This window comes from Chiloscyllium punctatum, chromosome 18 (assembly GCF_047496795.1).
Source record: "Chiloscyllium punctatum isolate Juve2018m chromosome 18, sChiPun1.3, whole genome shotgun sequence".
NCBI lineage: Eukaryota > Metazoa > Chordata > Chondrichthyes > Orectolobiformes > Hemiscylliidae > Chiloscyllium > Chiloscyllium punctatum.
The window spans coordinates 74229292-74301380 of NC_092756.1; the positions used below are offsets into that span (position 1 = coordinate 74229292).

The 72089-nt window shown below is 45.4% G+C and overlaps 6 non-coding genes across 6 annotated transcripts; 5 read left to right on the forward strand and 1 right to left on the reverse strand.

The window, feature by feature from the left end:
- The first annotated feature begins 8533 nt into the window (after window positions 1-8533).
- On the forward strand, window positions 8534-8606 carry trnar-ucu (transfer RNA arginine (anticodon UCU)). The gene has a single exon. It is a non-coding gene; the product is annotated as a tRNA-Arg (tRNA).
- A 13618-nt stretch (window positions 8607-22224) lies between these two features.
- Window positions 22225-22297, forward strand: trnar-ccu (transfer RNA arginine (anticodon CCU)). Its single transcript has one exon. It is a non-coding gene; the product is annotated as a tRNA-Arg (tRNA).
- A 12566-nt stretch (window positions 22298-34863) lies between these two features.
- trnar-ucu (transfer RNA arginine (anticodon UCU)) lies at window positions 34864-34936 on the forward strand. Its single transcript has one exon. It is a non-coding gene; the product is annotated as a tRNA-Arg (tRNA).
- A 2520-nt stretch (window positions 34937-37456) lies between these two features.
- On the reverse strand, window positions 37457-37529 carry trnar-ccu (transfer RNA arginine (anticodon CCU)). The gene has a single exon. It is a non-coding gene; the product is annotated as a tRNA-Arg (tRNA).
- A 16360-nt stretch (window positions 37530-53889) lies between these two features.
- trnar-ucu (transfer RNA arginine (anticodon UCU)) lies at window positions 53890-53962 on the forward strand. The gene has a single exon. It is a non-coding gene; the product is annotated as a tRNA-Arg (tRNA).
- An 11665-nt stretch (window positions 53963-65627) lies between these two features.
- Window positions 65628-65700, forward strand: trnak-cuu (transfer RNA lysine (anticodon CUU)). Its single transcript has one exon. It is a non-coding gene; the product is annotated as a tRNA-Lys (tRNA).
- The last annotated feature ends 6389 nt before the right edge of the window (window positions 65701-72089 follow it).

Sequence of the window (72089 nt, forward strand, 5' to 3'; positions counted from 1 at the left end):
AACTCTGGAAAATAATCACCAGCGCATCCACGATTTCCCGAGCCACCTCCTTCAGTACACTGGGATGCAGGCCATCAGGTCCCGGAGACTTTTCAACCTTCAGACCTAACAGTCTCTCCAACACCAAATCCTGGCAAATAGAAATTCCCTTAAGTTCAGGTCCTTCAGCCACTGTTACCTCAGGGAGATTGCTTGTGTCTTCCCCAGTGAACACAGATCTGAAGTACCCATTTAATTCCCCTGCCATTTCTTCGTTCCCAGTAATATATTCCCCTGCTTCTGTCTTCAAGGGCCCAATTTTTGTCCTAACCATTTTTTTGCCTTGGACATACCTAAAAAAGCTTTTACTATCCTCCTTTATATTCTTGGCCAGTTTACCTTCGTACCTCATTTTTCTCTGCGTATTTCCTTCTTACTAATCCTCTGTTGTTCTTTAAAAACTTCCCAGTCCTCCGTTTTCCCGCTTATCTTTGCTAAGTTATACTTTTTCTCTTTTAACCTTATATGTTTCTTTACTTCCCTTGTCAGCCACGGCCACCCATGTCTCCTCCTGGGATCTTTCTTCCTTTTAGGAATGAACTGATCCTGCATCTTCTGCATTATACACAGAAATATCCGCCATTGTTCCTCCACGGTCTTCCCTGTTAAGGTATTAAACCATTGAACTTTGGCCAGTTGTTCCCTCATAGCTCCATATTTCCCTTTATTCAACTGAAATATTGTCACTTCAGATTGTACCCACTCCCTCTCAAATTGCAGATTGAAGCTTATTGTATTATGGTCACTACTTCCCAATGGCTCCTTCACTTCGAGGTCACTGACCAATTCTGGTTCGTTACACAATACCAGATCCAGAATCGCCTTATCCCTGGTCGACTCCAGCACCAGCTGCTCTAAAAATCCATCTCTGAGGCACTCCACAAAGTCTCTTTCTTGAGGCCCGATACCATCCTGATTTACCCAGTCTACCTGCATGTTAAAGTCCCCCATAACAACTGTAGTAACATCTTTGCGACAAGCCAATTTCAGCTCCTGATTCAACTTACCTCCAACATCCAGACTACATTTTTGGGGGCCTGTAGATGACTCCCATGAGGGTCTTTTTACCCTTAGTGTTTCGAAGCTCTATCCACACTGACTCTACATCCCCTGACTCTAGGTCCCCCCGCGCAAGGGACTGAATATCCTCCCTTACCAACAAGACCACCCCACCCCCTCTGCCCGTCAGTCTATCCTTACGATAACACGTGTAGCCTTGAATATTCATTTCCCAGGCCCTGTCCCCATGAAGCCACGTCTCAGTTATCCCCACAATATCGTATCTGCCACTTTCCAAAAGAGCCTCAAGCTCATCCACCTTGTGTCTAATGCTTCGTGCATTCATATATAGAATTTTTAATTTGTTACTGCTCTCACTTCACTTAGAAATTGAAAGTACACATCTCAACCGCCACAAAACACAGTTTAAACCGGATTATTACCAATCGGGAAAACAAGGAAAAGAAAGCTCCAACTGGACTTCCTCGGTTTTTTTAAAAAAAACAAAGACATAACCAAACAACACTATTTGTAGATACTAAATTGTTCAGATTCGGTTAATTTGTCCACAAAGTCTCTTGCCTTCTCCGATGTATCAAAGAGATGTACGGATCCATGTAAGGTTATCGGAGCACCGCCGGATACCTCAGAGAGTACTGGATCCCAAACTCCCTCAGTCTTCTCTTGGCAGAAACATTATCCGTCAGGGGGCGGGAAGTAAACAGCCAGGGCTGACAAAGGAAGTCAGGAAATGTATCATAGGGAAAGAGAGAGCCTACAAAGTGGCCAAGAGCACTGGGAAATCAGAAGATTGGGAAGACGACAAAAACAAACAGAGGATAACAAAGACATAGAAATAGGAAGGAGAGGATCAAATATGAAGGTAAGCTAGCCAGTAATATTAGAAATGATTGTTAAAGTTTCTTTCAATACATAAGAAACAAATGAGAGGCAAAAGTAGAAATTGGGCCATTCCAAATTGATGCAGGAAGGTTCGTGAAGGGAGATAAGGAAATGGCTGAAGAACTTGGTAAATACTTTGTGTCAGTCTTCACAGTGGAAGACATGAGCATTATCCTAACAATTAAGGAGCATCAGGGGGCAGATTTGAATATGGTAGCCATTACAAAAGAGGAAGTGCTAGAAAAGTTAAAAGGTCTAAAAATTGATAAATCTCCCGGCCCCGATGGTCTCCATCCTAGAGTTCTGAGGGAGGTGGCTGAGGAAATAGTAGAGGCTATTTTTAATCTTTCAAAAATCACTGTAGTCAGGGAAATTCCCAGATAATTGGAAAATCACTGCTGTAAACCCCTTGTTCAAGAAAAGATCAAGATAAATGATGAAAAATTATGGGCCGGTTAGCCTAACCTCGGTTGTAGGTTAAATTCTAGGATCCATCATTAAGGATGAGATTTCTAAATACTTGGAAGTGCAGGGTTGGATTAGAACAAGTCAGCATGGATTTAGTAAGGGGAGGTCATGCCTGACAAACCTGTTAGAATTGTTTGAAGAGGTAACAAGTAGGTTAGACCAGGGAAACCCAGTGGATGTTATCTACCTAGATTTCCAAAAGGCATTTGATAAGGTGCCTCACGGGAGACTGCTGAGTAAGGTGACAGTCCATGGTGTTCGATGTGAGCTACAGGCATGGATTGGGGATTGGCTGTCTGACCGAAGGCAGAGAGTTGGGATAAAGGGTTCTTTCTTGGAATGGCAGCTGGTGACAAGTGGTGTCCCGTAGGGTTCAGTGTTGGGGCAACAGCTGTTCACTTTATATATTAATGATCTGGATGAAGGGACTGGGGGACATTCTGGCGAAGTTCACCGATGATGCAAAGTTCAGCAGACAAGCACGTCGATCTGAGGAGGTGGGGAGGCTGCAGAAAGATTTAGACAGTTTAGGAGAGTGGTCCAGGAAATGGCTGATGAAATTCAACCTGAGCAAATGCTCGGACTTGCACTTTGGAAAAAGGAATACAGGCATGGACTATTTTTTAAACAGGAGAAAATTCATAAAGCCAAAGTACAAAGGGATCTGGGAATGATAGTCCAGGAATCTCGAAAGGTTGACTTGAAGGTTGAGTCCGTGGTTAAGAAAACAAATGTAATGTTACAATTTATCTCAAGAGGGTTGGAATGTAAAAGCAGCGATGTCCTTCTGAGACTTTATAAAGCTCTGGTTAGGCCCCATTTGAAATACTGTATCCAATTTTGGGCTCCACACCTCAGGAGGGACATACTGGCACTGGAGCATGTCCAGCGGAGATTCACACAGATGATCCCTGGAATGGGAGGCTTAACATACAATGAACAGCTGAGGATCCTGGGATTGTATTGATTAGAGTTTAGAAGGTTGAGGGGAGATCTAATACAAATTTACTAGATAATGCATGGCTTAGAAAGGGTGGATGCTGGGAATGTGTTTCCATCAGGACCCATTGGCACAGCCTGAGAATTAGAGGGGGGTCAATTTAGAACGGAAATGAGGAGACATTTCTTCAGGCAGAGAGTGGTGGGCCTGTGGAATTCATTGCCGTGGAGCGCAGCAGAGGCCAGGACGTTAATTGTCTTCAGGGCAGAGATTGATAAATTCTTGATCGCGCAAGGAATTAAGGGTGAACGATGAGAGTGCCACGAAGTGGCGTTGAAATGCCCATCATTCACGATTGAATCGGGGGGTGGACCCGATGGGCTGAATGGCCTTACTTCCATTCCTATGTCTTAGGCTCATCGTCGTAAGGTTTTCTTTTCTGGTTTACCACCGCTGAGAAGTCCTGGAAAGGCATGAGCTTAGAGCCCTCGTAAATTAGGGCCTTCAGATCCTTCCCCTGGATTAGACGACCTACAGTGTGGAAACAGGTAACACTATGGGCAATTTAACATGGCCAATTCACCTTTGTACTGTGGGAGGAAACCAGAGCAATGTGCAAACGCCACACAGGCAGTTATCTAAGGCTGGAATTGAACCTGGGACCCTCGTAGTGTGAGGCAGCAGTGCTAACCACTGAGTCACCTGATTCTGGGAGCTGCCACAATTCTCTCCGTAGCTCTGTAGTTCATGCAGTTTTTGAGCAAAGTAAAATGTAGTTCTGCAAATACAAATTCACCCCACAAATTTATATGTGCTTGTGTGTGTGTGTGTGTGTCTGTGTGTGTGCGCGGGTGCGTGATGTGCACGCATGCGTGCGTGTGTGTGTGTGAGTGTATATATGTGTGTGTGCGCGTCTGTGTGTGTGCGTGTGTGTGCGCGTGCGTGTATGTGCGCGTGTGTGTGTGTGAGTGTATATATGTGTATGTGCGTGTGTGTGCGCGTGCGCGTGCATGTGTGTATATGGGGTGGGGAGGTGGGGCTGTTCTGAGTGTCAACAGACAGGAGTGTTCCCTCCCAGTCAGAGAACACTTCAGCAATTCGGGACATTCGACCTCGGACCTTCCTCCAAGGGGGACTTCGGGACAGGCAACGATGAAAAGTGGCCGAGCAGAGGCTGATCACCAAGTTTGGTAACAATGGAGATGGCCTCAACTGGGACATTACAGGTGACCCCATTCAACTACACATACACACACACACACACACATACACACACACACTCAGAAACACAGACACACACACATACACATACACACATACACATACACACACAGACATACGCACACACACTTACATACACACACTCAGAAACACAGACACACACACATACACATACACGCACACACATACACACACACACTCAGAAACACAGACACACACACACTCAGAAACACAGACACACACACATACACATACACACATACACATACACACACATACACACACACTTACATACACACAGATGCACACACACACATACACACACACATTCACACACATGCACATACACACACATATACACATACACATAAACACACACACATACGCACACACACTTGCATACACACACACATACACATACACACATATACATACACACACATATACACACACACATACACACATGCACATACACACACATATACACATACACATAAACACACACACATACACATGCACACCCACATACACACACATACATACACACACACATACACACACCCCTACACATACACACACACATACACACCCGCACACACACCCACATGCACACATATACACACACATATACACACACATACACACATATACACACACACAAACACACACATACACATACACACGCGTGCACATAAACAGATATACACACACACATACACACACAAACACACATGCACATACACACACAAACACGCATACACATAAACACACATATGCACATACATATACACACATATACATGCACACATGTACACACACCCATACACACACATACACATACACACACATACACATATACACACTTACACATACGCACACATACACACACATACACGCACACACACATACGCATACACACATATATATGCACACATAAGCATACCTACACGCACACACACACACACGTGCACACACATACACACACAAATACACACATATACACACACAAACACACATATACACGCACATACACACACACACAAACACGTATATATATACACACACACACATAAACACATACACATAAACACATACACAAACACACATATACACACACACATAAACACATACACATAAACACACACACAAACACACATAAACACACACACATACACACACACACCCACATACACACACATACAGATACACACACACATACACATACACACACATACACACCCACACACACATACACACACAAACACACACATATACATACACATTAACACATGCACATACACACACATACATACACATACACGCACACTCTTATACACATACAAACTCATATATACACACTCAAACATACATACACACACACACCCACACACACATCCACACACATACGTATACACACACATACACACACAAACACACACATACACACACACATATACACACATATACACACACATACACACACACAAACATACACATAGACACAGACACGCACACACATACAAACACACGCACATGCACACACATAAACACATACATAAACACACACCTACACATATACACATGCACTCCCACATACACACACATGCACATACACACACATACATACACACACATACACATACACAGACACATACACACATACATAAACACCCACACTCACACATACACACACATACACACCCACACACACATACACATATACACACACACGTACACACACATACGCACACACACATAGACACACATACACACACATATGCACCCACACGCACATACACAGCCACGCACATACACAGCCGCACACATACACACACATACACATACACACAAACATATACACACCAACACACATATACACACACATATAAATGCACACACACATACCCACACACACATATGCACACACGTATACACACTCATACACACGCACACATATACACACACATACATACATTCACACACACATATACACACGCACATATAAGTTTTTGTGATGAACTTGTACTTACAGAATTATATTTTACTTTGCTCAAAAACTGTATGAATCATCTAAGATGCTGTAAATCTGTTTATTAGATTAATATCAGTCTGACCATTGCGGCACAGACAGCCTCACACAGGGGAGCTCACACCTTCAATACATCATCTGGGCTGACATGACACCAATTGTTAAAGTTCACTTGAGAATGTAAATTTTGATAAAAGTTTTGCAATTTACATATGAAAGAACGAAAACCAACCTGGCCATTCTAAAAGATGAGAGACTTAACAAACAATCCAGGTCTTTCTCAAGATACAATTTCAGTTGCATCACACTGTAAACATTTGCTATAAATTCTGTGTCCTGCAATCTTATTCTCCACAACCACCTGATGAAGGAGCAGTGCTCCGATACCTCGTGCTTCCACATGTTCGACTCTAACCTGGTGTTGTGAGATTTTTAAATCTGTCATTCACCCATCTCCTGATGGTTGAGCATACATCTCAAGGTCAGGACAGCGGCTCTCCGCAGGGATACAAATCAACTCCTTCTTTGGTCGCTCCACGATGGATCTCTCTGATGACTGTTCCCATTCGTTGGTTGGCTCATTGGGATCATTGCTGACATCTTGGAAGAATTCCTGGAGTCTCATTGTTCTGATGAATTCCTCACAACTTTACTCAAGTATTCTTGTTGGTGATGGGGACAAAGGGAGACTAAATTTGATTTGCGTTTCAACTTGATTTTGTGAACAAAGTATTGAAACAGTTTGTAACATCATTTGGAAATGCATACAAAGGTTCTAAATCAGTTGTGTACAGTCTATGCAGAGAGAAAAGAACCAACAAACCATTGGAATATTGACATTTCTCAAACCTTCTGTATCGTTGTGGAAAGAAAGGCATTTTGTACTTGGGCAGGAATCGATCTCTGTTCAGTGTCAGGCACCAAGAGGGTCTGAGAACTGAAAGGACGATGTGATCATTTGTCAGAAAGACCTGAGACTGTGTTGTTTCCCTGTTACACCTTGGCAGCAGCTGCCTGAACCTTTAGTGCATCCCTCAGTGTGTTGTCACAGATCTGGGAGTGTGCTTGGCTGTCGCACTCATTTGTGGTCAACTGTTTCCAGTGGTCTGCCAATATAGTGCCCTCGTGGCCTAATGGCTATGGCACTGGCCTCTGAAATCTGGGATTTCAGGGATTTCATTTTTCAGCCTGATCTTTGCAGTGGCTGATTTTCATCCCATGTCAACTCCATCTCAATCCAAATTGACTGGATTTTTTAACTACTCTGTTAAAAATCATTGTGCCTGTGTTGAGATCATGGCAAATGCTGTTTAATAGAAACTTTCACAAGGTAATTCCGGGAATTGGGAGATCTTGGGGTTAATTGTCTGAAAGAGACAGCACAGCCACAATGGGCTGAATGCCCGCTAAGATTGTGTTGATTTGTCCTCAATGCAGCTTTTTGCAACATCTCCACTTCCTCCTTCCCCAGTAACTGCAAATATCTTGAAAGTGCTGCACAAAATAACATTGAGCCCTTTGCTATTTTCCTGTCTGCTCCGTTTTCCTCAGACTTGAGATGTGCAAATTTGGAGTTTGAAGGTGGTAAAAACAGTGACTGCAGATGCTGGAAACCAGATTCTGGATTAGTGGTGCTGGAAGAGCACAGCAGTTCAGACAGCATCCAAGTAGCTTCGAAATCGACATTTCGGGCAAAAGCCCGAACTGCTGTGTTCTTCCAGCATCACTAATCCAGAAAGTTGGAGTTTGGTTGATTTCTCATCGGTCCATTTGGGGAGAAATGGGAGGCGGGATCAATTTATCAAGCAGCCAACAATTTAGCATGAGATGGAAGGGGTAAAAAACAATCAGTGAGCATCTGACACTCAGAAACACACACTATGCGAGGTCAGGGTGCAGTATTTAAAGGCTGCCATTGGCAACCTGCATGTGGGGCCCCAGTGGCCTAATGGATAAGGCACTGGCCTTCTAAGCCAGGGATTGTGGGTTCAAGTCCCATCTGGGGTGTCTCTGTGGCTTATCCTCCATTTCTAATCTATTTTGGAAAAATCCCTATCTCTGCATTCAGTTGATGGTCAGTGGTATCCAACATGATCTTGCACAAGATTTTCGGGGATCTGCAGGATTGAATGTTGAAGTTGGTGATCAAGTGGCTGCTGTCTCTGGATCGGGACAATATTCCTGAGAGTGTGGTTAGAGGGGTTGCTTTTGGAAGCCAGCTCTCATCACACTCTCATCAACAAACCAACCCTTCAACACTGATCCCTCCAGAACATCGGATATTACTGACAGAGAATACCCTTGCCAACGTTTATAGGTGCACCATCGACAGCATTCTGTCTGGATGTATCACTACCTGGTTTGGCAACTGCACCATTCAAGATCGGAGACGGTTACAGAGAGTGGTGAACTCGGCCCGGACAATCACAAAGGCCAACCTCCCATCTATAGAATCCATCTCCGTCTTCACTATCCTATTGATCTGTGACTCTACTTTCAAGGAGCTATGAACCTACACTCTAAGGTCTCTTTGTTCACCAACACTCCCTGGGACATTCCCATTAAGTCTATAAGCCCAGCTAAGATTTGCTTTCCCAAAATGCAGCACCTCACATTGATCTAAATTAAACTCCACCCATCACTCCTCAGCTCATCGGCCCTTCTAATCAAGATCCCGTTGTAATCTGAGGGAACCTTCTTTGCTGTCCACTACACCTCCAATTTTGGTGTCATCTGAAAACTTACTAATGATACCTCATAATGATACTAACATATATATAAATGACGGAAAGTAGTGGACCCAGCACTGATTCTTGTGGCACTCCATTGGTCACAGGGCTCCAGTCTGAAAAACAACCCTCCACCACCATCCTCTGTCTCCTACCTTTGAGCCATTTCTGTATCTAAAGAGCTAGTTCTCCCTGTATTCCATGAGATCTAACCTTGCTGATCAGCCTCCCATGGGGAACCTTGTCGAACGCCTAACTGAAGTCCATATAGATCACATCCCCCGCTCTGCCCTCATCAATCCTCTTTGTGACTTTTTCAGAAAACTCAATCATGTTTTTGAGTCATGATTTCTCCAGCATTTTGTCTCTTTCAGATTTCCAGCATTCACAGCATTTAGCTTTTATTGGACAGCTTGCCATTTCACTTGGCAATGAAAAACGTTTTGTGATTTACACATGAAAGAACTGAAACCAACCTGGTCATTCTAAAAGATGAGAGACTTCACACACAATCCAGATGTTTTTCAACATATAATTTCAGTGACATCACACTGTAAACTTTTGCCATAAATTCTGTGTCTTACAATCTTATACTCCACAACCACCTGACGAAGCAGCAGCGCTCCGAAAGCTAGTACTTTGAGATAAACCTGTTGGACTACAACCTGGTGTTGTCTGATTTTTAACAATGATTATTCGAAGCTTGCACAAGGTAATTCCAGGATTTGGGAGATCTTGGGGTGAATTGTCTGAAAGAGACAGCACAGCCACAATGGGCTGAATGCCTGCTATGATTCTGTTGATTTGTCCTCAATGCAGCTGTTTGCAACATCTCCACTTACTCCTTCCCCACTAACTGCAAATATCTTCAAGGTGCTGCACAAAATAACATTGAGCCCTTTGCTATTTTCTTGTCTGCTCCATATTCCTCAGACTTGAGTTGTGCAACATTGGAGTTTGGTTAATTTCTCATCTGTCCGTTTGGACACAAATGGGAAGCGAGATTGATTTATCAAGCAGCCAACAATTTAGCATGAGATGGTAGGGGTAAAAAACAATCAGTGAGAGTATAACACTCAGAAACACACAGTAAGAGAGGTCGGGTGCAGTACATAAAGGCTGTGATTTTTGCCCAGGTGTGTGGCCCCAGTGGCCTAATGGATATGGCACTGGCCTTTTCAGCCAGGGCTTGTGAATTCGAGTCCCATCTGGGGTGTCAGTCACTTGCCCTTTGTCAACTTGATTTCTAATCAACTTTGGGAAAATCTCTAGATGGAAAGTGGTGCCCAACATCTTCTTGCACAAGATTTGCAGGATTGAGGTGAATTTTCTGAAAGAGAAAGCACTGTCACAATGTCTTAAAACCTGCTGAGATTCTCCTGGGGATGGCATGGTGGCTCAGTGGGTAGCACTGCTGCCTCACAGTGTCAGGGACCTGGCTTTGATTCCTCCCTTGGGTGTCTGTTTGTGTTGAGTTTGCACATTCTCTCCATGGGGGACTCCGGGTGCTTTGGTTTCCTCCCACATCCGAAAGATGTACAGGTTCGGTGGATTGGCTTTGGGGAATGCAGCGTGAGAGGATCGGGGTTGGGCCTGGATGGGATGCTCTTCAGAGGGTCAGTGTGGATGTGATGGGCTGAATGGTCTGCCCTTCTCACGCGAGGGTTTTTATGAACAGGTTTGGAGCAGATGGTCAGAGCTCCACTGCAGGACCCAGTCAAGGCTTTGCTAAGGGTTTGGCGTTCAGGTGTGTTTTCCTCTTCTCCTGTCCCTGGTCTTCCAGAATCTTCTGTGGCTTTGGCCAATACGGTCATGAGCTGGGTTCACATCATCCAATGGGGTCATACCAATACCCTTGACTCTTGTCATGCCAGGAGCTACAAAGTGGATTGACTCAGGCTGACACTTCTCCAATATACAACCCTCAGTCTGGTTGGAACTGGTTCTTCTTGAATCTTTGTAGCTCTTTGATCTTCGTTGCACTGTTCTCTGGAGCTGATAGCTGCTGTTTAATTTAGTTTGGCCAATTTTCTATCTGGTCAAATTTCTCCAGGTGAGGATCAATTGAGAATGCCTGATTTTGTTGCCACGGTCACGTGACCACACAGGATTGAGATCAGCTGCACAGTGAAGGTTTCAACAAACTCAAAAACCCAAATAAGATTTGAGCTCACAATCTCTGGTTTAGGAATTTGGTGCCTTTCCCAAGAGATCACTGGGGCTCCAACAGATGGGCCTACCTATCTATGGACAAATGACCTTCTGTTTTGGTTGTGTTGGTGTCAGTCTAAGCTATATTCTGTCAACATTACCAGCTGAACCCCAGATTACCTGCATGTTTGGTATTTATGATGATGTCCAATATGTCAATGGAAATGATTGAAATCTGGGTGTTCAAGGTTGGAACTGATGGGGCTGTGGCTATGCATTTGGGCCCTGACCTTTCTTAGTCAAGGTATTGAATACAATTGCAAGGAGGCTATGATGGAGATGTGAGGTAGTTCGGCCATCGTTGGAGAACACAGATTGGACAAACATTTGTTGGAAGGCAACTGCTGAAAACCACCAGGCTCTGAGTCAGAGTCGGGGTTCACCAACAGAGTTTATTGTCCAAGGAAATCCCGGAGCTCCGGGGAGAGAGCAGCACCAACAGCACAGTGGTCAGCTGTGATTCTTCTCTCAACCCGGAGCACATGGTCAAGATACTGTGATACATTTTGTGATATAATAGGTCAGTGATGAGGTTATTGTCTCTGTAACATGGCTTGTTTATTGTAAACATTGCAGAATCCTTGATCGTTTCGGTGCAGTTATTGTCAGTTCCAGCGTGGCCTTTGTTAAGTTCAGTGCAGTTGTCAGTTTCAGCGTCTGCGCGGAAGTCCGTTGCTGTAGTAATGGGCGCTCATCGCTCTTCCTGAGAAGGCCGATTACTGCAGCCTTGGCTATTATCCCTCTGTATTGAGTCTGTATCTAACAGTTAGCATTTCTATCAAAGGTGTTGTCTGACCCAGACCCTTTGGCGGGCAGTGTATGTTCTTCATGTGTATTGTCTCTCCCATCCGCCTTAAACTAATCAACTCGGTTGTGGGTGCATTGTGCTGGCATTCTGGTGCCCCCAGGCAGTGTCTGTGTTTGCTCTGCTGTCTCTCTCCATATTGTGGTCTGGCGGTCATCTTGTGTGTCAAATGGCCGACTTATGGCTCAGCGGCCATCTTGTGCATCCGTCTGCCTCGTGTCACCCTGCACTGTGCCATCTCCCACTTCCCTCCCCACTTTGTGGTCAAGGAGGCGAGGGTATTAACTGGAACAATCCATGCTGGGCCATTGGAATCTCCTTCCTGTCCCGATATAGGGCTGGCTCTCTTCCACAAAGAGGGGTCTCGCAAGTTCGGGCAGATCTTCTCTCTCTCCAAAATTTGTTTTTTTAAAAAATAGACTTTATTCATAAAAAAGCAAATAGAAATGCATACACAGGTTCTAAACCAGTTGTGTACAGTCTATGCAGAGAGAAAAGAACCAACAAAATACTGGAATTTTGACATTTCTCAAAGTTCTGTGTCATGAAAAAAACAGCATTTTGTACATGGGCAGGAACCGATCTCTGTTCATTGTCAGGCACCAAGAGGGTCTGAGAACTGAAAGGACGATGTGATCATTTGTCAGAAAGACCTGAGACTGTGTTGTTTCCCTGTTACACCTTGGCAGCAGCTGCCCGAAACTTTAGTGTGTCCCTCAGTGTGTCGTTACAGATCTTGGAATATGCTCGGCTGCAGCGCTCGTTTAAGATCAACTATTCCCAGTGGAGTATTGGCACTGAGTTTTTGTGGCTTAATGGGTAAGACTGTAGCTTCTGATGTAGTGGATTGGAGGTTCAAAACCCTTTTGGGGTGTTGACTTTTTAAGCCTGGTCTTTGTGGTGGCTGATTTTCAACCCATATCAACTCCATCTCAATCCAAATTGACTGGATTTTTCAACTACTCCGTTAAAAATCACTTGCCTGCTTCGAGATTATGGAAAATGCTCTTTAGTAGAAACTTGCACAAGGAAATTCCAGGGTTTGGGAGATCTTGGGGTGAATTGTCTGAAAGAGACAGCACATCCCCAATGGGCTGAATGCCCGCTAAGATCCTGTTGAATTGTCCTCAATGCAGCTTTTTGCAAAATCTCCACTGCCTCCTTCCCCACTGACTGCAAATATCTTGAAACTGGTGCACACAATAACATTGAGCTCTTTGCTATTTTCCTGTCTGCTCCATTTTCCTCAGACTTGAGTTGTGCAACGTTGGAGTTTGGTGGATTTCTTGTCTGTCCATTTGGGGAGATTTGGGAGGTAAGATCAATTTTATCAAGCAGCCAATGATTTAGAATGAGATGCAAGGGGAACAACCAATCAGTGTGAGTATAAAACTCAGAGAAGAACACAATATGAGAGCTTCAGGGTGCAGTACTTATAGGCTGCCATTTTAACTATGCACATGTGGCCCCAGTGGTCTAATGGATAAGGCACTGGCCTCCTCAGCCTGGAATTGTGGTTCAAGTCCCATCTGGGATGGCTAACTTTTAAGCTTTGTCTTCATGACTGATCTTCTTTGTCTGATGTCAAATCGAATTCTCATCTCCCCTGGAAACGTCCCCAGGTCTGTTTTGGGTTTGGTGGGATGTTGTGTCAGAAAAATACAGAACTTTGTGGGGTCTGCAGGATATGGGGCTAAATCACCCCTCTCTCTATGTCGGACTTGGAGGGATCAGTCAAAAGTATCGTCTTTGTTTGAATAAAATCTCTAACTTGAAATAAACAAAAGAAGTCCCTGTTCGGTAGCTTGTGTTTCCGTGCTAACTGATCGAAGGACATCATTGTGTCTCCCACAAACAAAACACCCACACAAGACACACCCCTAACTGCCCAATGTTTGGATCCTAAATCTATTATCCCCTGTTGAAAACCTGGCAGACCCGGTGTAAGAGAAGATGTCTTGCCAATATTGCCTTCCCTCTGCCGAATTGCCCACCATGCTTTAACAGTATCGATAACTATTGGGTTATGGCAATATTCCCTAACTGTCCTCATTTTGTCCAAACACAGCAAGTGAGTAAGGCGTCACCTTAGCCTGGGAGGTTTCAATATCGAACCACATTGAAAGAGGGTCCCCACAAGCCCAATCACTCATGTAGGATAAAAGTGAGCTTAGTTGGTAGCTATTAATGTCTGGGAGATCCACTCCCCCCAGTCTGTGAGACAATCGCAGTTTAGCTCATTTAATGAGGGGCCACTGACGATACCAAATAAAGGGGCTGAACCAGCCGTTCAGTCTCCTGAATGTTTGCTTATCGAAAATCAGGGGGAGCATCCATATAGGGGATAGTAAACGAGGGAGAATATTCATCTTAATAAACACTATCCGACCAAACCACGAGACCAGAAGCGCCTCCATCTTTGAAGGTCTTGTTTGATTTTGTTAAATAATTGAACAAAATTGGCTTTGAACAGCCGATTCAGAACTGGAGTAATGAACATGCTCAAATACACAACACCCCCCTGTGACCATTTAAATGGGAATCGATATTCACCCTCAAGACTTAACACTTTCATAAGACCACCCATAGGCATAGCCTCTGATTTTGAAAGATTAATCTTGTCCCCCAAAAAGGTGCCAAACACACAGATACATGCGAACAGGCGAGGGACTGAAACTGCTGGATTTGATGAAAGAATTCTGACATTGTCCACATACAATAAACTCTGATGTAAATTTGACCCCACGTCTGGAGCTGATATATTGGGATCCCTATGAATGGCCTCCCCCAATGATTCAATCCCCACTGTAAAAAGCAGTGGCGAAAGGGAACAGACCTGTCGGCTGACCCCAAAAATGTTAAAATTGCTTGATCACACCCTGTTGGTGATGATTGCAGTGAGAGGGTCATTGTGGAGAACCTTTACCCATCTTATAAAAACTTCGCCCAAAACAAACCGCTCCAGAGTATAGAAAAGGTACGCCCTCTCAACTCGGTCAAGCGCCTTCTCTGTATCTAGAGAAATCACCAATCCCTATATTGACTGTTGTTGACACACTTGAATTACATTAAGCAGCCTCCTAACATTATTGGAGGATCTGCGGCCCTTTATGAAGCCCGTCTGGTCCTCTTTAACAATAGAAGGTAACACAGTCTCCAGCCTTAACACAAGAGTATTAGAGAGGATTTTAAAGTTCACATTTAAGAGTGAAATGGGCCTGTAAGAAGCACAGTCCCTTGGGACCTTCCCTTTTTTAACAATAAGCGAAATATTGGCCTCTCTCAGAGATGGCGGGAGACAATCATGGCTGTATGAGTCATTAAACATGTTGAACATCGGGCCTGACAATATGTTTATAAATTCCTTCTAGAATTCACTGGGAAGTCCATCAGGACCGGGTGCCTTTCCACTCTGAAGCTGCTTCACAGCCTCCTGCACCTCTTGCTCTGATAAGGGGACATTGAGAAAAGACTCTTGTTCGGGGGTCACACCCGGGAGCTCCAGATCCTTGAATAAAGCCTCCATTTTGGCCCTCCCCTCCTCACAAACCTCAGATTGGTATAACTTAGAGTAAAATCTCTGGAATGACACATTAATCTTTTTGGAGTCAGACGTTCGGTTCCCAGACCCTTCCCTAATCACCGTAATGGCTTGAGGGGCGCTCCTTTTCCTAGCGAGATATGCTAAGTATTTGCCAGACCTGTCACCATGATCATATAACCTTTGATTTGCAAAACTAAGCTTGTTCTTTGCTGTCTGCGTGAGCACGGAATTCAATGCATTCCGCAGCGCCGTAATCCTCTGTAACTTGAGCAACGAGGGCCTGTCAAAGTAGGCCTTCTCAGCTGCCTTCAACAGTGCTTCGAGGAGATGTTGCTGCTCACCCTTCTTCCACCTCCGACTGACAGAGTAGGAAATAACTGACCCACTGGCATAGGCTTTGGCAATTTCCGAAAGGAAGGATTGGCTACTAATCGAGCGTGAGTTAATGTCTAGAATGCCCAAAATTCCCGAGAGAAATACTCCACAAATGTATTATCCTTGAGGATAAAGGGATCCATTTGCCAGTGACTTGGGCCCACTGTAACGTCCTTAATCTTAACCAACAGGTACACTGGAGTGTGATCAGAGATGGTAATATTACCGATCGTACAAGGTGCCACCAAGTCCAGGGTTGCCATGGGGATTGGAAAAAAATCAATCCTGGTGTGACATCTGTGTGGATTGGAAAAGAAAACCGTAAAATCCCTGCCTGTAGGGTGGAGACACCTCCAGATGTCCACCAACCCTCACTCCACACACAGATCCACTCATTGTTTAGTTTGTCCAGAGGGTATCGTGGTGGGGGGAGGGGGGCCTTTGGGCCACCCCTGTCCTGTGGAATCCATGAGACTGTTAAAATCTCCCCTTTCAATGATATGCCAGGACTCCTGACTGATCAATTTAGAAAACACATCTAGGAAAATGTTGAGGGATGAGCTGGAGGGCAATAAACATTTAAACATCATATTCTTCCCCATTTATCAAGGCTGTAAGAATATGTAAAAAACCATTTCAGCTCGATGGGGTAAATGCCCCACCCATCCTCTGGTATAACTCCACTTAGAAATTGAAAGTACACATCTCAACCGCCACCAAACACAGTTTAAACCGGATTATTACCAAGAGGGAAAACAAGGAAAAGAAAGCTCCAACTGGACTTCCTCGATTTTTTAAAAAAACAACAAAGACATAACCAAACAACACTATTTGTAGATACTAAATTGTTCAGATTCGGTTAATTTGTCCACAAAGTCTCTTGCCTTCTCCGATGTATCAAAGAGATGTACGGATCCATGTCAGGTTATCGGAGCACCGCCGGATACCTCAGAGAGTACTGGATCCCAAACTCCCTCAGTCTTCTCTTGGCAGAAACATTATCCGTCAGGGGGCGGGAATTAAACAGCCAGGGCTGACAAAGGAAGTCAGGAAATGTTTCATAGAGAAAGAGAGAGTCTACAAAGTGGCCAAGAGCACTGGGAAATCAGAAGATTGGGAAGACGACAAAAACAAACAGAGGATAACAAAGACATAGAACTAGGAAGGAGAGGGTCAAATATGAAGGTAAGTTAGCCAGTAATATTAGAAATGATTGTTAAAGTTTCTTTCAATACATAAGAAACAAACGAGAGGCAAAAGTAGAAATTAGGCCGTTCCAAATTGATGCAGGAAGGCTCGTGAAGGGACATAAGGAAATGGCTGAAGAACTTGGTAAATACTTTGTGTCATTCTTCACAGTGGAAGACATGAGCATTATCCTAACAATTAAGGACAGTCAGGGGGCAGATTTGAGTATGGTAGCCATTACAAAAGAGGAAGTGCTAGAAAAGCTAAAAGGTGTAAAAATTGAAAAATCTCCCGGCCCCGATGGTCTACATCCTAGAGTTCTGAGGGAGGTGGCTGAGGAAATAGTAGAGGCTATTTTCAATCTTTCAAAAATCAATGGAGTCGGGGAAATTCCCAGATAATTGGAAAATCACTGTTGTAAACACCTTGTTCAAGAAAAGATCAAGATAAAAGATGGAAAATTATAGGCCGGTTAGCCTAACCACGGTTGTAGGTTAAATTCTAGGATCCATCATTAAGGATGAGATTTCTAAATTCTTGGAAGTGCAGGGTTGGATTAGAACAAGTCAGCATGGATTTAGTAAGGGGAGGTCATCCCTGTCAAACCTGTTAGAATTCTTTGAAGAGGTAACAAGTAGGTTAGACCAGGGAAATCCAGTGGATGTTATCTACCTAGATTTCTAAAAGGCCTATGATAAGGTGCCTCACGGGAGACTGCTGAGATAGGTGAGGGTCCATGGTGTTCGAGGTGAGCTACTGGCATGGATTGGGAATTGGCTGTCTGACAGCAGGCAGAGAGTTGGGATAAAAGGTTCTTTCTTGGAATGGCAGCTGGTGACAAGTGGTGTCCCGTAGGGTTCAGTGTTGGGGCCGCAGCTGTTCACTTTATATATTAATGATCTGGATGAAGGGACTGGGGGACATTCTGGCGAAGTTCACCAATGATGCAAAGTTAGGCAGACAAGCAGGTCGTTCTGAGGAGGTGGGGAGGCTGCAGAAAGATTTAGACAGTTTAGGAGAGTGGTCCAGGAAATGGCTGATGAAATTCAACCTGAGCAAATGCTCGGACTTGCACTTTGGAAAAAGGAATACAGGCATGGACTATTTTTTAAACAGGAGAAAATTCATAAAGGCAAAGTACAAAGGTATCTGGGAATGATAGTCCAGGAATCTCTAAAGGTTGACTTGCAGGTTGAGTCCGTGGTTAAGAAAACAAATGTAATGTTGCCATTTGTCTCAAGAGGGTTGGAATGTAAAAGCAGCGATGTCCTTCTGAGACTTTATAAAGCTCTGGTTAGGCCCCATTTGAAATACTGTATCCAATTTTGGGCTCCACACCTCAGGAAGGACATACTGGCACTGGAGCATGTCCAGCGGAGATACACACAGATGATCCCTGGAATGGGAGGCTTAACATACAATGAACAGCTGAGGATCCTGGGATTGTATTGATTAGAGTTTAGAAGGTTGAGGGGAGATCTAATACAAATTTACTCGATAATGCATGGCTTAGAAAGGGTGGATGCTGGGAATGTGTTTCCATCAGGACCCAAGGGGTCAGCCTGAGAATTAGAGGGGGGTCAATTTAGAACGGAAATGAGGAGACATTTCTTCATGCAGAGAGTGGTGGGCCTGTGGAATTCATTGCCGTGGAGCGCAGCAGAGGCCAGGACGTTAATTGTCTTCAGGGCAGAGATTGATAAATTCTTGATCGCGCAAGGAATTAAGGGTGAACGATGAGAGTGCCACAAAGTGGCGTTGAAATGCCCATCATTCACAATTGAATGGCAGGGTGGACCCGATGGGCTGAATGGCCTGACTTCCATTCCTATATATTAGGCTCATCATCGTAAGGTTTTCTTTTCTGGTTTACCACCGCTGAGAAGTCCTGGAAAGGCATGGGCTTAGAGCCCTTGTAAATTAGGGCCTTCAGATCCTTCCCCTGGATTAGACTACCTACAGTGTGGAAACAGGTAACACTATGGGTAATTTAACATGGCCAATTCACCTTTGTACTGTGGGAGGAGACCAGAGCAATGTGCAAACTCCACACAGGCAGTTACCTAAGGCTGGAATTGAACCTAGGACCCTGGTATTGTGAGGCAGCAGTGCTAACCACTGAGTCACCTGATTCTGGGAGTTGCCACAATTCTCTCCTTCGCTCTGTCGTTCATGCAGTTTTTGAGCAAAGTAAAATGTAGTTCTGCAAATACAAATTCACCCCAGAAATCTATATGTGCTTGTGTGCGTGTGTGTGTGTGTGTGTGTGTGTGTGTGTGTGTGTGTGTATATCGGTTGGGGGGGGTGGGGCTGTTATGAGTGTCAACAGACAGGAGTGTTCCCTCCCAGTCGGAGAACACTTCAGCAATCAACTGGGACATTACAGGTGACCCCATTCAACTACATACACACACACACACACACACACACATACACACACACACACACACACACATACACACACACACACACACAAACACATACACACACACACACATACACACACCCACACACATACACACACACACATATACACGCACGCAAACACAAACACACACATTCACACACACACATACACATACACATTAACACACGCACATACACACATATACACACACACATATACACACACACTTACACATTCACACATACACATGCACAACAAACACACACATGCACACACACATACACACACCCATACACACACATATACACACAACATACACATACACATACACACACATACACACACATATACACACACATACACATACAAACATACACAAAAACACCCACACCCACACACAACTTACATACACACACATATACACACATACATACATATACACACACATACACACAAACATATACACACATACATACATATACACACACATACACACACACAAATATACACATAGACACACAAACACATACAAATACACGCACATACACATACATACATATACACACACACACATATAAGTTTGTGTGATGAACTTGTACTTCCAGAATTACATTTCACTTTGCTCAAAAACTGTATGAATTCATGTAAGATGCTGTAAATCTGTTTATTAGATTAGAATCAGTCTGACCATTGGGGCACAGACAGCCTCACACAGGGGAGCTCACACCTTCAATACATCATCTGGGCCGACATGACACCAATTGTTAAAGTTCACTTGAGAATGTAACTTTTGATAAAAGTTTTGCAATTTACATATGAAAGAACGAAAACCAACCTGGCCATTCTAAAAGATGAGAGACTTAACAAACAATCCAGGTCTTTCTCAAGATACAATTTCAGTTGCATCACACTGTAAACATTTGCTATAAATTCTGTGTTTTGCAATCTTATTCTCCACAACCACCTGATGAAGGAGCAGTGCTCCGAAACCTAGTGCTTCCACATGTTTGACTCTAACCTGGTGTTGTGTGATTTTTAAATCTGGCATTCACCCATCTCCTGACGGTTGAGCATACATCTCAAGGTCAGGACAGCGGCCCTCCGCAGGGATACAAATCGACTCCTTCTTTGGTCGCTCCACGATGGATCTCTCTCATGACTGTTCCCGTTCGTTGGTTGGCTCATTGGGATCATTGCTGACATCTTGGAAGAATTCCTGGAGTCTCATTGATCTGATGAATTCCTCACAACTTTACTCAATTATTCTTGTTGGTGATGTGGACAAAGGGAGACTAAATTTGATTTGCGTTTCAATTTGATTTTATTAACAAAGTATTGAAACAGTTTGTAACATCATTTGGAAATGCATACAAAGGTTCTATATCAGTTGTGTACAGTCTATGCAGAGAGAAAAGAATCAACAAACCATTGAAATATTGACATTTCTCAAACCTTCTGTATCGTTGTGGAAAGAAAGGCATTTTGTACTTGGACAGAAAACGATCTCTGTTCATTGTCAGGCACCAAGAGGGTCTGAGAACTGAAAGAATGATGTGATCATTTGTCAGAAAGACCTGAGACTGTGTTGTTTCCCTGTTACACCTTGGCAGCAGCTGCCTGAACCTTTAGTGTGTCCCTCAGTGTGTTGTCACAGATCTGGGAGTGTGCTTGGCTGTCACACTCATTTGAGGTCAACTGTTTCCAGTGGTCTGCCAATATAGTGCCCTCGTGGCCTAATGGCGATGGCACTGGTTTCTGAAATCTGGGATTTCAGGGATTTCATTTTTAAGCCTGGTCTTTGCAGTGGCTGATTTTCATCCCATGTCAACTTCATCTCAATCCAAATTGACTGGATTTTTTAACTACTCTGTTAAAAATCATTGTGCCTGTGTTGAGATTATGGCAAATGCTGTTTAGTAGAAACTTATACAAGATAATTCCAGGATTTGGGAGATCCTGGGGAGAATTGTCTGAAAGAGACAGCACAGCCACAATGGGCTGAATGCCTGCTAAGATTGTATTGATTTGTCCTCAATGCAGCTTTTTGCAACATCTCCACTTTCACCTTCCCCAGTAACTGCAAATATCTTCAAGGTGCTGCACAAAATAACATTGAGCCCTTTGCTATTTTCCTGTCTCCTCCATTTTCCTCAGACTTGAGTTGTGCAAAGTTGGAGTTTGGTTGATATCTCATCTGTCTGTTTGGGAAGAAATGGGAGGTGGGATCAATTTATCAAGCAGCCAACAATTTGGCATGAGATGGAAGGGTTAAGAACCAATTAGTGAGAGTACAACATACAGAAATACACACTATGTGAGGTCAGGGTGCAGTATTTAACGACTGCCATTGGCAAACAGCATGTGGGGCCCCAGTGGCCTAATGGATAAGGCACTGGCCTCCTAAGCCAGGGATTGTGGGTTCAAGTCCCATCTGGGGTGTCTCTGCGGATTATCCTTTATTTATAATCTATTTTGGAAAAATCCCCATCTCTGCATTCAGTTGATGGTCAGTGGTATCCAACAATATCTTGCACAAGATTTTCGAGGATCTGCAGGATTGAATGTTGAAGGTGGTGATCAAGTGGCTGCTGTTTCTGGATGGGGACGAGATTCCTAAGAGTGCGGTTGGAGAGTTTGCTTTTGGAAGCCAGCTCTCATCACACTCTCATCAACAAACCAACCCTTCAACACTGATCCCGCCAGAACATCGGATATTACTGACAGAGAATACCCTTTCCAACGTTTATAGGTGCACCATCGACAGCATTCTGTCTGGATGTCTCACTACCTGGTATGGCAACTGTACCATTCAAGATCGGAGACAGTTACAGAGAGTGGTGAACTCGGCCCAGACAATCACAAAGGCCAACCTCCCATCTATAGAAACCATCTACCAGGCCCACTGTCAAGGAAAGGTCTCCAGCATTCTCAAAGATCCATCCCACCCTGGCAATGTTTTTCTACAACCTCTACCATCGGGGAGAAGGTACAGAAGCCTGAACACACACACCAACCGGTTTTGAAACAGTTTCTACCCTACTGTTGTTAGAATACTGAACGGTCTCACAGACTCTCAATATTCGCCTGTACCTGTGTTTTTGTTCCTGCTGCTGTTTCCCTATTATTTCCTTATCTATGCTACTGAACTCTGTGAGCTGCCTATATTGCTCACAAGACAAAACTTTTCACTGTGCCTATCATTACTTGCAAATCAAATATTTTCAATGAATCTTCCACCCTTAGGGTCACTGTTATCTTGGTCCAACTCATTGAATGTAAATATAAATTATTGAGTGTGGAATACCTTTATTTCACCTGCATGTTTTCCTGTTAAATACCAACAGGACAGTATAGGGGTCAAGCAAGCTCAATGTTTGTACAGCGAACATTGAAGGAATGGTCCCAGAAAGACAAGAACAAATGGGTCAATGCTAATTCCTGCATCAGTGAGGAAACGAACAACAGATGAGGTGACTGTGGTGAAACAGACATTTGATTGTTTAATTTCAGATCAATGAATCTTCGAATGTGACTGTATATACTGAAGCCCATCATGTCAATGCTGTCTCTTTGGGAGAGCTGAGAAATTAATTCCACTCCCTTTCGCTCCAGTTCATCAAACGTTTGTTGCCACGTGTATCAAACTGACTTGGTAATGTTTTAATTCCATGATCTCAAAGCAGCCATGCAGAGTTTTAAAGACATTAGGTCAGAGATTAACTTAATTTGAATGGAGATAATGCAGTGAGAGGGTTTTAATTGGAGAGAATGTTTAAATTGAAAGTATCCCCAGAAGGGATGTAAACCACAGGCAGTAGCTTAGAAGATCAGAGATGGAGCTGTTAGGTCACTGGGACAACACGTGCTTCTGGGGCCATGTCAGGAGAATTGATCCCCTCTACCTTGGTTGTGTTCATGTCAGAACAATGCTACAATGCTGCAATCTCCCAACATTTATGTTCACCAACATTTAGATTACTTACAGTGTGGAAACAGGCCCTTCGGGACAGCAAGTCCACACCGCCCCGCCGAAGCGCAACCTACCCCTACCCCAACACTACGGGCAATGTAGCGTGGCCAATTCACCTGACCTGCACATCTTTGGACTGTGGGAGGAAACCAGAGCACCCAGAGGAAACCCACGCCGACACGGGGAGAATGTGCAAGCTCCACACAGTCAGTTGCCTGAGGCTGGAATTGAACGCGGGTCTCTGGCACTGTGAGGCAGCAGGGCTAACCACTGTGCCACTGTGCCGCCCACTTTCACTAGTTTCATCCCACCATCAAACTCACCATGGACTCCTGTTTAGTATCTGTCTCATTCTTGGACACATGCATCTCCATCAAGGATGGGCACCACAGCACCTCACTCAACCACAAACCCATCCTCAACATATTAAAACAGACGTCCCCTCTGTACAAGCCGTACACTTACACAGGATCTGTTCAGGTCAGGGGGAATGTGAGGGGCACTTGGAAGTACACAAGGATGCCCTGATAAGAATGTGATACGATGCTTAACTCATCAATCGCCAGGTCTGACATGCCCCAGCGGGAAACTGCAATGACCTCCTCAGGAGACAGACACGAGCTGCAACCAACAGGGTACCCTTCATTGTCCAGTACTTACCAGGAGCTGAGAAACTACGTCACATTCTCCACAGCCTGCAACACATTATCGATGAGGATGAGCACCTCGCCAAGACCTTCCCCACCCCTCCACTTCTCACCTTTAAACTGCCACCAAACCTTAAACAGACCATTGTTCACAGCAAACTGCCCGGCCTTCAGGACAACACCAAACATCCCTGTCACAGCAGACACTGTAAAACGTGTCAGAGTGTCGCCATGGATACCGCCATTACACATGGGGACATCTCCCACCATGTACGCGGCAGGTACTCATGTGACTCGGCCAATGTTGTCTATCTCATACGCTGCAGGGAAGGATGCCCAATGCATGGTACATTGGCGAGACCGAGCAGAGGCTACGGCAACAGATGAATGGGCACCGCGTAACAATCACCAAACAGAGGTGTTCCCTCCCAGTCGGAGATCACTTCAACGATCAGGGACTTTCAACCTCGATCCTTCAGGTAACCATCCTCCAAGGTGGACTTTGGGACAGGCAACAACGAAAAGTGGCTGAGCAGAGGCTGATAACCACGTTTGGTACCCATGGGGATGGCCTCAACTGGGACCTTGGGTTCATGTCACACTACAGCCGACCCCACGGCACTATACACACTCACACACACACCCACACCCACACTCACACACACATGCACACACACACACCCACACACACATCCTGTCACACAATACACATACACACTCCCACACTCACACCCACAAACTCACCTTCTCACAGATGTATACCCCATTACACTCAAACACATACACATACACACACTCTCACAGACACTCACACCATCGCCCCCTCACACGCACACACAAATGCACACACTCACTCGGTCTCCCCTGCACACACACACATATACACACACATAAACCTGTTGTCCACCCCAATCTAACACCGGCTCCTCCAAATCATAACCTTTATGTCAATGACTGGTGCATTTTGGATGATAATGTAAAACATAACAATAGAAACCATCCAAAGTTGGGGCTTGATGTTTTCAAGTCATTACACTATGACTTTTCCCCTGGCGGTTTATTCCATTGTGGGATTGTTTTAATTCATTTCCTGGGCGTGAACATTGCTGGCTAGATCAACATTTATTGCCTCTCCCTAGTTTCCCCTGAAAGGTGATGGGGAGCTATCTTTTTGAACCACTGCAATCCATGTGCTGCTTGTATCTCCTTTCGAACTGATTGAAGATTTAACAGGAGGGAGTCGGCCATTTTGGATTTGTTCAATGCATTCACATCACTTGTATGACCCTTTGATATTTTACTTATACATTCTGTGTCTGATGCCTCCTCTCTCATTACACCTGATGAAGGAGCAATGCTCCAAAAGCTCGTGGTTTCAAATAGACCCGTTGGACTAAAACCTGGTGTGGTGTGATTTTTGACCATTTGTTGGAGGTAAACCTACAATGAATCAATGGAGGGTGTTCCAGGATTGTGACCGAGCTACAGGGAAGGAATGCGATATGTTTCTGACTAGGCCAGTGTTTATTGCCCAGAGGGTGTGTCACCCACATTGCTGTGGGTCTGTAGTCTCACCAGGTTTTCTTCCTGAAAGGAGAATATGGAACCAGTTAGCTTCCTAACAAACCTCAATAGCAATATATGGTTCCCATCAGACAAAGCTCCTCCTGAGCTGAGATTTCACCACCTTGTATGGTGGGATTACAGTCCATCTCCCCCACACCATGAACTTGGTGTTCTGGATTCCTACTCCAGGTCTAGCACTGCACCACCATCTCCCGTTATTAACTGGAATTGAGATCAAACAGACACAGGGTGCTGATCAGAGTTCATGTTTAAAAACATAACAGCCCAAATGGGATATGAACTCACAACCCCTGGCTTTGAACATGGACACCCTCTTCATGATGCATCTGAGGTGAGATACCATGTTAGACACCCACGGCAATTGATAGCTCTGTCTTTGGTTGTGTTCCGAAGATCTTAAACAATCGGCAATTCAGCTCCTTGAGCCTGCTTTGTCATTCCACACGATCATGGCTGATCTCATCTCGGCCTCAACTCCACTTTCCTGCCTGCTCTCCATAACACTTCAACCCAACTACAGCCTGCATGTAGGGATCCCTTTTCATGGCACAAGGCACTTCACAGGAACCACATTCAGGAAACCATTACACATGGACCGAAACCTTGGCCAAAGAGAGGAACACCTTGAGATCCTGAGACCCCAAGGTAGAGGGGTGGAGATCTTTACAGAGTGACTTCCAGAGGGTACCATCCAGGCACAGACAGTGATGTCCAAGCAATGAATAACAGGAAGCCAATCTGGCCTTTAATTTCCTGGATTATTCTTTTTGCCATTCTGAAAGAAAGAAACAACATTGGGTATTCTCCAGTCCTCTGGGAATTCTCCTGTGACTGTAAAGGATACAAATATTTTGCACAAATCCGGAGCAATTTCCACACCTGCCTCTCTCAGGATTCTATGATAGATTCCATCAGGTCTTGGGGACTTGTCTACCTTAATGCTTTTCAAAACACCCAACACCTCCCTTTTAATATTGACATGCTCTAGAATATCAATATACAAGACTCACCATCCACCATGTCAGAGAGTGATAGAGATGTACAGCATGGGAACAGACCCTTCGATCCAACTCGTCCATGCCGCCCACATATCCTAATCTAATCTCGTCCCATTCGCCCACACTGGGCCCATATCCCTCTCGACCCTTCCTATCCATATCAGTGAGCAGTGTAGGTTTCTTCCCTCCCACCCTCCTGACCAAGTACACGCTTTCTTTGTCTGCCTTTCTTCCTTTTAAAAGTGCCGTTGTTTTGAGATTTTTTTCTCCAAAGTTGCATAATAAAACAGTAATTGCTGCTCCTGGAATTTGAGGAAATCAACCCCAAGACCTAAAATGCCTCAAAAAAGGGGCAGCTCTTACAGTCACAACTTTTTCCCGTCCTCCATCTTGGACTACCCAGAATCCTTTGGAAATACCAATGCAGTTTATTCATTAAGAACCTCACCCACTTCCTCCGGCTCCAAGTGTAAATTCCCTCCTTTGCTCTGAGAAGACATACTTTTTCCCTGGCGACCTGTTGCTTGTTATCCCTCTGTAAAATGCCTTGAAGGTTCCTTAATCCTGTTTCACATAAACATTGCATGGTCCCTTCAAATTCTCTATTTCCTAGTTTGAGTTCATTCCTGTTATCTCCAGGGCTCTGTCTGTCTTCAGTTTCTTGAACCTTACTTATACCTTCTTCCTCTTTCTGCCTCAGACTTAACATCATAACACGTCTGAACAGGTCAACGAAATATATCGACAGGAACCATCGACAGCATCAACCTGTATTTATTGAGTTATCTTTCAAAACCAATTCAGTGCAATTGAAATACTGTGTGGTATCACTCACTGTAATAAACACTCTCCTTGAATAAGGTGAAGAGAAAGTCATGGCAAATTATAAAATTACCAAAATTATGCATAACAATGGTTCGTAAATATATGTTTATAAATTACTCTACAGATACTTATAGAAATTAAATAAGGAGGAACAAATATCATCGACAATTAACCATACACTTCACAATATTTCACTTTCACTGTAGAATTGTAGTTTTAAGATCAAAGTTTTTCTGAAGTTGATCAGATCTCACCCCATCTAATACTTATCCTTTATACCTTTCTCCCCAAACTTGAGGTGAGAATTCATATGTTTCAGAGGATTGCCTTATTTGATGAGCTGTTCCTTGATATATAATAAGTACAATCCCACAGACTTTGTCATGATTGCACCTTATCTAAAGTCTGAATCAAATCATTCAATAGCAGACAATTCCCAAGAAGTTAATGAGCAAAAGTCCCATTCAATGTTTTCAAGTCTCCATTCTCCTTACGTAAAAAAATTATACACGAGTTGAATACCACAAGTGCTGGAAATCTGCAATAAAATCAGGAAATATTGAAATGCAGGTCAGGTAGCATCTGTGGAGAGAAACACAATTATCAATTTGCAATATTCATTTTGTTTTTTTCAGCAGATGCTTCCGAACCTTAGAGTTTCACCACTTACTGTTTATATTCTTCATGTAGATCATGCCCTTGGAGTGATTAATGTGAATGGAATGTTAAATATATCACTGAGATGTTCTGGTGAAGGGCATTGTTTCATAAATACATGGAGCACTTACAAAGAGAGGCTGATGTGAGAATTGTTCCCCACGTTATTACAGTTCCAGACAGATACCCCAAATTGTTCAGCTCCCAGGTGAGCAGGGATGAAATGGTTTCCTTTCTTCATTTACCTGGATCCTTGGTTGGTCACTAACAGGTTAATTTAAAAAGGGACCCTTTCTTGTGGATGTCTTCCTCCCAATCCAATTGAATTGGTGTTTAAAAGTATCCAATTAAACCTGGATATGTTGAATTAACAAAAGAGTGAATCTATTCATATCAGAATGCAAAACGATTATTGTAACTCACATACACACAGATTAGGAAGAGAAGGAGTTGCAGGTAGATAGCACAGTGAAGAAGGCATTTGATCCACTTGCCTTTATGAGTCAGTGCATTGAGTATAGGAATTGGGATGTTGGGTTGTGGCTGTACAAGATATTGGTTAGGCCACCTTTTGGAATACTGCGTTCAATTCTGGTTTCCCTGCTATAGCAAGATGTTGTAAAACTTGCAAGCATTCAGAAAAGATTTACAAGGGTGTTGCAAGGGTTACAGGGTTTGTGCTATCGGGGGAGGATGAATAGACTGAGGCTATTTTCTCTGGAGTGTCGGAGGCTGAAGGGTGGCCTTATAGAGGTTTATAAAATCATGAGGGACATGGATAGGGTGAATAGCTTCAGTCTTTTCCCCAGGGTGGGGGAGTACAAAAACAGAGGGGAAAAGGTTTAAGGTGAGAGGAATAATAATTTAAAAGGAACCTTAGGGGCAACCTTTTCATGTAGAGGGTGGTGCTTATATGGAACATACTGCAAGTGGAAGTGGTGGAGGCTGGTACAATAACAACATTTAGAAGTTAAAAGTCACACAACACCAGGTTATAATCCCACAGGTTTATTTGGAAGCACTAGCTTTCAGAGCGCTCCTTCTTCATCAGGTGAAGACAACCACCCAGTGAAGGAGCATCACTTCGAAAGCTAGTGCTTCCAAATAAACCCGCTGGGCTATAACCTGGTGTTGTGTGATTTTTAACTTTGTCCACCCCAGTCTAACACCGGCTCCTCCAAAACATTTAAAAGGCATCTGGATGGGGGTATATGAACAGGGTGGGTTTAGAGGGATATGGGCCAACTGCTGGCAAGTCGGACTAGATTAATTCAGGATATCTGGTCAGCATAGACGAGTTAGAACAAAAGGGTCTGTTTCCGTGCTGTACAACTCTAAGACTCTGTAACATTTAAAAGGCAGCTGGATGGAGACATGAATAAGAAGGCTTCAGAGGGATATGGACCAAATGCTGGTTTGTGGGACTAGATAACTTTCGGATATCTGGTTGGCATGGACGGGTTGGAGCGAAGGATCTGTCCAACTCTGTGACTCTGTAAGTGTAAGCTTTCTTGGGAAATTTTGACTTTTGTGACAGAGCCTTTTTAAATGACTGGGACATTTTAATTTGTGCTTATTTGGTTTAATTGGTTTCTTTTAATTTGTTTTCAGAGTCGTGTAAGGAGACTTCTGAAAAGTAGGCTGTCAGTAGGTTAGAAGATGGAATAGGTTATGCTGCATTCTGCAATTACAGCGATGATGATGTGCCAAGTGTCATACTTCAACTGGCTTGGCATTGATTTATTGGTTAATACTCTTAGCCATTGAAGTTATAACATCTTCAGTTGAGACTGAAAGCATATATCTTGGGAGGATATTTCATTGCTCTAAAGATACCACATATCTGAAAGTTCCCTGCAGTTAATAGATCAATGGGACAGGAATTCCCTCTGATATCACAAAGTAAGTCTGTTTCTCTCTGCTGAACTTCTACTCAGGTAAAGATTGACTCTGCCTGTTGTGTGACATGGCTTTTAATTTCCACTGATCAACCAGATGAACATTAGCAACATAATGTAATTAAACTCAACTATCCTTCAGTATTCTTGTTGGTGAAGAAGACAAAGGGGGACAAAATTTGGTTTGTTGTTCAACTTGATTTTATTAACAAAATATTAAAACAGATTGTCAGAATTTCCCAAATTCCCACAATTTTTACTCGCTCTATAGCTCTATCCATCTGAGAAAGGATATTAACTGGAACAATCCATGTTGAGCCATTGGAATCTCCTTCCTGTCCTGATATAGGGCTGGCTCTCTTCCACAAAAGGGGGTCTCGCAAGTTCGGGCAGATCTTTCTACTGAGGCAGGAAACGATTTCTCTTCATTCTGAGGCACCAAGAGGGTCTGAGAAATGAAGTGACAATGTCATAACTGGTCAGAAAGGCCTTAGACAGTGTTCTTTAACTGTTACACCTTGACAGCAGCTGCTCCATACTTTAGTGTGTCCCTCAACATGCCATCCTCGATCTTGGAACATGCTCAGCTGTAGCAGTCGTTTGAGGTCAACACTTTCCAGAGAGAGTGTGCTGTGGAAGCCCTAGGGGCCGAATGGATAAGGCCCTGGATTCCCTCCGCTGGTAATTGTGGGTTCAAGTCCCATCTCGGGGGGCTTGGGTTTTTAGCCTGGGCTTTGTTGCTGATTTTCATTCCATGTCAACTTCATCTCAATCCATGCTGACTGAACATTTCATCGACAGTACTCTGTTAAAAATCACTGTGCCTCCGTTGAGATTATGGCAAATGATGTGACATAGAGACTTGCACAAGGTAATTCCAGGATTTGGGAGATCTTGGGGTGAATTGTCTGAAAGAGACAGCACAGCCACCATGGGCTGAATGCCCGCTAAGATTCTGTTGATTTGTCCTCAATGCAGCTTTTTGCAACATCTCCACTTCCTCCTTCCCCACTAACTGCAAATATCTTGAAAGTGCTGCACACAATAACATTCAGCCCTTTTCCTTCTCCTGTCTGCTCCATTTGCCTCAAACTCTGGGTCTGCAAAGTTGGAGTTGAGTTGATTTCTCGACTGGGAGAAAGTGAGCACTGCAGATGTGAGAGATCAGAGTCAAACTGTGTGGTGCTGGAAAAGTACAGCTGGTCAGGTGGCATCCGAGGAGCAGAGGAGTCAATGTTTCGAGTCGAAGCTCTTCAGGCCTATGCTCGAAATGTCGACTCTCCTGCTCCTCGGACGCTGTCTGACCGGCTGTGATTTCTCAAATGTCCGTCTGGGGCCAAATGGGAGGCGAGATCAATTTATCAAGCAGTGAACAATTTAGCATGAAATGGAAGGGGTAAAAAACAATCAGTAAGAGTAGAAAACTCAGAAAAAAACAATATGACAGGGCAGGGTTCAGTATTTAAAGGTTGCCATTTGACCTTGAAGGGTGTATCCCCAACGGCCTAATGGATAAGGCACTGGTCACCTAAACCTGGGGTTTTTGGGTTCGTGTCCCATCTGGAGTATCTGATTATTTACGGCTTGTTCACTGTCAACGTTATTTCTAATTGACTTTGGAGAAATCCCCCTTTCAGCGGATGGGAAGTGGTGCCCAACATGTTCTTGCTCAAGATTTTTGGGGATCTTCAGGATGGGGGGGTGAATCGTCTGAAAGAGACAGCACAGTTACAATGGCTGAAAACCTGCTGAGATTCTCCTGGGGATGACATGGTGGCTCAGTGGGTAGCACTGCTGCCTCACAGCATCAGGGACCTGGCTTTGATTCCTCCCTTGGGTGACTGCTCCTGAAGAGTTTCCAAGTTGGCTCCGTGGTTAGCACTGCTGCCTCATAGCACCAGGGACCGAGGTTCAATTTCAGCCTCTGGTGACAGTTTGTGTGGATTTTGCCCTTTCTCCCCGTGTCTGTGTGGGTTTCCTCCAGGTGCTCCAGTTTCCTCCCACAAGTAAATTAGCCATGCAAAATTGCCCAGACTGTTCAGGGATGTGAAGGTTAGGTACATTTGGCCGGAGGACACGTTGGGGAGTGAGTCTGGGTGGGCCAAATGGCCTGTTTCCACACTGTATAGAATCTATGAGAAAGACATTTGGACAGGTACATGACAGGAAATGCTTGTGTGGATGTGGACCAAGTGGAGGCAGGTACAATTAGTTTTAAAGTTAATGGCTCCATGACACTGCCCCTTCACTTTGGGAGAGGTGTACACCAAGGCTGCCCCCTGTCCGGCCAGCTGAATTCCCTGTGCGTGGAGCCTTTCCTGTGCCTCTTGTGGAGGAGGTTGTCGGGGCTGGTTCTGCGCAGTGCGGGCACAGGGGGTGGTCATCTCGGCCTACGCTGACCACGTGCTCCTCCCTTTCACCGACCCTGCTGACCTGGAGAGGATGTGTGAGTGCCAGGCCTTGTACTCATCGGTCTCTTCCACCAGGATCAACTGGGCCCAATATTCCAGACGACTGGTCAGCCCGTGACGGGTGGAGTCTCTGCCGGAGGAGTTACGGGGGTTCAGCTGGAGTACCACCATCTCCTCGATCTGGGGGTCTACCTCAGCCCGGCTGAGGAATCCTGGCCGGGGAACTGGCAGGAGCTGGAGGCCAAAGTCTCACCTCGCCCAGGCCTCTGGACAGGACTGCTCTGAGTGCTGTCTCACAGGAGTCGAGTGTTGGTCATAAACCAGCTGGTGCCTGCCATGCTGTGGTACCGGCTGGTCACTTTGGTCCCTCCTCCTGGTTTTGTCACTGACATCCAGAGAATGTTGGTTCACTTCTTCTGGGACAAAAAGATGCACTGGGTCACTGCGCAGGTCCTGAGTCTCCATATTGAGGGGGGCGGTCAGTCGCTGGTGTGCGTTCACACCCAGGTAGCGACGTTCCACCTTCAGACCTTGCAGCGATACCTTTACATTGAGCCTCCCCCTCGGCGGGGGGCCCTGGTGACGTATTTTTTCCACCAGGTGCGTAACCTCAACTACGAGACTCAGCTCCTGTTCAGGGACCGTGATGGTTTGGAGGTCACTCTCAGGACACTGCCTGTCTTTTACCAGGACCTGCTCACGGTCTGGAACATGGTCGAATCGCGTCACGCCTACCCTCCGGCAGGAGTTGCGACTGTCGTCATGGAGACGTTGCTCAGGAATCCACACCTCCGTACTCGTGGGTTCGAGTGACTGTCGGAGGGGAGGGCCGTGACTGTGAGGGTGACCAGGGTCGGGGACGTGCTGGATGGTGGGGGCCTGGGCTGGACGCTGCCGCAGGATATAGCGAGCAGGGCAGCGGTAGACGTCCGGTACGTGGCCACCATCATCCGACACCTTAAAACGACGGTGCTCAGACCCCACGTAGTGCCCCAGTTGGAGGATGCTCAGGTGTGCGGTGGGATCCCGTCTGCGCTCACTCCTGCCCGGACGGAATTTCACATTGGCCCCAGGGTCCTGGACTTCCTGCGGGAGACTGTGCCCCACAACCTGAGCTGTCTCCGGAGTTTTAGTTTTGTCCCTTTCAGGGGTGTATCACAGAGGGCCCTGTACAGACTGCTGCTGCACACCCTCATCCACCTCCCGGACACACCCTGGCGTGCCCATTTACCACCGGGCGGTGGGGACCATCCCCAGTGAAGGGCTCTCTACATGGGAGTCCTCCCCCTTTCTCACGGGGATCTGGGGTGGAGGGTATTGCACGCGGCAGTCCGCAGATTGTGGTGGTTCACAGACTCCCAGCCCAACTGCTTGTTCTGTGGTGCTGTGGAGTCCATGGAACAGGGCGCTTGCACTCCCTTTTTAGCTTTCTGGGAAACCTTCTCCTCCGTTTCTGGTTGGACTTCAACCCCACACTCCCCATCATTGGGCACCCAGTGCCGAGGGGGGAGGGTTGGTCAGAGGATCTCCTCGTGGGTCTGCTCCTGGGCCTGGCCAAACTGGTTGTTCGGGCCAATTGCCTGACCCTCTTCCATGGTTACGTTCGAGCCCGGGTGTCCCTGGAGAAGGAGCACGCAGTGTCTACCAACATCCTTGAGCTGTTCAGAGAGTGCCCTCCCCCTCACTGTTTGGTCACACAGCATTGCCCTTTGATGCTTGTCACTGGCCACTCGGTGTTTCCTTTCTTCCTGGTGGTGGGAATTGAATAAAGATTTGTCCATCTGTTGTCTTTCACTGTGTCTCACACCTGCACACACACAGCATGGGGGCTGGGGAAAATATAAGCACTACCACAGTTAGGCAGCAGTGCGGGGGTAAAGAGAAAAACATATATAACCAGGAGATTTGGAATGCCCTCTGTCCAGGGCACTGACTCTGTGCTGGCTGTGCCACAGTCAGTGTGTTCGTGCAAAACAAAACTTAAAAGCTGCCATTTTAACCTCACACATGTGGCCTCAGTGGACTAATGGATAAGGCACTGGCCTTCTAAGCCAGGGATTGTGGGTTCAAGTCCCATCTGGGGTGTCTGACGTTTAACCCTTGTCTTCATGGCTGATCTTCATCCGAGGTCAAGTCAATTTCTCATCTCCTCTGGAAAAGTCCCCGAGTCTGTGTTGGGTTGGTGGTACCCTGTGTCAGAAAAATACAGAATGTTGAGGATATGCAGGATTTTTGGGTCAATCGTCTGAAAGAGACAGCACAGTCACAATGGCTGAAAACCTGCTGAGATCCTCCTGGGGATGGCATGGCAGCTCAGTGGGTAGCACTGCTGCCTCACAGTGTCAGGGACCTGGCTTTGATTCCTCCCTTGGGTGTCTGTTTGTGTCAAGTTTGCACATTCTCTCCATGGGGTATTCCGGGTGCTTTGGTTTCCTCCCACAGTCCAAAGATGTGCAGGTTCGGCGGATTGGCTTTGGGGAATGCAGGGTGAGAGGATAGGGGTTAGGCCTGGCTGGGATGCTCTTCAGAGGGTCAGTGTGGATATGATGGTCTGAATGGCCTCCTCCCACCCCACTCTAGGGCTTCTCTGAACAAGTTTGGAGCAGATGGTCAGAGCTCCACTGCAAGGCCCAGTCAAGGCTTCGCGAAGGGACTGGCATCCAGGTGTGGTTCCTACCCTACTTTTCCCAGATCTTCTAGAATCTTCTTTGGCTTTGGCCAATACGAACATGAGCAGGGTTCACATCATCCAATGGGGTCACACCAATACCCTTCACTGTTGTCATGCCAGGAGCTATAAAGTGGATTGTCTCAGGCTGACACTTCTCCAATATACAACCCTCAGGCTGGTTGGAACTGGTTCTTCTTGAATCTTTGTAACTCTTTGATCTTAGTTGCAATGTTGTCTGGAGCTGATAGCTGCTGTTTAATTTAGTTTGGCCAATTTTCTATCAGGTCAAGTTTCTCCAGCTGAGGATCAATTAAGAATGCCTGATTTTGTTGCCACGGTCACGTGACCACACAGGATTAAGATCAGCTGCACAGTGAAGTTTTCAACAAAATCAATACCCCAAATAAGACTTGAGCCCACAATCTCTGGTTTAGGAAGTTAGTGTCGTACCCATGAGGTCACTGGGGCTCCAACAGATAGAGCTACCAATCTATGGACAAAGCAACTTCTGGTTTGGTTGTGTTGGTGTCAGTCTAAGCTATATTCTGTCAACATTACCAGCTGAATCCCAGATTACCTGCATGTTTGGTATTTATGATAAGGTCCAATATGTCAATGGAAATGATTGAAATCTGGGGGTTCAAGGTTGGAACTGATGGGGCTGTGGCTATGCATTTGGGCCCTTACCTTTCTTAGTCAAGGTATTGAATACAATTGCAAGGAGGCTATGATGGAGATGTGAGGTAGTTCGGCCATCGGTGGAGAACTTGGAGTGCCACATCCACAGATTAGACAAACATTTGTGGAAAGGCAACTGCTGAGGCTGACTCACAGAGTTTACAGAGGGAGATGGATGGGTTAAGGGAGTGGCCAAAAACTCAGCAAATGAAAGACAATGTGGGAATGTGTGAGGTCATACACTTTGGTAGGAAGAATAAATCAGCTGGATATTATTTCAATGGAGAAAGACAGCAGAAAGTTCCAGCACAGAGAGATATGAAATGTGTTTTTGCGGTCTCGCTGTTGATCCTTTGCTGGAACCAACCTTCATGGTAATATCGGTGAGATGTTCTTGGTTTCTCTTTAGTTCTTGAGTCTGGTTAAGCCGATTGTGATTTGCAGGCCGTGGTGAGACTGCGGTCAAGATCACCGTCAGTTTCTTGGATGAAGTCTTCACGACTGGTAACGCTGACAGTCACCACTGGAGAGTGTCTCTGCCATTATCTGCAGTTGGCCCTGCACATCAACGGTTTCATCAGCAAACCTCAAGAGACATCATCCAAAACCTTTGTGCTCTTGAAGCCAAATCGTTTCTCATTAAGACAAGAAACAAAATGTCTTTAATGTGATGATGTTGATTTGAACATTCGGGAAGATCAGGGAAAAGGAGCATAGGGACACACACCTGGATGGCAGTCCCTTCACGAAGCCTTGACTGGGCCTTTGACCATCTGCTCCAAACTTGTTCAGAGAAGCCCTAGAGTGGGGTGGGAGGAGGCCATTCAGCCCATCACATCCACACTGACCCTCTGAAGAGCATCCCAGCCAGGCCGAACCCCTATCCTCTCACCCTGCATTCCCCAAAGCCAATCCACCGAACCTGCACATCTTTGGACTGTGGGAGGAAACCAAAGCACCCGGAGCACCCCATGGAGAGAATGTGCAAACTTGACACAAACAGACACCCAAGGGAGGAATCAAAGCCAGGTCCCTGACACTGTGAGGCAGCAGTGCTACCCACTAAGCCAACATGCCATTCCCAGGAGAATCTCAGCAGGTTTTCAGCCATTGTGACTGTGCTGTCTCTTTCAGGGAATTTAGCCTGAATCCTGCAGATCGCCAGAAGACTTGTGTAAGGTCAGCACATCCCATCAACTGAATGTAGACGTTTGCAAAGTGGATTTAAGAGCAATGACACACAAGGACAAGTCAGACACCCCAGATGGGACTTGAACCCACAATCCCTGGCTTAGGAGGCCAATGCCTTATCCATTAGGCCACTGGGGCTGCACATTTAAAACATAAATGGCAGCCTTTAAATACTGCACCCTGACCTGTCATTGTGTGTTTTTCTGAGTCTGATTCTCTCACTGCACTCTGGGGATCCAAGATGGTGGTGTTCTCAGACGATCATGTTGCAGAGCTTCGCACCACAGCACAAGGGGGAAGAATTTCTATCCCACCCAATCCGGACTATGGCGATATCCTGGGACTCTGAAAAGAAAGTGGAGTCCCTGGACATTGTGAAAAATCAACTTACCTGCGTTTTCATTGTCCAGAGATGTTGGAGAAGGGAGGAGCAGTGTCCGGGGCCAGGCCCCCGGCCCAGCCTGCAGGATCCTCGGACTCGATTACCTACCAGGCCCTGGGGAAGGAGCTCGCGAAATCTCGCGAGATGTTGGGGAAGCAGATAGAGGTGAATCTGACCCCGATCTCTATCATGCTGCAGAAGCATGAACAGCAGCTGGGAGACCTGGAAAAGAGGACGGATAAGGTTGATCACAGAGTCACAGTGGTGGAAGCTGATACCAGTTCCTCTAAGGATAGGATCCAAGTGTCAGAGGCTGAGGGGTGACCTTACAGAGGTTTATAAAATCATCAGGAGCATGAATAGGGTGAACCGCCAAGGTCTTTTCCCTGGGGTGGGGGACTCCAGAACTAGAGGGCTTAGGTTTAGGGTGAGAGGGAAAAGATATAAAGGAGACCTAAGGGGCAACTTTTTCAAGCAGAGGGTGGTGTGTGTGTGTGGAATGAGCTGCCAGAGGAAGTGGTGGAGGCTGGTACAATTACATCGTTTAAAAGGCACCTGGATGGGTATATGAATAGGAAGAGTTTGGAGGGAGATGGGCCGGGTGCTGGAAGGTGGGACCAGATTGGGTTGGGATATCTGTTCGGCATGGACGGGTTGGACCGAGGGTGTGTTTCTGTGCTGTACATCTCTATGACTCGATGACTGGAAGTGTCAGTCTGAGTAAATCCATTGTCTAGCTCCTGGCAGTGTGACCCCATTGGATGATGTGAACCCAGCTCATGACCCCTTTGGCCAAAGCTACAGAACATTCTGGAAGATCAGGGAAAAGAAGGATATGAACACACACCTGGATGCCAGTCCCTTAGCAAAATCTTGACTGGGATCTGCAGCAGAGCTCTGACCATCTGCTCCAAACTTGTTCAGAAAAGCCCTAGAGTGAGGGGGACAAGCCATTCACCCCATCAAGTCCACACTCAGCCTCTGAAGAGCATCCCATCCAGGCCCAATCACTATCCTCTCACCCTGCACTCCCCAAAACCAATCCACCGAACCTGCACATCTTTGGGCTGTGGGAGGAACACAATGCACTCCGAGTACCCCAGGGAGAGAATGTGCAAACTCGACACAAACAGACACCCAAGGGAGGAATCAAAGCCAGGTCCCTGACACTGTGAGTCACCATGCCAGCCCCAGAAGAATCTCAGCAGTTCTTTCCCCATTGTGGCTCTGCTGTCTCTTTCAGGTAATTTTGACCCAATCCTGCAGATCCCCGACAACTTTGTGCAAGTTCATGTTGGACAGCACTTCCCATCAACTGAATGCAGACATGGGGATGTTTATAATGTAGATTAGAAGTAAAGTTCAAAGAGGGCAACCTATAAAATCTAGCCACTCCGGCTAGGATTTGAACCCACAATCCCTGGCGTAGGAGCTCAATATTTTATTCATTAGGCCACTGGGGGTACATGACTGTTGTTAAACTGGCAGCCTTTAAATACTGCACCCTGATGGCTCATATTGTGTTTTTCTCAGTTTTATTCACTCACTAATTGTTTTTTACAACTTCCATCTCATGCTAAAGAATTGATTGCTTGATAAATCAATCTCGCTCCCCATTTGTCTCCAAACGGACAGACAAGAAACCAACCAAACTCCAACATTGCACAACTCACATCTGAGGAAAATGGAGCAGACAGGAAAATAGCAAAGGGTTCAATGTTATTTTGTGCAGCACTTTCAAGATACTTGCAGTTACTGGGGAAGACGTAGGTAAAGATGTTGGAAAAAGTTGCATTGAGGACAAATGCTTTCTTTGGTTAGACCACACTTGGAATACTGCGTCCAGTTCGGGTTGACCAATGATAGGAAAGATGCTGATTGGAGGAAAGTATAGAGGGATGTCAGAGCGGGGTTCTTTATACAGAGAGTTTTGAGAGCATGGAATGCGTTGCCAGCAGCAGTTCTGGAAGCATGGTCAATGGGGACATTTAAGAAACTGCTGGACATGCATATGGTCACAGACATTTGAGGGTGCATACATGAGGATAAATGGACGGCACAACATCGTGGGCTGAAGGGCCTGTTCGGTGCTGTACTGTTCTATGATCTATGTAGTATGTTCTAAATCAATAGAATCTTAGCCGGCATTCAGCTCATTCTGGCTGCGCTGTCTCTTTCAGACAATTCTCCCCAAGATCTCCCAAATTCAGGAATTGCCTTGTGCAAGTTTTTATTACACATCATTCGCCATAATCTCAACACAGGCACAGTGATTTTGAGCAGAGTAGTTGCAAAATGCAGTCAATTTGGATCGTGATGAAGTTGGCATGGGATGAAAGTCACCTACAAAGACCAAGCTTAAAACGTAAGCAGCCCAGAGGGGAATTAAACCCACAATCCCACACTTAGGAGGACAGTGGTTTACCCAATATGCTACTAGGACACACATAGTCATTTGCCAGTGTAAAGTCTTGGCACCAATGAGTGTTACAGCCCAGCATGTTCCAACATCTCAGATGACATGTTGAGGGATGCACTAAAGTTTCGGGCAGCTACTGCCAAGGTGTAACAGGGAAACAACACAGTCTCAGGTCTTTCTGACAAATTATCACATTTTTCTTTCAATTCTCAGACCCTCTTGGTGCCTGACAATGAACAGTGATCAGTTCCTGCCCAAGTACAAAATGCCTTTTTGTTCACAACGATACAGAAGCTTTGAGAAATGTCAACATTCCAATGTTTTTTTGGTTCTTATCTCTCTGCATAGACTGTACACATCTGATTTAGAATCAAGGAAAGCATACCAAACGCCTTCTTCACTATCCAATCGATCCCCGACTCTACTTTCAAGGAGCTATGAACCTACACTCTAAGGTCTCTTTGTTCACCAACACTCCCTGGGACATTCCCATTAAGTCTATAAGCCCAGCTAAGATTTGCTTTCCCAAAATGCAGCACCTCACATTGATCTAAATTAAACTCCACCCATCACTCCTCAGCTCATCGGCCCTTCTAATCAAGATCCCGTTGTAATCTGAGGGAACCTTCTTTGCTGTCCACTACACCTCCAATTTTGGTGTCATCTGCAAACTTACTAATGATGCCTCATAATGATACTAACATATATATAAATGACGGAAAGTAGTGGACCCAGCACTGATTCTTGTGGCACTCCATTGGTCACAGGGCTCCAGTCTGAAAAACAACCCTCCACCACCATCCTCTGTCTCCTACCTTTGAGCCAGTTCTGTATCCAAATGGCTAGTTCTCCCTGTATTCCATGAGATCTAACCTTGCTGATCAGCCTCCCATGGGGAACCTTGTCGAACGCCTAACTGAAGTCCATATAGATCACATCCACCGCTCTGCCCTCATCAATCCTCTTTGTGACTTTTTCAGAAAACTCAATTATGTTTCTGAGTCATGATTTCTCCAGCTTTTTCTCTGTTTCAGATTTCCAGCATTCACAGCATTTAGCTTTTATTGGACAGCTTGCCATTTCACTTCGCAATGAAAAATATTTTGTGAGTTGTGAGTTCATGGAATGCCCTGCCAGTATCAGTGGTGGACTCTCCCTCTTTATGGTCATTCAAGCGGGCATTGGATAAGCATATGGAGGTTATTGGGCTAGTGTGGGTTAGGTAGGCTTCGGTCGGCGCAACATCGACGGCCGAAGGGCCTGTCCTGCGCTGTATTTTTCTATGTGCTATGTTTTGTGATTTACACATGAAAGAACTGAAACCAACCTGGTCATTCTAAATGATGAGAGACTTCACACAAATTCCAGATTTTTTTAAATATATAATTTCAGTGACATCACACTGTAAACCTTTGCCATAAATTCTGTGTCTTACAATCTTTTTCTCCACAATCACCTGACGAAGCAGCAGCGCTCCAAAAGCTAGTACTTTGAGATAAACCTGTTGGACTACAACCTGGTGTTGTCTGATTTTTAACGATGTTTATTAGAAGCTTGCACAAGGAAATTCCAGGATTTGTGAGATCTTGGGGTGAATTGTCTGAAAGAGACAGCACAGCCACAATGGGCTGAATGCCTGCTATGATTCTGTTGATTTGTCCTCAATGCAGCTTTTTGCAACATCTCCACTTACTCCTTCCTCACTAACTGCAAATATCTTGAAAGTGGTGCACACAATAACATTGAGCCCTTTGATATTTTCCTGTCTGCTCCATTTTCCTCAGACTTTAGTTGTGCAAAGTTGGAGTTTGGTTAATTTCTCATCTGTCCGTTTTGGGACATTTGGTCGATTTCTTGTCTGTCCATTTGGGGAGAAATGGGAGGTAAGATTAATTTTATCAAGCAGCCAATGATTTAGTGTGAGATGGAAGGGGGAACAACCAATCAGTGTGAGTATAAAACTCAGAGAAGAACACAATACGAGAGGTTCAGGGTGCAGTATTTACAGGCTACCATTTCAGTTTTGGAGATGTGGTCCTCGTGGTCTAATGGATAAGGCACTGGCCTCCTCAGCCTGCGATCGTGGGTTCAAGTCCAATCTGGGATGGCTCGCTTTTAAGCCTTGACTTCACGGCTGATCTTCTTTGTCTGATGTCAAGTCGATTTCTCATCTCCCCTGGAAATATCCCCAGGTCTGTGTTGGGTTTGGTGGGATGTTGTGTCAGAAAAATACAGAACTTTGTGGGGTCTGCAGGATATGGGGCTAAATCACCCCTCTCTCTATTTCGGAGTTGGAGGGATCAGTCAAACGTGTCGTCTTTTTTTGAATAAAATCTCTAACTTGAAATAAACGAAAGAGGTCCCTGTTCGGTAGATTGTGTTTCCGTGATAACTGATCGAAGGACATCATTGTGTCTCCCTCAAACAAATCACCCGCACAAGACACACCCCTAACTGCCCAATGTTTGGATCCTGAATCTATCATCCCCGGTTGAAAACCCGGCATACCCGGTGTAAGAGAAGATGTCTTGCCAATATTGCCTTCCCTCTGCCGAAATGCCCTCCATGCTTCAACAGTATCGATAACTATTGGGTTATGGCAATATTCCCTAACTGTCCTCATTTTGTCCAAACACAGCAAGTGAGTAAGGGGTCACCTTAGTCTGGGAGGTTTCAATATCGAACCATATTGAAAGAGGGTCCCCACAAGCCCAATCACTCATGTAGGATAAAACTGAGCTTCGTTGGTAGCTTTTAATGTCTGGGAGATCCACTCCCCCCAGTCTGTGAGACAATCGCAGTTTATCTCATTTAATGAGGGGCCACTGACGATGTCAAATAAAGGGGCTGAACCAGCCGTTCAGTCTCCTGAATGTTTGCTTATCGAAAATCGGGGGGAGCATCCATATAGGGTATAGTAAACAAGGGAGAATATTCATCTTAATAAACACTATCCGACCCAACCACGAGACCAGAAGCGCCTCCATCTTTGAAGGTCTTGTTTGATTTTGTCAAATAATTGAACAAAATTGGCTTTGAACAACCGATTCAGAACTGGAGTAATGAACATGCTCCAATACACAAAACCCCACCCCCGTGACCATTTAAATGGGAATCGATATTCACCCTCAAGACTTAACACTTTCATAAGACCACCCATAGGCATAGCCTCTGATTTTGCAAGATTAATCTTGTCCCCCAAAAAGGTGCCAAACACACAGATGCATGTTAACAGGCGAGGTACTGAAACTGCTGGATTTGACGAAAGAATGAGGACATCGTCCACATACAATAAACTCTGATGTAAATTTGACCCCCCGTCTGGAGCTGATATATTGGGATCCCTATGAATGCCCTCCACCAATGATTCAATCCCCACTGTAAAAAGCAGTGGGGAAAGGGAACAGACCTGCCGGCTGACCCCAAAAATGTGAAAATTGCTTGATCACACCCTGTTGGTGATGATTGCAGTGAGAGGATCATTGTGGAGAACCTTTACCCATCTTATAAAAACTTCTCCCAAAACAAACCGCTCCAGAGTATAGAAAAGGTACGGCCTCTCAACTCGGTCAAGGGCCTTCTCTGTATCTAGAGAAATCACCAATCCCTACATTGACTGTTGTTGACACACATGAATTACATTAAGCAGCCTCCTAACATTATTGGAGGATCTGCGGCCCTTTATGAAGCCCGTCTGGTCCTCTTTAACAATAGAAGGTAACACAGTCTCACAGTAACACGTAATGGCTTGAGGGGCTCTCCTGTTCCTAGCGAGATATGCTAAGTATTTACTAGACCTGTCACCATGATCATATAACCTTTGCTTTGCAAAAGTAAGCTCGTTCTTTGCTGTCTGCGTGAGCACGGAATTCAATGCAGAACGCAGCGCCGTAATCCTCTGTAACTTGGCCAACGAGGGCCTGTCAAAGTCGGCCTTCTCAGCTGCCTTCAACCGTGCTTCAAGGAGACATTGCTGCTCACCATTCTTCCGCCTCCTACTGGCAGAGTAGGAATAACTGACCCAATGGCATCGGCTTTGGCAATTTCTGAAAGGAAGGATTGGCTACTAACCGAGCATGAGTTAATGCCTAGGAATGCCCAAAACTTCCGAGACAACTGCTCCACAAATGTATTATCCTTGAGGATAAAGGAATCCATTTGACAGTGCCTTGGACCCACTGTAACGTCCTTAATCTTAACCAACAGGTACACTGGAGTGTGATCAGAGATGGTAATATTACCGATCGTACAAGGTGCCTCCAAGTCCAGGGTTGCCACGGGGATTGGAAAAAAATCAATCCTGGTGTGACATCTGGGTGGAGACACCTGCAGATGTCCACCAATCCTTACTCTGCACACAGATCCACTAATTGTTTAGTTTGTACAGAGGGAGTCGGGGGGCCTTTTGGCAACCTCTGCACTGTGGGATCCATGAGACAGTTAAAATCTCCCCCGTTAGTGATATGCCAGGACTCAAGACTGATCAATTTGAAAACGCATCTCGCAAAATGTTGAGGGGATGAGCTTGAGGGCAAGAAACATTTATAACACCATACTCTTCCCCATTTATCAATGCTATAAGAGTTACAAACCTCCTGTGTGTGTGTCGTTAACACACTCTAGTAACTTAAATGGGAGATTCCTCCTCACCAATACAGCCACTCCCCTACTTCTGGTATTAAATGATGTGAAGTAGAACTGATCAAAGCCATTCTGCTGTAGTTTCAAATGCTCCCTGTCATCCAAGTGCGTCTCCTGTAACAAAGGAATATCCACTTTCTCCTTTCTAAGACTCAAAACTACCTTCTTCCTCTTAATTGGTGAGTGACTTTCCTTCATATTCCACGTTCACCATTTAATCAAGTCATAACCTGCTGCAGTAACATTTAAATTCCAGAGAGGAGGAACTCGAACAACAAATCACTGAGCCTTAGTGTCATATGATCCATCAAATATAAAAACTACATAAACTGAAACCACGACATTTAACAAACCTACAAAACTATCAAAGATTAAAAGCAATACAAACCACCATATAAAGTGCCAATGGTGCTGAATTGGGGAACTCACCTCTTGCCCAAAGGGGGCAACTACCCATCCCAAACAGCCCATAAGTGGGCATCTAGCCATCCCAACCATTTTCTCTCCTTCTAGCTAGAGCCGTACCACAAACACAAGAAGAATAGAAAGTAAATATACCATAGAATAGCAATATGAATAAAGAAAAAAAACATTTCAGATCGATGGGGTAAATACCCCACCCATCCTCTGGTATAACTTCACTTAGAAATTGAAAGTACACATCTCAACCGCCACCAAACACAGTTTAAACCGGATTATTACCAATCGGGAAAACAAGGAAAAGAAAGCTCCAACTGGACTTCCTCGGTTTTTTAAAAACACAACAAAGACATAACCAAACAACACTATTTGTAGGTACTAAATTGTTCAGATTCGGTTAATTTGTCCACAAAGTCTCTTGCCTTCTCCGATGTATCAAAGAGATGTACGGATCCATGTCAGGTTATCGGAGCACCGCCGGATACCTCAGAGAGTTCCGGATCCCAAACTCCCTCAGTCTTCTCTTGGCAGAAACATTATCCGTCAGGGGGCGGGAATTAAACAGCCAGGGCTGACAAAGGAAGTCAGGAAATGTATCATAGGGAAAGAGAGAGCCTCCAAAGTGGCCAAGAGCACTGGGAAATCAGAAGATTGGGAAGGCGACAAAAACAAACAGAGGATAACAAAGACATAGAAATAAGAAGGAGAGGATCAAATATGAAGGTAAGCTAGCCAGTAATATTAGAAATGATTGTTAAAGTTTCTTTCAATACATAAGAAACAAACGAGAGGCAAAAGTAGAAATTGGGCCATTCCAAATTGATGCAGGAAAGTTCGTGAAGGGAGATAAGGGAATGGCTGAAGAACGTGGTAAATACTTTGTGTCAGTCTTCACAGTGGTAGACATGAGCATTATCCGAACAATTAAGGAGAATCAGGGGGCAGATTTGAATATGGAAGCCATTACAAAAGAGGAAGTGCTAGAAAAGCTAAAAGGTCTAAAAATTGATAAATCTCCCGGCCCCGATGGTCTCCATCCAAGAGTTCTGAGGGAGGTGGCTGAGGAAATAGTAGAGGCTATTTTTAATCTTTCAAAAATCACTGGAGTCAGGGAAATTCCCAGATGATTGGAAAATGACTGTTGTAAACCCCTTGTTCAAGAAAAAATCAAGATAAATGATGAAAAATTATAGGCCGGTTAGCTTAACCTCGGTTGTAGGTTAAATTCTAGGACCCATCATTAAGTATGAGATTTCTAAATTCTTGGAAGTGCAGGGTTGGATTAGAACAAGTCAGCATGGATTTAGTAAGGGGAGGTCATGCCTGACAAACCTGTTAGAATTCTTTGAAGAGGTAACAAGTAGGTTAGACCAGGGAAACCAAGTGGAAGTTTTCTACCTAGATTTCCAAAAGGCATTTGATAAGGTGTCTCACGGGACACTGCTGAGTATGGTGAGGGTCCATGCTGTTTGATGTGAGCTACAGGCATGGATTGGGAATTGGCTATCTGACAGAAGGCAGAGAGTTGGGATAAAAGGTTCTTTCTTGGAATGGCAGCTGGTGACAAGTGGTATCCCGTAGGGTTCAGTGTTGGGGCTGCAACTGTTCACTTTATATATTAATGATCTGGATGAAGGGACTGGGGGACATTCTGGCAAAGTTCACCGATGATGCAAAGTTATGCAGACAAGCAGGTCGTTCTGAGGAGGTGGGAGGCTGCAGAAAGATTTAGACAGTTTAGGAGAGTGGTCCAGGAAATGGCTGATGAAATTCAACCTGAGCAAATGCTCGGACTTGCACTTTGGAAAAAGGAATACAGGCATGGACTATTTTTTAAACAGTGAGAAAATTCATAAAGCCAAAGTACAAAGGGATCTGGGAATGATAGTCCAGGAATCTCTAAAGGTTGAGTCCGTGGTTAAGAAAACAAATGTAATGTTGCCATTTACCTCAAGAGGGTTGGAATGTAAAAGCAGCGATGTCCTTCTGAGACTTTATAAAGCTCTGGTTAGGCCCCATTTGAAATACTGTATCCAATTTTGGGCTCCACAACTCAGGAAGGACATACTGGCACTGGAGCATGTCCAGCGGAGATACACACAGATGATCCCTGGAATGGGAGGCTTAACATACAATGAACAGCTGAGGATCCTGGGATTGTATTGATTAGAGTTTCGAAGGTTGAGGGGAGATCTTATACAAATTTGCTAGATAATGCATGGATTAGAAAGGGTGGATGTTTGGGAATTTGTTTCCATCAGGACCCATGGGCACAGCCTGAGAATTAGAGGGGGTCAATTTAGAACGGAAATGAGGAGACATTTCTTCAGGCAGAGAGTGGTGGGCCTGTGGAATTCATTGCCGTGGAGCGCAGCAGAGGCCAGGATGTTAATTGGCTTCAGGGCAGAGATTGATAAATTCTTGATCGCGCAAGGAATTAAGGGTGAACGATGAGAGTGCCACCAAGTGGTGTTGAAATGCCCATCATTCACGATTGAATGGCGGGGTGGACCCGATGGGCTGAATGGCCTTACTTCCATTCCTATGTCTTAGGCTCATCATCGTTAGGTTTTCTTTTCTGGTTTCCCACCGCTGAGAAGTCCTGGAAAGGCATGAGCTTAGAGCCCTCGTAAATTAGGGCCTTCAGATCCTTCCCCTGGATTAGACTACCGACAGTGTGGAAACAGGTAACACTATGGGCAATTTAACATGGCCAATTCACCTTTGTACTGTGGGAGGAAACCAGAGCAATGTGCAAACTCCACACAGGGAGTTGTCTAAGGCTGGAATTGAACCTGGGACCCTGGTATTGTGAGGCAGCAGTGCTAACCACTGAGCCACCTGATTCTGAGAGTTGCCACAATTCTCTCCTTAGCTCTGTGGTTCATGCAGTTTTTGAGCAAAGTAAAATGTAGTTCTGCAAATACAAATTCACCCCACAAATTTATATGTGCTTGTGTGTGTGTGTGTGTGTCTGTGTGTGTGTGCGTATGTGTGTGTGTATGTGCATGTGTGTACATGTGCGTGTGTGCGTGTATCGTTTGGGGGGTGGTGGGGCTGTCCTGAGTGTCAACAGACAGGAGTGTTCCCTCCCAGTCAGAGAACACTTCAGCAATTCGGGACATTCGACCTCGCACCTTCCTCCAAGGGGGACTTCGGGACAGGCAACAATGAAAAGTGGTCGAGCAGAGGCTGATCACCAAGTTTGGTAACAATGGAGATGGCCTCAACTGGGACATTACAGGTGACCCCATTCAATTACACACACACACACACACACACACACACACACACACACACACACAAACACATTTACACACCCATACACACACATATACACACACGCACATACACACACATACACATACACATACAAACACAGACACGCACACATATACATATACACACTCATATACATACACATACACAAACACACACATACACAAATATACACACACATACACATACACATACAACCATACACAAAAACACCAACACCCACACCCACACCCACACACACAAACACATACATATACACACACGTATACACACACACACATACATACATAGACACACATATACACACACATTTACACACACATACACACACACAAACATACACATAGACACACACACACGCACACATATAAACACACGCACATACACACACATACACACATATACATAAACACACACATACACATATGCACATACACACTCACATACACACACATGCATGTACACACACACATACACACACACATATACACATACATACACACCGACACAACCACACCCACAAACCCACACACACGCATAAACATATTAACACACACACATATACACACACATACGCACACACACATCCATACACATACACACACACAGGCACACCCACACACACACATACACATATATACACACCCACACACATATACACACACATACAAATACACACATATACATACACACATACACACCCACACACATACACACCCACACACATATACACACACATATACACACACAAACACACCCACACACACATATATACACACACACATACACACACACATATATACACGCACATACACACACACATATGCACACAAACATTTCCACACACACACATATAAGTTTGTGTGATTAACTTGTACTTACAGAATTACACTTTACTTTGCTCAAAAACTGTATGAATTCATGTGAGGTGCTGTAAATCTGTTTATTAGATTCGAATCAGTCTGACCATTGTGGCACAGACAGCCTCACACAGGGGAGCTCACACCTTCAGTACATCATCTGGCCCAACACGACACCAATTGTTAAAGTTCACTTAAGAATGTAACTTTTGATAAAAGTTTTGCAATTTACATATGAAAGAACGAAAACCAACCTGGCCATTCTAAAAGATGAGAGACTTAACAAACAATCCAGGTCTTTCTCAATTTCAGGTGCATCACAGTGTAAACATTTGCTCTAAGTTCTGTGTTTTGCAATCTTATTCTCCACAACCACCTGATGAAGGAGCAGTGCTCCGAAACCTAGTGCTTCCACATGTTCAACTCTAACCTGGTGTTGTGTGATTTTTAAATCTGTCATTCACCCATCTCCTGACGGTTGAGCATACATCTCAAGGTCAGGACAGCGGCCCTCCGCAGGGATACAAATCGACTCCTTCTTTGGTCGCTCCACGATGGATCTCTCTCATGACTGTTCCCGTTCGTTGGTTGGCTCATTGGGATCATTGCTGACATCTTGGAAGAATTCCTGGAGTCTCATTGGTTTGATGAATTCCTCACAACTTTACTCAAGTATTCTTGTTGGTGATGGGGAAAAAGGGAGACTAAATTTAATTTGCGTTTCAATTTGATTTTATTAACAAAGTTTTGAAACAGTTTGTAACATCATTTGGAAATGCATACAAAGGTTCTGTACAGTCTATGCAGAGAGAAAAGAACCAACAAACCATTGGAATATTGACATTTCTCAAACCTTCTGTATCGTTGTGGAAAGAAAGGCATTTTGTACTTGGGCAGGAATCGATCTCTGTTCATTGTCAGGCACCAAGAGGGTCTGAGAACTGACAGGACGATGTGATCATTTGTCAGAAAGACCTGAGACTGTGTTGTTTCCCTGTTACACCTTGGCAGCAGCTGCCTGAACCTTTAGTGTGTCCCTCAGTGTGTTGTCACAGATCTGGGAGTGTGCTTGGCTGTCGCACTCATTTGAGGTCAACTGTTTCCAGTGGTCTACCAACATAGTGCCCTCGTGGCCTAATGGCTATGGCACTGGCCTCTGAAATCTGGGATTTCAGGGATTTCATTTTTAAGCCTGGTCTTTGCAGTGGCTGATTTTCATCCCATGTCAACTTCATCTCAATCCAAATTGACTGGATTTTTTAACTACTCTGTTAAAAATCATTGTGCCTGTGTTGAGATTATGGCAAATGCTGATTAGTAGAAACTTATACAAGATAATTCTGGGATTGGGGAAATCTTGGGGTGAATTGTCTGAAAGAGACAGCACAGCCACAATGGTCTGAATGCCTGCTTTGATTCTGTTGATTTGTCCTCAATGCAGCTTTTTGCAACATCTCCACTTCCACCTTCCCCAGTAACTGCAAATATCTTGAAAGTGCTGCACAAAATAACATTGAGCCCTTTGCTATTTTCCTGTCTGCTCCATTTTCCTCAGACTTGAGATGTGCAAAGTTGGAGTTTGGATGATTTCTCATCTGTCCGTTTGGGGAGAAATGGGAGGCGGGATCAATTTATCAAGCAGCCAACAATGTGGCATGAGATGGAAGGGGTAAGAACCAATTAGTGAGAGTACAACACACAGAAACACACACAATGAGAGGTCAGGATGCAGTATTTAAAGGCTGCCATTGCAGCCTGGCATGTGGGGCCCCAGTGGCCTAATGGATAAGGCACTGGTTTCCTCAACTAGGGGTTGTGGGTTCAAGTCCCATCTGGGGTGTCTGATTCTTGGTATGTGTCCCTACTCTTTAATCCACTTTGCAAACATCCCGACATCTGCATTCAGTTGATGGGATGTGGTGTCCCATGTGACCTTCCACAGATCTTTTGGGGATCTGCTGAATTCCCTGAAAGAGACAGCACAGTCACAATGGCTGAAAACCTACTGAGATTCTCCTGGGGATGGCATGGTGGCTCAGTGGGTAGCACTGCTGCCTCACAGTGTCAGGGACCTGGCTTTGATTCCTCCCTTGGGTGTCTGTTTGTGTCGAGTTTGCACATTCTCTCCATGGGGTCCTCCGGGTGCTTTGGTTTCCTCCCACAGCCCAACGATGTGCAGGTTCGGTGGATTGGCTTTGGGGAATGCAGGGTGAGAGGATAGGGGTTGGGCCTGGATGGGATGCTCTTCAGAGGGTCAGTCTGGATATGTTGGGCTGAATGGCCTGCCCTCCTCACCCTTGGGCCTTTATAAACAATTCTGGAGCATGAGCAGCATGATTAGAGTAAACAGCCAAGGTCTTTTCCCTGGGGTGGGGGACTCCAGAACTAGAGGGCTTAGGTTTAGAGTGAGAGGGAAAAGATATAAAGGAGACCTAAGGGGCAACTTTTTCAGGCAAAAAATGGTGTGTGTGTGTGGAATGAGCTGCTAGAGGAAGTGGTGGAGGCTGGTACAATTACATCGTTTAAAAGGCATCTGGATGGGTATATGAATATGAAAGGTTTGGAGGAGCTAGATTTGGTTGGGATATCTGTTTGGCATGGACGGGTTGGACCGAGGGTGTGTTTCTGTGCTGTACATCTCTATGACTCGATGACTGGAAGTGTCAGTCTGAGTAAATCCGTTGTCTAGCTCCAACATTGTACAACTCACATCTGAGGAAAATGGAGCAGACAGGAAAATAGCAAAGGGTTCAATGTTATTTTGTGCAGCGCTTTCAAGATATTTGCAGTTAGTGGGAAGGAAGTGGATGGAGATGTTGTAAAAAGTTGCATTGAGGACAAATGCTTTCTTTGGTTAGACCGCACTTGGAATACTGCGTCCAGTTCTGGTCGCCCTATTATAGGAAAGATGTGGATGCTTTGCAGAGGGTTCAGAGGAGGTTTACCAGGATGCTGCCTGGACTGGAGGGCTTATCTTATGAAGACAGGTTGACTGAGCTCAGACTTTTCTCATTGGAGAAAAGGAGGAGGAGAGGGGACCTAATTGAGGTATACAAGATAATGAGAGGCATGGATAGAGTCGATAGCCAGAGACTATTTCCCAGGGCAGAAATGGCTAACACCAGGGGTCATAATTTTAAGCTGGTTGGAGGAAAGAATAGAGGGGATGTCAGAGCGGGGTTCTTTACACAGAGAGTTTTGAGAGCATGGAATGCGTTGCCAGCAGCAGTTGTGGAATTTAGGTCATTGGGGACATTTAAGAAACTGCTGGACATGCATATGGTCACAGACATTTGAGGGTGCATACATGAGGATCAATGGTCGGCACAACATCGTGGGCTGAGGGCCTGTTCGGTGCTGTACTGTTCTGTGTTCTATGTAGTATGTTCTAAATCTACAGAATCTTAGCGGGCATTCAGCCCATTGTGGCTATGCTGTCTCTTTCAGACAATTCTCCCCAAGATCTCCCAAATCCTGGAATTGCCTTGTGCAAGTTTCTATTACACATCATTCGCCATAATCTCAACGCAGGCATTTCACATTGGCCCCAGGGGTCCTGTACTTCCTGCGGGAGACTGTGCCCCACAACCTGAGCTGTCTCCGGAGTTTTAGTTTTGTCCCTTTCAGGGGTGTATCACAGAGGGCCGGGTACAGACTGCTGCTGCACACCCTCATCCACCTCCCGGACACACCCTGGCGTGCCCATTTACCACCGGGCGGTGGGGACCATCCCCAGTGAAGGGCTCTCTACATGGGAGTCCTCCCCCTTTCTCACGGGGATCTGGGGTGGAGGGTATTGCACGCGGCAGTCCGCAGATTGTGGTGGTTCACGGACTCCCAGCCCAACTGCTTGTTCTGTGGTGCTGTGGAGTCCATGGAACAGGACGCTTGCACTCCCTTTTGAGCTTTCTGGGAAACCTTCTCCTCCGTTTCTGGTTGGACTTCAGCCCCACACTCCCCATCATTGGACACCCAGTGCCGAGGGGGGAGGGTTGGTCAGAGGATCTCCTCGTGGGTCTGCTCCTGGGCCTGGCCAAACTGGTTGTTAGGGCCGATTGCCTGACCCTCTTCCGTGGTTACGTTCGAGCCCGGGTGTCCCTGGAGAAGGAGCACACAGTGTCTACCAACATCCTTGAGCTGTTCAGAGAGTGCCCTCCCCCTCACTGTTTGGTCACACAGCATTGCCCTTTGATGCTTGTCACTGGCCACTCGGCTGTTTCCTTTCTTCCTGGTGGTGGGAATTGAATAAAGATTTGTCCATCTGTTGTCTTTCACTGTGTCTCACACCTGCACACACACAACATGGGGGCTGGGGAAAATATAAGCACTACCACAGTTAGGCAGCAGTGCGGGGGTAAAGAGAAAAACATATATAACCAGGAGATTTAGAATCCCCTCAGTCCAGGGCACTGACTCTGTGCTGGCTGAGCCACAGTCAGTGTGTTCGTGCAAAACAAAACAAAACTTAAAAGCTGCCATTTTACCAGCACACATGTAGCCCCTGTGGCCTAATGGATAAGGCACTGGCCTTCTAAGCCAGGGATTGTGGGTTCAAATCCCATCTGGGGTGCCTGCCGTTGTAACCCTTTACTTCGTCTGAGGTCAAGTCTATTGCTCATGTCATCTGGAAAAGTCCCCAGGTTGGTGTTGGTGGTGGAGGATATTGTTGAGGATATGCAGGAGAGTGGGGTGAATCGTCTGAAAGAGACAGCACAGTCACAGCTGAGATTCTCCTGGGGATGGTATGGTAGCTCAGTGGGTAGCACTGCTGCCTCACAGTGTCAGGGACCTGGCTTTGATTCCTCCCTTGGGTGTCTGTTTGCACATTCTCTCCATGGGGTACTCCGGGTGCTTTGGTTTCCTCCCACAGCCCAAAGATGTGCAGGTTCGGTGGATTGGCTTTGGGGAATGGAGGGTGAGAGGATAGGGGTTGGGCCTGGATGGGATGCTCTTCAGAGGGTCAGTGTGGATATGATGGGCTGAATGGCCTCTTCCCACCCCACTCTAGGGCTTCTCTGAACAAGTTTGGAGCAGATGGTCAGAGCTCCAGTCAAGGCTTTGCAAAGGGACTGGCATCCAGGTTTGTGTTCCTCCCCGACATTTCTCTGATCTTCCAGAATCTTCTGTGGCTTTGGCCAGTACAATAATCAGCAGGGTTCACATCATCCAATGGGGTCACACCAATACCCTTCACTGTTGTCATGCCAGGAGCTATAAAGTGGATTGTCTCAGGTTGACACTTCTCCAATATACAACCCTCAGTCTGGTTGGAACTGGTTCTTCTTGAATCTTTGTAACTCTTTGATCTTAGCTCCACTGTTCTCTGGAGCTGACAGCTGCTGTTTAATTTAGTTTGGCCAATTTTCTGTCAGGTCAAATTTCTCCAACTGAGGATCAATTGAGAATGCCTGATTTTGTTGCCACGGTCACGTGACCACACAGGATTGAGATCAGCTGCACAGTGAAGGTTTCAACAAAATCAATACCCCAAATAAGATTTGAGCCCACAATCTCTGGTTTAGGAAGTTAGTGCCTTACCCATGAGGTCACTGGGGCTCCAACAGATAGAGCTACCAATCTATGGACAAAGCAGCTTCTGTTTTGGTTGTGTTGGTGTCAGTCTAAGCTATATTCTGTCAACGTTACCAGCTGAACCCCAGATGACCTGCATGTTTGGTATTTATGATGATGTCCAATATGTCAATGGAAATGATTGAAATCTGGGGGTTCAAGGTTGGAACTGATGGGGCTGTGGCTATGCATTTGGGTCCTTACCTTTCTTAGTCAAGGTATTGAATACAATTGCAAGGAGACTATGATGGAGATGTGAAGTAGTTAGGCCATCGTTGGAGAACTTGGAGTGCCACATCCACAGATTGGACAAACATTTGTGGGAAGGCAACTGCTGAGGCTGACTCACAGAGTTTACAGAGGGAGATGGATGGGTTAAGGGAGTAGCCAAAAACGCAGCAAAGGAAAGACAATGTGGGAATGTGTGAGGTCATACACTTTGGTAGGAAGAAGAAAACAGCTGGATATTATTTCACTGGAGAAAGACAGCAGAAAGTTCCAGCACAGAGAGATATGAAATGTGTTTTTGCGGTCTCGCTGTTGATCCTTTGCTGGGGCCAACCTTCATGGTAATATCGGTGAGATGTTCTTGGTTTCTCTTTAGTTCTTGAGTCTGGTTAAGCCAATTGTGATTTGCAGGCCGTGGTGAGACTGCGGCCAAGATCACCGTCAGTTTCTTGGATGAAGTCTTCACGACTGGTAATGCTGACAGTCACCACTGGAGAGTGTCTCTGCCATTATCTGCAGTTGGCCCTGCACATCAACGGTTTCATCAGCAAACCTCAAGAGACAACGTCCAAAACCTTTGTGCTCTTGAAGGCAAATCCCTTCTCATTCAGACAAGAAACAATATATCTTTAACGTGATGAGGTTGATTTGAACATTTGGGAAGATCAGGGAAAAGGAGCATAGGGACACACACCTGGATGGCAGTCCCTTCACGAATCCTTGACTGGGCCTTTGACCATCTGCTCCAAACTTGTTCAGAGAAGCCCTAGAGTGGGGTGGGAGGAGGCCATTCAGCCCATCACATCCACACTGACCCTCTGAAGAGCATCCCAGCCAGGCCTAACCCCTATCCTCTCACCCTGCATTCCCCAAAGCCAATCCACCGAAACTGCCCATCTTTGGGCTGTGGGAGGAAACCAAAGCACCCGGAGTACCCCATGGAGAGAATGTGCAAACTCGACACAAACAGACACCCAAGGGAGGAATCAAAGCCAGGTCCCTGATGCTGTGAGGCAGCAGTGCTACCCACTGAGCCACCATGCCATCCCCAGGAGAATCTCAGCAGATTTTCAGCCATTGTGACTGTCCTGTCTCTTTCAGGGAATTTAGCCTGAATCCTGCAGATCCCCAAAAGACTTGTGTAAGGTCACATGGGACACCACATCCCATCAACTGAATGTGGACATGAGGATGCTTGCAAAGTGGATTAAAGTGTAAGGACACACAAGAAAGAGTCAGACACCCCAGAGGAGACTTGAACACACAACCCGTGGCTTAGGAGGCCAATGCCTTACTCATTAGGCCACTGGGGCAGCACTGTCAAAGCACAGATAGCAGCCTTTAAATACTGCACCCTGACCTCTCATTGTGTGTTTTTCTGAGTTTTATTCTCTCACTGCACTCTGGGGATCCAAGATGGCGGTGATCTCGGACGATCATGTTGCACAGCTTCGCACCACAGCACAAGGGGGAAGAATTTCTATCCCCAATCCAGACCATCACGATATCCTGGGATTCTGAAAAGGTTGTGGAGTCCCAGGACATTGTGAAAAATCAACGTACCTGCGTTTTCATCGTCCAGGGATGTTGAAGAAGGGAGGAGCAGTGTCCGGGGCCAGGCCCCTGGCCCAGCCTGCAGGATCCATGGGCTCGATTACCGACCAGGCCCTGGGGAAGGAGCTCGCGAAATCTCGCGAGATGTTGGGGAAGCAGATAGAGGTGAAGCTGGCCCTGATCTCTATCATGCTGCAGAAGCATGAACAGCAGCTGGGAGACCTGGAAAAGAGGACGGATGAGGTTGAACACAGAGTCACAGTGGTGGAAGCTGATACCAGTTCCTCTAAGGATAGGATCCAAGCATCGGAGGCTGAGGGGTGACCTTACAGAGGTTTATAAAATCATGAGGAGCATGAATAGGGTAAAGCGCCAAGGTCTTTTCCCTGGGGTGGGGGACTCCAGAACTAGAGGGCTTAGGTTTAGGGTGAGAGGGAAAAGATATAAAGGAGACCTAAGGGGCAACTTTTCAGGCAGAGGGTGGTGTGTGTGTGTGGAATGAGCTGCCAGAGGAAGTGATGGAGGCTGGTACAATTACATCGTTTAAAAGGCATCTGGATGGGTATATGAATAGGAAGAGTTTGGAGGGAGATGGGCCGGGTGCTGGCAGGTGGGACTAGATTGGGTTGGGATATCTGTTCGGCATGGACGGGTTGGACCGAGGGTGTGTTTCTGTGCCGTACATCTCTATGACTCGATGACTGGAAGTTTCAGTCTGAGTAAATCCGTTGTCTAGCTCCTGGCAATGTGACCCCATTGGATGATGTGAACCCGGCTCATGACCCCTTTGGCCAAAGATACAGAACATTCTGGAAGGTCAGGGAAAAGAAGGATATGAACACACACCTGGATGCCAGTCCCTTGGCAAAGCCTTGAATGGGATCTGCAGCAGAGCTCTGACCATCTGCCCCAAACTTGTTCATAAAAGCCCTCGAGTGAGGGGGGCAAGCCATTCACCCCAGCAAGTCCACACTCAGCACCCGGAATACCCCATGGAGACCCGGAGACAATGTGCAAATGCGCAGAACCAGCCCCGACAACCTCCTCCACAAGAAGCACAGGAAAGTCTCCGCGCACAGGGCATCCAGCTGGCCGGACAGGGGGCAGTCTTTGCGTACTCCTCTCCCAAAGTGAAGGGGCAGTGTCATGGAGTCATTGACTTTAAAACTAATTGCACCTGCCTCCACTTGGTCCACATCCACACAAGCATTTCCTGTCATGTACCTGTCCAAATGTCTTTCTCATAGAATCCATACAGTGTGGAAACAGGCCATTTGGCCCAACAAGTCCACCCAGACTCACTCCCCTCCATGTCCTCCTGACAAATGCACCCAACCTTCACATCCCTGAACAGTCTGGGCAATTTTGCATGGCTAATTTACTTGTGGGAGGAAACTGGAGCACCTGGAGGAAACCCCCACAGACACGGGGAGAAAGTGCAAAATCCACACAAACTGTCACCAGAGGCTGAAATTGAACCTCAGTCCCTGATACTATGAGGCAGCAGTGCTAACCACGGAGCCAACTTGGAAACTCTACACAAACAGACACCCAAGGGAGGAATCAAAGCCAGGTCCCTGACACTGTGAGTCACCATGCCAGCCCCAGGAGAATCTCAGCAGTTCTTTCCCCATTGTGGCTCTGCTGTCTCTTTCAGGCAATTTCGACCCAATCCTGCAGATCCCCGACAACTTTGTGCAAGTTCATGTTGGACAGCACTTCCCATCAACTGAATGCAGACATGGGGATGTTTATAATGTAGGTTGGAAGTAACGTTTACAAAAGGCAAGCTATGGAAAGGTAGCCAGCCCAGATAGGACTTAAGCCTACAATCCCTGGCTTAGGAAATCAATACATTATCCATTAGGCCACAGGGCCTGCCTATTTGCAGTCAAACTGGCAGCCGTTAAATACTGCACCCTGATGGCTCATATTGTGTTTTTATGTTTTATATTCTCACTGATTGCTTTTTTACCCCTTCCATCTCATGCTAAAAAATTAGCTGCTTGATAAATCGATCTAGCCTCCCATTTCTCCCCAAATGGACAGACAAGAAATCCACCAAACTCCAACGTTGCACAACTCATGTCTGAGGAATATGGAGCAGACAGGAAAATAGCAAAGGGCTCAGTGTTATTTTGTGCAGCACCTTGAAGATATTTGCAGTTAGTGGGGAAGGAGTAAGTGGAGATGTTGCAAAAAGCTGCATTGAGGACAAATCAACAGAATCATAGCAGGCATTCAGCCCATTGTGGCTGCGCTGTCTCTTTCAGACAATTCTCCCCAAGATCTCACAAATCCTGGAATTGCCTTGTGCAAGTTTTTATTATACATCATTCGCCATAATCTCAACACGGGCACCGTGATTTTGAACAAAGTAGTTGAAAAATGCAGTCAATTTGGATCGTCACGAAGTTGGCATGGGACGAAAGTCAGCTACAAAGACCAAACTTAAAATATAAGCAGCCCAGAGGGAAATTAAACCCACAATCCTACATTTAGGAGGACAGTGGTTTACCCAATATGCTACTAGGGCACACATAGCCATTTGCCAGTGTAAAGTGTTGGCATCAAACGAGTGTAACAACCCAGCATGTTCCAACATCTCAGATGACATGTTGAGGGATACACTAAAGTTTCGATCAGCTGCTCCCAAGGTGTAACAGGGAAACAACACAGTCTCAGGTCTTTCTGACAAATTTGCACATCGTTCTTTCAATTCTCAGATCCTCTTGGTGCCTGACAATGAACAGAGATCAGTTCCTGCCCAAGTACAAAATGCCTTTTTGTTCACAACGATACAGAAGCTTTGAGAAATGTCAACATTCCAATGTTTTGTTGGTTCTTATCTCTCTGCATAGACTGTACACAACTGATTTAGAATCAAGGAAAGCATACCAAACTCCTTCTTCACTATCCTATCGATCCGCGACTCTACTTTCAAGGAGCTATGAACCTGCACTCTAAAGTCTCTTTGTTCAGCAACACTCCCTGGGACATTACAATTAAGTGTATAAGTCCTGATCACATTTGCATTAACAAAATGCAGCACCTCACACTTCACCAAATTAAACTCCATCTGCCACTTCTCAGTCCATTGGTCCACCTGATCAAGATCCCATTGTAATCCGAGGTAACCTCTTTGCTGTCCACTACACCTCCAATCCTGGTGTCATCAGCAAACTTACTAACTATACCTCTTATGCTCACATCAAAATCATTTCTATAAATGATGAAAAGTAGTGGACCCAGCACCAATCCTTGTGGCATTCCATTGGTCACAGGCCTCCAGTCTGAGAAACAACCCTCCACCACCACCCTCGGTCTTCGACCTTTGAGCCAATTCTGTCTCCAAATGGCTGGTTCTCCCTGTATTCCATGAGATCAAACTTGCTCCTCAGTCTCCCATGGGGAACCTTGTTGAATGCCTTACTGACGTCCATATAGATCATATCTGATGCTCTGCCCTCATCAATCCTCTTTGTTACTTCTTCAAAAAACTCAATCAAGTTTCCAACGCACAAAGCAATGTTGACTATCCCTAATCAGTCCTTGCCTTTCCAAATACATGTACATCCTGTCCCTCAGGATTCCCTCCAACAACTTGCCCACCACTGAGGTCAGGCTCACTGGTCTATAGTTCCCTGGCTTGTCCTTACCACCCTTCTTAAACAGTGGCACCACGTTGGACAACCTCCAGTCTTCCGATACCTCACCTGTGACTATCGATGACACAAATATCTCAGTAAGAGGCCCAGCAATTACTTCCCGAACTTCCCACAGAGTTTTAGGGTACACCTGATCAGGTCCTGGGGATTTATCCACTTCTATGCATTTCAAGACATCCAGCGCTTCCTTAACAAATTCCTCTCCATCTGAACCCTTAACACTGGCAATCCCAGTGTATGTTTGGAAGGTTAAAATCCCCTACTATAATGACCCTGTTATGCTTAGAGATAACAGAGATGGCCGAACAAATTTGTTTCTCAATTTCCCTCTGACTATTGTGGAATGTATAATACAATCCCAAGAAAAACACCACTCCCCCTCCTCTCTTACCTCCCTTTCTATCCTTCCTGTAGCATTTGTATCCTGGAACATTAAGCTGCCAATCCTGCCCATCCCTGAGCCATGTTTCTGTAATTACTATGATATCCCAGTCCCATGTTCCTAACCATGCCCTGAGTTCATCTGCCTTCCCTGTTAGGCCTCTTGCATTGAAATATATCCAGTTTAATTTATCAGTCCTTCCTTATTCTCTGCTTTGTCCCTGCCTGCCCTGACTGTTTGACTCACTTCTGTTCTCAACTGTACCAGTCTCAGATTGATCTCTTTCCTCACTATCTCCCTGGCTCCCACCCCCTCATGTTACTAGTTTAAATCCTCCTGAGCAGCTTGAGCAAATCTCCCTGCCAGTATATTAGTCCCCTTCCAATTTAGGTGCAATCCGTCCTTCTTGTACTGATCACTTCTACCCCAAAACAGCTTCCAATGATCCAAAAGTGTGAATCCTTCTCCCATACACCAGCTCCTCAGCCATGCATTCAGCTGCTCTATCCTCCTATTCCTGCCCTCACTAGCTCGTAGCACCGGGAGTAATCCAGATATTACGACTCTCAAGGACCTCCTTTTTAAATTCCCACCTAACTCTCTGTAATCTCCCTTCAGAATCTCAACCTTTTCTCTTCCAATGTCATTGGTTCCAATGTATACACTGACTTCTTGCAGGCCCCTCTCCCACGTGAGAACATTCTGCACCCTTTGTGAGATATCCTTGATCCTGGCACCAGGGAGGCAACACACCGTTCTGCTTTTTCGCTGCTGGCTGCACACACATCTGTCTGTGACTTGGACAAGAGAGTCCCCTAACACAATTGATCTCTTGGAACCTGACGTACCTCTCATTGCATTCGAGCCAGTCTGAATACCAGACACTTGGCTGTTTGTGCTACGTTCCCCTGAGAATCCATCACTCCCTACATTTTCCAAAACAGCATATTTGTTTGAAATGGGGATAACCACAGAAGAATCCTGCATTACCTGCCTACCTCTCTTACCTTTCCTGCCGTTAACCCATCAATGTGACTATCTGAGACTTTCCCCCTTTCCTATAACTGCCATCCATCACATCCCCTTGCTTTTGTGAATACCTCATGGTCTCTAACTGTCTCTCCAACCAATCCATTCGATCTGATTTCTCCACCCAACAGCATTTATTGCAGACATAATCCTCAGTAACTGGTAAACTCTCCCTAAAACTCCCACATCCGACAAGAAGAGCATATCACTCTACGAAAGCCATTTTTGTTTCTTTTAATCTACAGACCCAGAAAATAGCACTGTCTTATTCCTCTACCAAACACTGCTCCAGGTGAAATTAATACTTATGGCTTATATTTTAAGTTTAATCAAGAGACATAGCTCAATAAAACATATAATCAAGAAAGAACCCAATCTATCCACCACTGCAGACTAACTGTAAGGCCACACGTAAAATATTCACTTGTGTATTTCTGTGCTGTGACCTCCCCCAAACAGGTTCCTCCAGGATTAGTTGTGAATTTCACTGTTTGTTAATTTTCCCAGACACACTCCGAGCAGACTGGTACTCGTTCCAAAGTGGAATGTATAAAATACTCCATTGACTGACTGCCTGCATTGACTGCCTGCAGATTGTGCAAATACAAATTCATCCCGAAGACCTATGTGTGTGTACACGCGTGCATGAGAGAGAGAGTGAGTGACTATGTGCATGTGAGTGTGAGTGTGAAGAAGTATAAGCCTGAGAGCGTGTGTTTATGGGTGTGAGTATGTGTGTATGTGTGAGTTTGCATGTGTGTGTGTGTCTGTGTGTGTGTCTGTGTGTGTGTGTGTCTGTGTGTGTGTGTGTGTCTGTTGTGTGTGTCTGTGTGTGTGTGTGTGTGTGTGTGTGTGTGTGTCTGTGTGTGTGTCTGTGTGTGCGTCTGTCTTTGAGAGAGTGTATAGTGTAGTGGGGTCCCCTGTAGTGTGACATGAGCCCAAGGTCCCAGGTGAGGCCATCCCCATGTGGACCGAACTTGGCTATCAGCCTCTGCTCGGCCACTTTGTGTCGTTGTGTATCCCGAAGTCTCCCTTGGAGGATGGTCACCCGAAGATCTGAGTGTGAATGTCCCTGACTGCTGAAGTGTTCCCTGACTGGGAGGGGTCACCCGTGTCTGGTGATCGTTGCGCAGTGTCCATTCATCAGTTGTCATAGCATCTGCTCGGTCTCGCCAATGTACCATGCCTCAGGGCAACCTTGCCTGCAGCGTATGTGATACACAACATTGGCTGAGTCACCTGCTGCATACATGGTGGGTGTTGTCCCCATGTGTAATGGTGGTATCCATGGCGACACTCTGACATGTCTTGCAGTGGTTGCCATGACAGGGTTGTATTGGTGTTGTGGTCGATGTTGCCCTGAAGGCCGGGCAGTTTGCTGTGAACAATGGTCTGTTTAAGGTTTGGTGGCTGTTTAAAGGTGAGAAGTGGAGGGGTGGGGAAGGTCTTGGCGAGGTGCTCATCCTCAACGATAATGTGTTGCAGGCTGTGGAGAACATGATATAGTTTTTCCACTCCTGGGCAGTACAGGAAAATGAAAGGTTCCCTATCGGTTGTATCCTGTGTCTATCTCCTGAGGAGGTCATTATGGTTATTCGTGGTGGCATGTCAGACCTGGTGATTGATGGGTTGAGTTTTGTACCCTGTTCTTATGAGGGTGTCTTTCAGCATCTTCAGGTGTCCGTCACGGTCCTCCTCATCTGAACAGATCTTGTGTATGTGTCGGGCTTGTCACTGGGTTATGGCTGTTTTAATATGTTTAGGGGATGGAAACTGAAACAGTGCAGCATCATGAGGTATTCCATGGGTTTATGGTAGAGTGAGGTATTGAGGTGCCTGTCCTTGATGGAGGGACATGTGTCCAAGAATGAGACAGATCCTAAAGAGTAGTCCATGGTAAGTCTGAGTGTGGGATGCCATTTGTTGATCTCACTGTGTCGTTGCTTCAGTGACTCCTCGCAGTAGGTCCAGAGGAAGAGAATGTTGTCAAAACATCTGGTGTATCGTGTTGGTTGGAGGTTCCTGTGCAGCAAAGTAGTCTTGTTCAAACTTGGACATGAAAATATTGGCATATTTGTGAGGAAGTTAAAATGAACAAAGAGGGGTCAGTTCCATGCTTTGCTTCTCTTTCAGGACACATTGGGGACTCAATGGTTAAACGTTCCACTACCAAAGGCCTTACTGCAGTATCAACGGAAAGCCTGTCCTCTTACAATACAGACAGAACATCTCAGTCAGGGGGGAAGCTGACTGTATCTCAGAAATAGAGCCGAGTGGAGCCACACATGGGGATTCCCCCTGTAGTCCTGGACAGAGGGATTTGCCCTTTCCACACAAGACTGCTAGCCTTGGCCACAACCCTGTGAAACTGCCTCCTACTCCCATTGTCTTCCTTCCCCTCCATATTACCATAGGGATGTGAATCCCCCATTTCCAGCCGGCAAACCCCTTCTGTTATCATCTCTTCACATCAACACATCACCGTGAAGAATATGATAATGAGCTTCTGTAATCTATTCACACGTTAGCACAGGACATCGCTGTTCATCGGGCTTTGTAAATTGATAATTACCTGCTTTAAACTATGTTTAATCCAATTGCCCATGTGACTGATAACCCTTTTGTTTAATTCCTATAAAAGATACTGTCTCTGTGTGTAGGGCAGAGATTCATGGAGAAGTGTCATTCCAAGTAGACTCATGGCTACCTTTGGGGACATTTTGAATCTCTCACCAACTGTCCGATAATAAAGCATCCACCATTGTACAGAAACCTGTGTCGTCCGGATTTGTGGTACAAACTGGACCGGCACGAGGGGTCACAGTTTGAAGATATTGGGAGAAAGGTAGAGAGGGAATGTCAGAGGAAGGTTCTTTACGCAGAGAGTTGTGGATGCATGGAATGCGTTGCCAGTGGTGGTGGTGGAAGCAGAGTCATTCGGGACATTGAAGCGACTGCTGGACATGCACATGGAGAGCAGTGAATTGAGGGGTGTGGAGGGGAAGTTATTTTATTTTACATTAGGATTAATCCTCAGCACAACATTGTGGGGCCAAAGAGCTTATTCTGTGCCGTACTTTTCTATGTTCTATGTTCTAAAATATACATCAACAACAGTACTCTGTTAAACATCACTGTGCCTACGTTGAGCTTATGCAAATGATGTGTAATAGAAACTTGCACAAGGTAATTCCAGGATTTGGGAGATCTTGAGGTGAATTGTCTGAAAGAGACAGCACAGCCACAATGGGCTGAATGACCGCTAAGATTGTGTTGATTTGTCCTCAGTGCAGCTTTTTGCAACATCTCCACTTTCTCCTTCCCCACTAACTGCAAATATCTTGAAAGTGCTGCACACAATAACATTGAGCCTTTTTCCTTCTGCTCCATTTGCCTCAAACTGTGGGTTTGCAAAGTTGGAGCTGAGTTGATTTCTCGACTGGGAGAAAGTGAGAACTGCAGATGGGAGAGATCAGAGTCAAACTGTGTGGTGCTGGAAAAGTACAGCTGGTCAGGTGGCATCCGAGGAGCAGGGGAGTCAATGTTTCGAGTATAAGCTCTTCAGGCTTATGCTCGAAACGTCGACTCTCCTGCTCCTCGGACGCTGTCTGACCGGCTGGGATTTCTCAAATGTCCGTCTGGGGCCAAATGGGAGGGGAGATCAATTTATCAAGCAGCGAACAATTTAGCATGAGATGGAAGCGGTAAAAAAACAAGCAGGAAGGATATAAATCTCAGAAAAACACACGATGAGAGGACTCGGAGCAGTATGTAATGGCTGCCATTTTTTGACCTGATGTGCAGCCCCAGTGGCCTAATGGATAAGGCACTGGCCTCTTAAGCCAGGGATTGTGGGTTCAAGTCCCATCTGGGGTGTTAGCCTCTTAACCCCAGTCTTCATGACTGATATTTCTCTGAGGTCAAGTTGATTTCTCATCTCCCTGAGAAAAGTTCCCAGGTCATTTGTGGGAAATTGTGTCAGGAAAAATACAGAATTTTCCAGGTATGCATGATAGAGGGGTGAATTCCCAGAAAGAGACAGCACAGTCACAATGGCTGAAAACCTGTCACTTCTCCAATATACAACCCTCAGTCTGGTTGGAACTGGTTCTTCTTGAATCTTTGTAACTCTTTGATCTTAGTTGCACTGTTCTCTGGAGCTGACAGCTGCTGTTTAATTTAGTTTGGCCAATTTTCGGTCAGGTCAAATGTCTCCAGCTGAGGATCAATTGAGAATACCTGATTTTGTTGCCATGGTCACATGACCACACAGGATTAAGATCAGCTGCACAGTGAAGATTTCAACAAAATCAAAAACCCAAATAAGATTTGAACGCACAATCTCTGGTTTAGGAAGCTAGTGCCTTACACATGAGGTCACTGGGGCTCCAACATATAGAGCTACCAATCTATGGACAAAGCAGCTTCTGTTTTGGTTGTGTTGGTGTCAGTCTAAGCGATATTCTGTCAACATTACCAGCTGAACCCCAGATTACCTGCATGTTTGGTATTTATGATGATGTCCAATATGTCAATGGAAATGATTGAAATCTGGGTGTTCAAGGTTGGAACTGATGGGGCTGTGGCTATGCATTTGGGTCCTTACCTTTCTTAGTCAAGGTATTGAATACAATTGCAAGGAGGCTATGATGGAGATGTGAGGTAGTTAGGCCATCGTTGGAGAACTTGGAGTGCCACATCCACAAATTGGACAAACATTTGTGGGAAGGCAACTGCTGAAAATCCCCAGGCTCTGAGTCAGAGTCGGGGTTCACCAACAGAGTTTATTGTCCAAGGAAATCCCGGACCTCTGGGGAGAGAGCAGCACCAACAGCACAGTGGTCAGCTGTGATTCTTCTCTCAACCCGGAGCACATGGTCAAGATACTGTTATACAGTTTGTGATATAATAGCTCAGTGATGAGGTTATTGTCTCTGTAACATGGCTTGTTTATTGTAAACATTGCAGAATCCTTGATCGTTTCGGTGCAGTTATTGTCAGTTCCAGTGTGGCCTTTGTTAATTTCAGTGCAGTTGTTGTCAGTTTCAGCGTCTGTGCGGAAGTCCGTTGCTGTAGTAATGGGCGCTAATCGCTCTTCCTGAGAAGGACGATGACTGCAGCCCTGACTATTATCCCTCTGTATTGAGGCTGTATCTAACAGTTAGCATTTCTATCAAAGGTGTTGTCTGACCCAGACTCTTCGGCGGGCAGTGTATGTTATTCATGTGTATTGTCTCTCCCATCCGCCTGAAACTCATCAACTCAGTTGCGAGTGCATTGTGCTGGCATTCTGGTGGCAACAGGCATTGTTTGTGTTTGCTCTGCTGTCTCTCTCCATATTTTGGTCCAGCAGCCATCTTGTGTGCCAAGTGGCCAACTTATGGCTCAGCGGTCATCTTGTGTGTCCGTGTGCCTAGTGTCACCCTGCCCCATGCCATCTCCCACTTCACTTTGTGGTCAAGGAGGCGAGGGTATTAACTGGAACAATCCATGTTGGGCCATTGGAATCTCCTTCCTGTCCCGATATAGGGCTGGCTCTCTTCCACAAAGGGGGGTCTCGCAATTTCAGGCAGATCTTCTCTCTCTCTCCAGATTTTGTTTGTTTAAAAAATATACTTTATTCATAAAAAATCAAATAGAAATGCAGATAATGGTTCTAATTCAATTGAGTACAGTCCATGCAGAGAGAAAAGAACCAACAAAACACTGGAATTTTGACATTTCTCAAAGTTCTGTGTCGTGAAAAAAAAGGCATTTTGTATTTGGGCAGGAAATGATCTCTGTTCATTGTCAGGCACCAAGAGGGTCTGAGAAATGAAAGAACGATGTGATAATTTGTCAGAAAGACCTGAGACTGTGTTGTTTCCCTGTTACACCTTGGCAGCAGCTGCCCGTAACTTTTGTGTGTCCCTCAGTGTGTCGTGACAGATCTTGGAATATGCTCGGCTGCAGCACTCGTTTAAGATCAACTATTCCCAGTAACGTATTGGCACTGAGTTTTTGCGGCTTAATGGGTAAGACTGCAGCTTCTGATGTAGTGGATTGGAGGTTCAAATCCCTTTTGGGGTGTTGACGTTTTAAGCCTGGTCTTTGTGGTGGCTGATTTTCATCCCATATCAACTCCATCTCAATCCAAATTGACTGGATTTTTCAACTACTCCGTTAAAAATCACTTGCCTGCTTCAAGATTATGGAAAATACTCTATAGTAGAAACTTGCACAAGGTAATTCCAGGGTTTGGGAGATCTTGGGGTGAATTGTCTGAAAGAGACAGCACAGCCACAATGGGCCGAATGCCCGCTAAGATTCTGTTGATTTGTCCTCATTGCAACTTTTTGCAACATCTCCACTTCCTCCTTCCCCAGTAACTGCAAATATCTTGAAAGTGCTGCACACAATAACATTGAGCCCTTTGCTATTTTCCTGTCTGCTCCATTTTCCTCAGACTGGAGTTGTGCAAAGTTGGAGTTTGGTGGATTTCTTGTCAGTCCGTTTGGGGAGAAATGGGAGGTAAGATCAATTTAATCAAGCAGCCAATGATTTAGTGTGAGATGGAAGGGGAACAACCAATCAGTGTGAGCATAAAACTCAGAGAAGAACACAATATGAGAGGTTCAGGGTGCAGTATTTACAGGCTGCCATTTCTGTTTTGTAGATGTGGTCCCAGTGGTCTAATGGCTAAGGCACTGGCCTCCGCAGCCTGGAATTGTGGGTTCATGCCCCATCGGGGATGGCGAGCTTTTAAGCTTTGTCTTCACGACTGATCTCCTCTGTCTGAGGTCAAGTCAGTTTCTCATCTCCCCTGGAAATGTACCCAGGTCTGTGTTGGGTTTGGTGGGATGTTGTGTCAGAAAAATCATGAATTTTGTGGGGTCTGCAGGATATGGGGCTAAAACACCCCTCTCTCTATGTTGGATTTGGACGGATCAGTCAAAAATGACGTCTTTTTTTGAATAAAATCTCTAACTTGAAATAAACGAAAGAGGTCCCTGTTCGGTAGCTTGTGTTTCCGTGCTAACTGATCGAAGGACATCATTGTGTCTCCCTCAAACAAATCACCCGCGCAAGACACACCCCTAACTGCCCAATGTTTGGATCCTGAATCTATCATCCCCGGTTGAAAACCCGGCATACCCGGTGTAAGAGAAGATGTCTTGCCAAGATTACCTTCCCTCTGCCGATTTGCCCTCCATGCTTTAACAGTATCGATAAATATTGGGTTACGGCAATATTCCCTAACTGTCCTCATTTTGTCCAAACACAGCAAGCGAGTAAGGGGTCACCTTAGCCTGGGAGGTTTCAATATCGAACCATATTGAAAGAGGGTCCCCACAAGCCCAATCACTCATGTAGGATAAAAGTGAGCTCAGTTGGTAGCTTTTAATGTCTGGGAGATCCACTCCCCCCAGTCTGTGAGACAATCGCAGTTTAGCTCATTTAATGAGGGGCCACTGACGATGTCAAATAAAGGGGCTGAACCAGCCGTTCAGTCTCCTGAATGTTTGCTTACCGAAAATCAGGGGGAGCATCCATATAGGGTATAGTAAACGAGGGAGAATATTCATCTTAATAAGCACTATCCGACCCAACCACGAGACCAGAAGGGCCTCCATCTTTGAAGGTCTTGTTTGATTTTGTCAAATAATTGAACAAAATTGGCTTTGAACAGCCGATTCAGAACTGGAGTAATGAACATGCTCAAATACACAACATCCCCCCGTGACCATTTAAATGGGAATTGATATTCACCCTCAAGACTTAACACTTTCATAAGACCACCCATAGGCATAGCCTCTGATTTTGCAAGATTAATCTTGTCGCCCAAAAAGGTGCCAAACACACAGATGCATGCTAACAGGCGAGGTACTGAAACTGCTGGATTTGACGAAAGAAATTAGGACATCGTCCACGTATAATAAACTCTGATGTAAATTTGACCCCACGTCTGGAGCTGATATATTGGGATCCCTATGAATAGCCTCCACCAATGATTCAATCCTCACTGTAAAAAGCAGTGGCGAAAGGGAACAGACCTGCCGGCTGACCCAAAAAATGTTAAAATTGCTTGATCACACCCTGTCGGTGATGATTGCAGTGAGAGGATCATTGTGGAGAACCTTTACCCATCTTATAAAAACTTCTCCCAAAACAAACCGCTCCAGAGTATAGAAAAGGTACGGCCTCTCAACTCGGTCAAGCGCCTTCTCTGTATCTAGAGAAATCACCAATCCCTATATTGACTGTTGTTGACACACTTGAATTACATTAAGCAGCCTCCTAACATTATTGGAGGATCTGCGGCCCTTTATGAAGCCCATCTGGTCCTCTTTAACAATAGAAGGTAACACAGTCTCACAGTAACACGTAATGGCTTGAGGGGCTCTCCTTTTCCTAGCGAGATATGCTAAGTATTTACCAGGCCTGTCTCCATGATCATATAACCTTTGCTTTGCAAAAGTAAGCTCGTTCTTTGCTGTCTGCGTGAGCACGGAATTCAATGCAGAACGCAGCGCCGTAATCCTCTGTAACTTGACCAACGAGGGCCTGTCAAAGTAGGCCTTCTCAGCTGCCTTCAACTGTGCTTCGAGGAGACGTTGCTGCTCACCCTTCTGCCGCATCCTACTGGCAGAGTAGGAAATAACTGACCCACTGGCATAGGCTTTGGCAATTTCTGAAAGGAAGGATTGGCTACTAACCGAGCGTGAGTTAATGCCTAGGAACACCCAAAACGTCCGAGAGAACTGCTCCACAAATGTATTATCCTTGAGGATAAAGGGATCCATTTGCCAGTGCCTTGGACCCACTGTAACGTCCTTAATCTTAACCAACAGGTACACTGGAGTGTGATCAGAGATGGTAATATTACCGATCGTACAAGGTGCCACCAAGTCCAGGGTTGCCACGGGGATTGGAAAAAAATCAATCCTGGTGTGACATCTGTGTGGATTGGAAAAAAAAACCCGTAAAATCCCTGCCTGTAGAGTGGAGACACCTCCAGATGTCCACCAATCCTTTCTCCACACACAGATCCACTAATTGTTTAGTTTGTACAGAGGGTGTCGGGGGGCCTTTTGGCAACCTCTGCACTGTGGGATCCATGAGACAGTTAAAATCTCCCCCAATAATGATATGCCAGGACTCTAGACTGATCAATTTGAAAACGCATCTAGCAAAATGTTGAGGGGATGAGCTTGAGGGCAAGAAACATTTATAACACCATATTCTTCCCCATTTATCAATGCGATAAGAGTTACAAACCTCCTGTGTGTGTGTCTTTAACACACTCTAGTAACTTAAATGTAAGATTCCTCCTCACCAATACAGCCACTCCCCTCCTTCTGGGATTAAATGATGTGAAGTAAACCTGATCAAGGCCATTCTGCTGTAGTTTCAAATGCTCCCTGTCATCCAAGTGCGTCTCCTGTAACAAAGGAATATCCACTTTCTCCTTTCTTAGACTCAAAAGTACCTTCTTCCTCTTAATTGGTGAGTGACTTCCCTTGATATTCCACGATCACCATTGAATCAAGTCATTAGCCATAACCTTTTGCAGTAACATATAAATTCCAGAGAGGAGGAACTCGAACCACAAATCACTGAGCCTTAGTGTCATATGATCCATCAAATATAAAAACTACATAAACTGAAACCACGACATTTAACAAACCTACAAAACTATCAAAGATTAAAAGCAATACAAACCACCATATAAAGTGCCAATGGTGCTGAATTGGGGAACTCACCTCCTGCCCAAAGGGGGCAACTACCCATCCCAAACAGCCCATAAGTGGGCATCTAGCCATCCCAACCATTTTCTCTCCTTCTAGCTAGAGCCGTACCACAAACACAAGAAGAATAGAAAGTAAATATACCATAGAATAGCAATATGAATAAAGAAAAAAACCATTTAAGATCGATGGGGTAAATACCCCACCCATCCTCTGGTATAACTTCACTTAGAAATTGAAAGTACACATCTCAACCGCCACCAAACACAGTTTAAACCGGATTATTACCAATCGGGAAAACAAGGAAAAGAAAGCTCCAACTGGACTTCCTTGGTTTTTTAAAAAAACAACAAAGACATAACCAAACAACACTATTTGTAGATAGTAAATTGTTCAGATTCGGTTAATTTGTCCACAAAGTCTCTTGCCTTCTCCGATGTATCAAAGAGATGTACGGATCCATGTAAGGTTATCGGAGCACTGCCGGATACCTCAGAGAGTACTGGATCCCAAACTCCCTCAGTCTTCTCTTGGCAG